The sequence below is a fragment of the Juglans microcarpa x Juglans regia genome, chromosome 7S, assembly GCF_004785595.1.
Source record: "Juglans microcarpa x Juglans regia isolate MS1-56 chromosome 7S, Jm3101_v1.0, whole genome shotgun sequence".
Classification (NCBI taxonomy): domain Eukaryota; kingdom Viridiplantae; phylum Streptophyta; class Magnoliopsida; order Fagales; family Juglandaceae; genus Juglans; species Juglans microcarpa x Juglans regia.
This window is the reverse complement of record NC_054607.1, coordinates 21,362,120-21,434,208: the sequence shown is the minus strand read 5'-3', so window position 1 is coordinate 21,434,208 and position 72,089 is coordinate 21,362,120. Positions and strand designations below refer to the sequence as shown.

Here is a 72,089-nt window from a genome sequence, read left to right as displayed (position 1 = left end):
TCCAAACACCACAAGTAGAAATATATTTTCATTTCTAGTTTTCAACATTTTCATTTAATTATTATCTAATTATTACAACTTTTCTAAACTTCTAAACAAAATGCAAAAACAATTAAAAAAAATTTCAAATTTTAAAATAAAAATAATATTTAAATTTTATAATATTTTTATTTAACTTTTTCTCTCTCATTTTTTTAAAACTCTATAAAATATATTAATTTAAACAATTTTACTAATATTCACATATCAATTTATCTCATCTTACTATCCAACAGGATACATATATAGGCAAAGGAACATGCTTGGTGGGTTTGCCGATCGAAGTTGAATTTGTCTCACAAATAAAATTTTATACAGCAATAAGGCCGAGACTGTACTAGTAATTGGACCTTCCAGTTGTAGATTAAACCAAATTTGATTCAATAATCTTCTCCATTTTTTTTAACAACTTGAACATAAATCATGTGCCCAAAATCGTGAGTTGTCATGCATATTTTGGGTTGCTATGTACAGGGCTAGCTAGTTGTATGTAACATTCACAACTCACTATATTATATATAAATTACATACAACCTATTCCATTTCTTTGTCATAACTTACTACCCGGATAGGATTAGAGAGCTTCCCATGGCTAGACTTCTTCCCATCTTGGTTTCCCCCTTCATCATTTACTACCCCGCTCTAATTCCTTCTCCACAATGTCGGCCACCGCAGAGCATCATGGCTATGTAAGAAGCTTGTGAAGAAATTTATGGACCTAACTCATCTCATAAAATCGATTCTACAAGAGATGATTCTCCATTCCTTATAAACATGCCCAAGACCATGTCCACAGACAATGTGAGATTATTCCTCAACACCTTCCTTCACGTGCAAGCTAGTATTTTTTTTATGGTCTTTATCACGGGATAAGTATTGTGGATCCTCATTCATCTTAAACCTGGCTCTGATACCATAAAGAAAAAAGATAAGGAGTTTTTTGAAAAGAAATGATTTTATTTCTGTTAATGGCAATGTGAACACAAATGCGATACAAATGCATGTATTTAAATATGAATACATCAGATCAAGATGGAAACAAAAAAAAAAAAAAAACAATAAAACTCATAAAATCTGCCGACTGATATGCTCCTCATAAATCTGGTTGACAACTTATGTGCATTCCTTATCTGTTGGATTACTATCTTGGTTTGAATTAGTTGCCGTTATAGCTCCAATATCCCTCATCAACATCTCTCCATTGATTGAGGTAAAATTGTAAGAGTTTCCAACCTTATTGCTCCAAGAATCTTGTCTATCCTAATCTCTCCATTGACTCTCACAATTGCCATTACATTGATAAAGTTTTGAGTAAATTTAATCATTTACTTGAAAAAACATCTCGTGTTCCATATAACCCTGCTTTGAAGCTTGAAACAAATAAATATCGATGTATGTTACAACTAGAATATTCTAGTATTATTGGAAGTATGTGCACACACCCAGACATAGCTTTTGCTGTGGGCAAATTGAGTATATACAACGTGGAACATTGGAAAACAGTTTCCATTGTTTTGTGTTATTTAAAATGAATTAAGTCCTATGCTCTATATTATGGAGGATATCTATTTGTAATTGAGGGTTTTAGTGACGCTAACTTGAACTGTGTGGATGATGGATCTAAATCTACAAGTGGGTGGGTGTTCACCCTTGGTGGCACGGCCATCTCATGAGAATCCAAGAAATAAACTTGCATAACTCACTCACCTATGGAGTCTGAGTTAGTGGCTTTTAGAGCTGCTAGAAAAGAGGCCGAATGGTTGAGAAACCTCTTAATAGGCTTTCCTATGTGGCCAAGTCCAATGCCTCCTATTTTCTTACATTGTGATAGTCAAACCACGTTGTCAAGAGTGTATAGCAAGTCATAGTGTAACGCCTCGGTCTCGGATGGGTCGGAGAGTTACTTCTTAACAATTAAAATTATATCTTCACAATACAAGTATAAACTCGAATTCCTCAATTACTCGTAGACCTCATTGTTTTTAAACCAATTACTACAAAATAATTAACTAAGAATACGACAAAATTTCAAATAAATACCAACTTTCCCAAAGTTGGTAAAGTATAACGTCAATAGAGCAAAACAAAACTACTAAATAAAATTCTCCAACGACAAGTACCCTTTTTGTATTTAATACATTATACTCATATAGCCTTATCCATACAACTATTCTTGAACTTCCGCTGAAGTATCCAAAATATCGAAAAAATGTTGTAGAGATAAGGAGTGAATTATCAACAACTCAGTAAGCAAATGAGATATACTAGCGTGCAAACATGAACATTTACAAAGTACAATATGCCAAACAAAATATTTTCTAGATATCATGCAGAAAAAAAACATGTTTTCAAACGTAATAGAGTGATGGTTTTAAGATACATAAAACCTAGAGTACTTTGGTATAACATAACCTGAGCATCATCATCACATTAAAACAGAGTATCTCACAGAGAAGAGACCATATTTAACCCTTGTGGTATGGTTGTGCTATCCTTGTGGCCAAGTTGAGCAGAAATAGAGGTGAAATCTTTCCCTTATTCTTCTAGGAGCCCGAGTGTACACACAGGAAAGACCATATAAAACCACTTTGTTTTCAAAGTGGGTGTACTCAGAGACAGAGAAGTTGGTATTAACCCAAACAGAGCAGAGCACAATAGAGCATAACAGAGCAGAGATAGAGTCAGATGCAAAATTAGTACACCATGCCAAAGGTTTTCAGATGCCATATCAAAACAAAACATAGTATCAAAACATATTCAGATCATTCTCATATATTGAAACAAAAGTCAGAGCATCATTCTAAATCAATGCACAATTTTTCAGATTTTCAATATCATTCTTTTTTCAGATTTCAGCGACAACATGACAAAATAAAACTCATGTCTACATAATGCATGTCATAAAATATTTTTCCTCTTTTGTATAGATTTCATGAGAAATACAAATAAACGACCGATGTTTTTTTTTCAAGTTCTCATTTCATAACAAAATATGAAAAATTTTCAGTAAATCAACCTCAGTCTAAACAATTCATGTAAAGTCTAGTATAGAAACCTCGCTTACCTGGACTTTTTAACCTTTTAGAAATTTTTTCATAACAGTACTGAATGAAAATCAATCGTCACCTATAAAAATAATAATGTAATTTCCGTAAATTTCCATTCGAACACGTACTTGATAATTAAAACCGGAGATGTAAAATTCTATATTTTTCCTTAATGTCTAAAAATCATTGAAACTCTAAAATATTGACTAATTTTGATTTTCACATGATTTCTCCAAACCAATACACGATTTAATCCTATGATCATATTACTCCGTAAATTGATCTTACAAACTTTTCCATGCAAAAACATGATCTCAACCCCAAATATACACAATAAAACATGGTATCAAGTCGTGACCCATAAACCTATGCAGCCTATAGTGGAGAACTACATCCAAATAGAAACACAACTTTGGCTTATAACTCAAAGAGTTTAAGTGTAATTTAATAAAAAAAAGTACCATATTGTAGGCAAAGGCCTTAGGGGATTAGGAAAAGTTAAACAAATCAACACTTTAAATAAAACTAACCTAGCATCGTTGTGGGTAGCAAGCAGCAAAGACATACCAAGAGAGAAGGAGCCACGATGGGTCTAGGCGGCTGGGGTGCATACTTCGACGAGCTGGGTGGTTGCGCACTGAGAGGAGAGAGAGTGATGAGAGAGAGAACGGTGAGGACAAATAGATACGAAGAGGAGGCTGTGGTGCATGTCGTGAACTTACTGAAGAGAGCGAGCGGTGACTTGGGTGGTTGAGGTGCTCGGCGGCACTTTGTGTGCAGGTGGCGACGACGGGGTGGGGCTGGTGCCATGGGGTGGCTGAGTAGTCACTCATGGTGGGGGAAAATACTTCCCTTGTTTTGGTGTGCTGCAAACAAAGCACCGCTTGTGGTGGTTTTTGATGGCTGGGTGATGGTGGAGATTGGAGTTCGCGGTGTGGCTTTGCTGGTAAGCTAAGGTGAACGTTGGTTATGCATAGAGGAGGTGGCTAAAACCGTTCCTTTATGGTGCACACAGGTTGAATCGCAGTGTCTTTCACGGTGGAGGACAAAGGGTTTAAGGTGTGAGGCTAACGGCTTGATGCCGTGTGTTTGGGGGTGGGGGGGGGGGGGGGTGGGGGGGGGGGGGGGGTGAAGCGTATCAGAGGGAGTCACGGTGGTGGTGGTTGTGTCTGATGGGTTGCCTCGCGATGAACTCAAGTGGGTCATGCATACGTGATGGGCTCAGTTTGATTTTGGTGTGGTGTAACTCGACTTGCTGAAAGGGACGACCAAGACCTACGGTGGTTTCCATGGTGGTGCAACCGACACTATGGTGGTGTAGTGTCTTAACCTAGGTGATAGAAGGGTTGAGGGTGGTTGTCTGAGATGGAGGTTTGTTGCGCTGTTTTGGGGCTGCTGAAAGTGGAGAAGTAGTTATAAAGACTGGTTGGCAGTGGTGGAGGCTGGCGTAAAATGGGGAGATGGTAGATGAGATCTTTACTAATGTCTATGGAGAATGGCATCAGACTGAACGATGATGAGAGGAGAGGGAATACCTTTGGGGAAGATGAAACCCATGGATGAAGAGGTCAATTATGGAATGGGGTTTGAGTGGGGTGTTTGAATGAGGCTGGGGTGGAGGTTACAACAACATGGGAGGAAATCAGATGCAGAGAAAACTGAAAAGCAAGAGGAAAGGGGAAAGGAAAACCATCGGGGGTGGGGAAAAGAGAACCAGAAAAAAAAAAAAAATCTTACCTACGTAAACGACGCCATGTGCTCCTCCGCGGGCCTGGGTATTACACATACAATGGAAAATCAAGACATATAAGTCTTCGATATATATAATACTGTGAAACAATTGTTGGAAGAAGACATAATCACAGAAGACTATGTAAAGTCAAGTACAAACTTGGCAAATCCTCTAATAAGGGCCTAAATAAGGATCTGATTCGTAAGATATCGATTGAGATGGGTCTAAAACCTATGGAATAAATCACTAAAAGATGGCAACCCAACCTAGATTTGGAATTCTAAATTCTAGGTTCAATGGAAAAAATAAAGTCTTATTAGTGATGGTAATAACATTGAATTAGACCATCATATATATAAAAAAACTTATTATTTAGTGTTAGTCCTGCAAAGAAAAGGAAAGGTTGAGCGTAACTCTTGGTGAGTTCGCATAAAAGGTGTTTTTATGCAGGAGTACTTAGAAGAACTCTACCTATGTGAGTGAAAAGTCAAGCCAATTTCGTCGGATTTGGTAAATCGCCTATAGCACTCATGAAGTTGGGATAACGCGTATGACCTTTAATGCACGGCTATAAAGAACAATAGAGATATGTGTTGACATGTGTTGGTTTTCCGATTTTATCACATGATATGATAGTTCAAGGACATCATGTCTACTATTATATTGATAAAGCTTTGAGAATCATACACTACATGGGAATTCAAACTCAACAGGTACTTACATTTAAGTGTCAACATATAATTGTAATAGCAACATTAAAAAAAAAATATTATTTATTATTTGAATTAAGTGGGGGAATGTTGGATTATTTCAAATATTTCCTCCAATTTGACTTTGACTTCTCTTGAAGTTTCACTCCAATGTGATTTTTTATAAGTCCAACATTGGAAAGACAAGCAAACTTTAAGTGGTTTATAAGTGAATGAGTTTCACAATACATAAATTGGAATATAAGGGTGGACACACAATAGTAGTATCACCCAATGCGAAGCACTTACCGCATGCATGCACACGCGAGCGACACATAGATGCACTTAGCACTTATGCATCGTCGCAAGTGACAGAATGGTTTTAATTCAAACGAAATGATGCATTTTTTCAACTTTTTTGACAGTTATTATTAAATGTCAATGATAGTTACTTCACACATTTCTGATAGAAACTATGTTATTTAAATTCAAATGAAAGATTACAACTCTGCCATTACATCTATTTGTTCTAAGATTAGTGTTTAGAATTTGCAATCTACATACTATATAAACAATATTGTATCCTGATGACATACTTGCCAGATTCTCTTTTGCAGAACTCAATTCGTGAGTGGGCTGAGATAATATTTATCTAAGATGCAGATTAACAATCGCCTCATTGTTTGCCATTTTCAATCTCTTTTTGCTCTTAATTTCTAACAGAACCCAGTCTTCAACCAAGTGAGAGGGAGTTGTCGGTGATTGCGGCACCGGCCTTTTCCGGTTTGCAAGAGGTTATGCTGAGATTTGGACTCACGTATTTGATCTCAAGACATTGGATGCCGTAGTTGAGTACAGTTTCTATGTGTTGCATTATTGATGCTCTTTAGTCTCTTGACCTTTTGGGGTCCGTTATATTCGATAATGCTCTGCTTGTTTTAGGGTGAAATATTTTCCTGTATGTTGGTCACTTTTGAATAATAACCCGTGTGGGATCTAGGTTTTAACATTTGCTGAAGTTGTATAGTTTTTATTTTGTGTGGTTTCCACCATGCTTCCATTCTATTCTAATCATGTCATGTTAATTAATAAAGAAACTGCTACTCCGGACGGCCACCTACCGACTCAAACTATGGCAGAAGAAGCGAAGAATGCGTTTTTGGCGAATAGCAGCGAGTCATCAACTTTATTTATTTATTTACGTTAAAGCTAATCAATATATAATTGGATATCAATTAAGATAACATTAAAAAAGGGGTTAGGGTACCAACAATAAAAAACAGAGACACAGAAAAGAAGATATATAAGCCAGACAAAAAACTAAACTGTATTTTTCATCACGAATTGTAGAATGTAAAGCTAAATATAATGAAATAATTAACTTTAAGTGAACGAGATCTATTGAAATCATCCTCCTAACTTCAACAAATGAGAAAAAAAATCCTCCTAATTTAGAAATTAATTATTCAAATCCAAATCATCTCTGTTTGGATTCAGAGATAGTTTCATCTCATCTTATCATTATAATTTTCTCAAATTTTCACACAAAATATAATAAACAATTCGACTATTTCAAATTTTAAAATAATAATAATAATAAAAATATTATTATAATAATATTTTATTAATTTATTAACTTATCTAAAACTATCTCATCTCACTATCCAAACGAGCTTGTCAGCCGAAATTCTACAACTTTGTGCAACATGGTGCTGCATAGGCTTCTCTGATATATTGGGATCATTTGACGAACATATATTCATCAGCTCAGGCGTGCGTGAATATGGTAGCAAATGCAATCACAGAGGAATGCTGTCTTAACAGCAAAAAAATGAAATTAATTTTCCAATTAAGCATCTGCTGGTGGAGGTGGTTCGTCTAGTACTGTTGTGGCTATGTAAGTCGGATATATGCTGCAAACAAGAGAAAGCAATCATGCATGACGATTCTCAAGATTTAACTTTTAGCGCAACACCGGCCGGGTTAAGTGCAATACACCCGTTTTTAAAATTGAGTCGGCAGCAAATAGATGTATATAAATTAAACCATGGGAACTCGAATCATGTGTTCAGACGACTCATTTTCAATTGAACGTAAAGGACAAGCCGAACCTTGAACGTGGAGAAGGCTGACCTTTATCAAATACTGGCTTTTGAGATATCGTATCTTCTTTTTGTAACAGGATAGGAGAAGGAAGTGAACATTCATGGTCGGTTCACCTAGGTTGTATTTGTCTCAAAGATGACATTTTAATAAGCAATAAATTAGAGACATTATTAATAGGACCTTCCTGAAGTAGGTTAACCAAATTTGATTGAATAATCTACTTTGTGGGTTGGTAAATACACGGTCAAGTTTTGCCGCCTAGATGCACAACTCCCTCTAAATATATATATATATATATATATATATATATATATACACACACACACACATACATACAACCCAAGTCCAATTCATTTGTCATTACTTACTACCTACATAGATAGTTTCTCATGGCTAGACTTCTTCCCATCTTGGTTTGTCCTCTCATAATTTTCTATCTCCTCTCTTCCTTCTCTACAATTTCTGCCACCGCAGAAGACCAGAGCTATGCAAGGAGCCTAGACCCTAAGCTGCTTGGGCTAAAGAAACAAAAGCTCAGCCACTTCCATTTCTACTGGCATGACATCGTGAGTGGTCCTAATCCCACTGCTGTCCTGGTCGTGCCTCCACCCAAAAACTCATCTACAGCCTTTGGTACAGTAAGGATGATTGATGACCCTTTAACCTTGGGAACCAACATTACCTCCAAATTGATTGGAAGGGCACAAGGGTTTTATGCCTCAGCCTCACAAAAGGACCTTGACCTATTAATGGTCATGAACTTCGTATTCACTGAAGGAAAGTACAATGGCAGCACCATCACCATCCTAGGAGGAACCCACTCTTCAACCCAGTGAGGGAGTTGCCGGTGATCAGTGGCACTGGCCTTTTCCGGTTTGCAAGAGGTTATGCCGAGATCAAGACACACATGTTTGATCTCAACACGTTGGATGCCGTAGTTGAGTACAATGTCTATGTATTGCATTATTGACGCTCTTTAGCCTCTTGGCATTTTGGGGTCGGCCGGCCGGTATATTCGATGATGCTGCGTTGTTTAGAGTGATGTCTTTTTCCTGTATGTTGGTCAGTTTTGACTGCTTTTCAGCCGTGTGGGGGTTGGTTTGATTTTTCGTTTTTTAATACTGTTTTTTTTTTTCTCTAATCGTTTTTTAATACTGTTTAAAATAAATTAATGTGTTACGAAGACTTTTCATACATGTATTTAATTAAACATCTTCAGATCGAAAATGCTTGATTTCTATTTTTTTTGTGAATTCCACCGTGCTTCCATTCTAAATCATGTCATATCTTGGACATCAGCCTGCAGTCGTCCACAGCTTAATTTATATATTTCTTTTAAAGCAAATTTATATATTGGATATCAATTAAGAACAAAAAAGAAAGGGATAGGGTACCGACAATCAAAAAGAGAAAAAAGAAAGTAAAAGGCAGAGGATAAGACTGCTTTTGCAGAGAATAATGCATGTTATCTTTACCGTTTAAAAAGGTGTATATAATCCACAAAATTGACAGTGGAGTTTTCTAACAAGTTAACAACTGGCCGTACTTTAAAAAAAAAAAAAAAACAACTGGCCGTAAAGAGTAGACTGTAAGAGCTGAAAGTGAGGATCTCCACTTCATCCTTATGAATATCATAATAAGAGTCATTTTATAGTTTGCCAAAGTTACTCCATCAATAAGAACTATAAATATAATCCTCTTTATGAATATTTTGTAAACAATAAAAAAGGCGTCAGTTATAAATTAAAACCTAAAGACATGTATTAGACACAATGCTTGTTGATGTCGTGTTTTACGGCCTGGGCAACTCCAAGCTGTTGAGCTTGGATCTAGTTCATGCTAAGATGGAGAATAGAGGGCTCGGGAGCCTTGGTACCTTGGACGCTCGAGTTGGTTCAAGGTAAGAGATGAAGAGAGAAAATACTTGCTTAAGAAGAATGAAAGTAGAAGGATATAAGAGTGTGAACCCTCTCCCGATCGTCGAGAGGGGGGGGGGGTTTATTTATACTAGTTGGCTGACTCTGATGGTGCGGTAGTGGGCATGTTGTTTCGTATGTGGTCAGATGTCTCTCCTACTTACCTGTCGCACCGCAAACCAGTCAAGCTTGATGGTAGTTGCCTCTGACATCTAGGATTAACGTTGTGGCGTGCCAAGCCTCAGGACGCATTAAATGCGGCGTGGCTCCCCTTCTTAGCGTGGCTCCCTCCATCCCTTTAATGCGGCGTGACCTCAGTCAGGCATACCTGCCTCTCTGACATGTCTGGGTGCCAAGGTTCAAGGTCAGGAGATGTCCTTGTTTGTCGACCAGTAAGGGTGTTAGACTATTCTTCCTGTCATCCTTCTGTCATTGCATTTTGCCTAGTCATTCCTTTTCTTGGGCCTCTTGGACTGGCTGAGCCCAACCCAAGCCTTATCATTGGACTCAAGCTCAAGTCCTTCTCCTGCTCTATCCCAGGGGATAACTCCCCTCACAATGGTAATACATTGTAAGAAAAGTTCAAGTAGATTTTAGAAGTTAATTCAAGATGAAGATGATGTTGACATGGATTAATAGGACCCAAAATTATAGATAGTACTTAAAATAATGTGACTCCCAAACTACCAATTAGTTTGACACTTAAGTACATCTCAATTTAAAATTTTAAATATAATTTACATATTTATTGAGATATTCTATCTATTAAGATGGACAATAAAATAAGTAACAAAATACAATCTTAACTGTTAAATGTCAATAAACGGGTCGGGTCACAAGTAAATCTCAAAATAAGGTATTAGTTGCCAAAATTAAAGTTTGGGTATCAAATTATCTATTAATGTATGATAATTCGAGAATTATATGTAGTTTCCTAAGAAGATATACAATAAAAAACCACTCAACTAGACAACATCTGTCCATTGTGGTCATAGTACGTACTATTCTAGACCCATCTTCTTAAGTTATATTTTTCACCTCAAACTATAAGACATGATCATGAGGACTTGAGAATTTCACAAATACATGAATATTAATATTCAGTATAATAAAGTTAGAGATACAGTAATGACCAGTCAAATTAAAAAATATAAATATAAAAAAACCCATATTGAAAAGTCATTTCTTAACGACTCGGCATATATGGATTAGTCAACAGCATATTACCTTTCAGAACAGCTTCCAATCTTGGGATCGAGAGTCAAGCATCCGTCGTGTAATTAATGCATGCAGGACCCATGCATTCCCATCTCTTTTCCTCTCTGTTTTATGCGCGAAGGAACATGCATGATGGCTTCCTTACTTTGAACGCGACTCACCAACAAAGATTTTAGATTAAAAACAAGAAAAAGTAAGAGATTTGGAATTGTCAAGCAGCAGTTGGATGACATGATCAAGCTTCCAGAAGATGAGAACAAGGTTGCCCAAATTGACCGGCTAACCTGGCTCCCTTTTTCAACATGTGACCATAGAGAATACATCATGAGGCGGCTGCATGCTTGTGTCGGGTGAAGTACACCACAATTCACTTAATTTATAAATATACACATGATCCTAGTACCATTTGCTACCATTAAGAATTAGTAATTACATTTTAAGTTCCCATTGCTAGCAAGAGTTCTTCCAGCAGCCATGGCTTCCAAATTGATCATTTTCTTCCTTATAATCGCTTCCTTCACCACTATCTCGGTTTTAGGAGAAGAACAACGCTTTGGAAGTCCCCTAGACAGGAAGCTACTCGGGCTGAAGAAAGAAAAGCTCAGCCACTTCCGGTTCTATTTTCATGACATCGTTGGTGGCCACAATCCTACTGCTGTCCAAGTAGTGCCACCCTCCAATAAATCAGCAACGCTATTTGGTCAAATAACGATGATCGATAATCCATTAACCTTAGGGCCCAAATCAAGCTCCAAAACAGTGGGAAAGGCACAAGGATTTTATGCGTCTGCTGCACAACAAGAGGTTGCTTTCTTAATGGTTATGAACTTTGCATTCATTGAAGGAAAATATAATGGCAGCACACTCAGCATACTAGGGAGGAACAACGGTGGCAGCAGCAGGGTGAGGGAGATGCCGGTGATCGGAGGCAGCAGGCTGTTCAGGTTCGCTAGGGGGTATGCTGAGGTCACCACGCATTCGTACGATCCCAAGACCAATGACGCTGTACTTGAGTACAATGTCTACGTCTTCCATTATTGATGTTCTTGACCTCATTGCCCCTTGTTTTTTTTCACCATTTTGCTATCGTTTGATGATTGTGTTCCCACTTTTGATAGCCTTAAGATAAGTGGAGCTGGTTTTGTGGTATTTTGTATTACTAGAAATTTAAACGTGGACCGTATAATATACTTTCATAAATATTATATATGCAAGTAGACATGCATTGCGGAATTTCAGTCTAAAAATCTCAAGTCTCTGCGCAATTATTCTGTGAAACGCGACATGATTAATATTCGAAGGTGTGGTTGTTTAGAAATGCATATGCTGACTGCCTTTCTGCCCCGGCTTTCGACCATGGTTAGCTTTGCTGTCAAAGGTCGTTGGATATATAATATATATATATATATATATATATATATATATATATATATAAATGATGTTTGTAGACATACAATGTGCAAACGTTGCATACTATTTTTGAAAAGGAAAATGATTTACATATAATATGTTTTACAATACTTTACACAATTATATTTTAAATAAGAAGTATTTTTATAAAAACATATTATAAAAGTAACATAATTTTACAAAAATATCTTATTTTATAACATTGTTGTGCAATATGTTGTGCAATATATTGTGGGTATATCATTACTATTTTGAAAAAAATAAATAAATATAAGTCTTACATAAAAAAAAAAAAACCCAATACTCATTTTTAAAAAGAGTATACGGTGTTTGCACAACGCATAATTGTATCTAACATTATTTTTTTTTCAAGATTTGTGTTTGCTTATTTTTTAGTATTGTAATTTGTGTTTTTTATTTTTTTGAATTTTTTTAAAATTCATAAAAATTCTTTTAAAAAAGAAACAAAAAAAATTTACATTATCAGTACCAAATTCATTACCTTTTACTGGTAGCTCTAGCACCACCCATATTGATATTTCAATTGATACGTTGCTTTTCCACAAAATAATAACTCTTATAATATATTGGTGTTAGGTCGACGCTAGCTGCTAGGGACCAAAGATGGTGCTCCGACTACCGATAAGTGTAATTGCATTTTAAAAAAATATATATTTTTTAAACATTTTAAAATATTTTTAAAAAATACAAAAAATCACTAATAGTCACCTTTTTAAACATTAAAAAAAATTTAAAATACACAATCAGTAATTGAGAGACAACCATATTCGCTCACCCTATCATTTTCCTTGGTGTTATGGTAAAGGGTGGCTCTACGGCCACCGCTTCCAATTCCGTTGGGAGTCACCGTTAAGTATAAAATATTATATTTTTTTATTTTGCTTTTTTATATATATATTTTTTTAACACTGTAAAATATTTTTTTGAAAAAATAAAAAAATTATAATATCATTAAAAAATATTTACTTAATCACTAAGTAAAAAATATATATATTAAAAAAATTAAAAACAAATATAGCGGGATCGGGAGCAATAAGAGTAGCTTTACTCTATGGTAAAACGTATGGATTCTACATGGATTCGGGCTTTAGGGAATTTTATTTTATATCCTATGGAGGAATTGGTGAAGGTTAAGCCGATCCCTTCTTTTGGGCTCGGGCTTTCCTGGACGGGCCTAATGTGTGAAAAACCAATCGGTCGGTCGATGATCAACTCATCTTGTGTATGGTGTCCTTGTGAAAATAAGGTCATCATGTTCTGAAGCCAAGAGTTTCCTATAAGTTTGCATACTCTCAATTCAAACGACTTTCATATAAACAGAATTTCAATTATCAAGGTATAAGTAGATATTTGTCCCATAAAAATATTCTTCCTAAAAATAATTTCTAATAAGTCCCCCAACTTTTTCAAATTTTTATAAAAACAAGTCTGAAAAGCTTTCTCAATCTAAACAACATTTTTAATAAATAAATTGTTTAAAGGACGGAATTTTCAAAATTGCAAGTAGAACATGTGATAAGTGCACAACCTAATTTGGATGATTCCATGGTACCCACGATGGATACTCCAATATATAATATAAGTCATGATGCATAGAGCATACATTAATGTCATAGTCGTGTGCTGTATAAGATGGTTTTATTATAAGTAATACTACATATAGTCGTGGAGTACGAAAGCGTCATACAGTACTCACTTTGAAAAAAAATAAGATTTACTATTAATTTTTTTTTTCCATGTAGGTATAGTATTTATTCATTTTTTTAAAATGATTGTGCGGCGTTAGCATATTCACAATTGCAACTATCATTTCTCTTATTTCAAATTACTCAAAAAGCTTTTAGAAAGACAGAACTCGTTAGGTAAAAAATTTCTGTCTATGTAAACATTACAAGTCCCTACTGTTATGTTTTTTTTTTATTATTTAATTTATAATCATCCAATGATCAATATATATTAAAACTGGTGAGCTTATTGGTAGTACGTAGGGCAGATTTAAGAGAAGTGGAGAAGTATGATGTGAGTAGGTGAAACTAGAATGCTTAAAATGTACTTTGTGCTGTAGAGATGGACTTGCACATTAAAAAAAAGGTCATGTTTAGTTCTGGTGGAAACGGAGAGTGCATGTTAAAGCTCTTTATAATAGTCCACTGCTTTCCGAGTGATACAATAAATGTAGTAGAGTGGAGTAGAATAGAATAGGCTTAATTAATTAGTTATATTTTGAGAGGGGAAAATACTAGTGTTCCCGTTGAGAGCTCCCGTTGGGATTTTTTTATTTTTATTTTTAATTTCTTGATTAAAAAATGGTTTTTAATATTGTTGTATTTTTTTAATATTTTTTAATATTAAAAAATATTAAAAAAATATATGCAAAAAATAAAAATAAAAAACAAAAAAAACCATACTAGCGGGAGCCCCTGCGGTGACTCTAGAAGGGTCCTTTGAGAGGATGGTATTATATATGCACCATTTCCCTTGCACCTCAAAAATTTTGCCACAACTTATTTCATCTTATTTTATTTTATCGCATGATTATAATTTTTATAAATTCTCACATAAAATATAATAAAAATTTAATTTTTTTAAATTTTAAAACAAGAATAATATTAAAAAATAATATTCTAATAATATTTTATTCTAATTTCATATCAACTAATTTCATTTTAACTCGCAATCCAAACCTAACCAAGAGCTTTAACATTGATCTATGCATATACATATGCAAAGTCATATTTACATAATATGACCCTAAAATCTTTTACATTGACTTATACATATCTAAATATTTAGCTACTTATAAACAGTTCTTATCCAAAGTTAGATAACTACTATTCACTCTACAAATCATATTTTAATCATTATTTATCTCTCATCTCACTCTCTCTCTCACAATCCTTTCATTTTCTCTCTCCTTCAACATCACAACAAATCTTCACTTGCACATTCATTTTATTATTATAATATATTATATATATTTTTTTCATTTTATTATATTTTTAATATAGTATATAAAAAAATTATATTTTTTATTATTGCATTTGTATTATTAATGTTAAATTTATATAGTGGATGCTAATTGTAAAATATATATAAAAAAATTTATTTTAACAAAAAATTAGTAATAATAAAATAATAATATTTTATTATCATTTTGTCTCAAATATGCATAAGTCAATGTAAAAATTTTACTTAAATAATAAAATAAATATGTAAAAGAGGTAATACTCAATAAATCCAATTTTCAAGCTGAAAGTCAAGTTTGGCCAATCTAGGTGAGCAAGCTAGAGCGTTGGGATCGAGGTGGACGGGGTAGGTATCCTTCTTTCTCGTTGCAAATCATTTTTAGCCCAAATTCATCACTTTTTGGTGGAATATGACTCCATACTTCTTGATCAAACCCAATCCACGTGGAAGAAAATATTTAAAAACTACAAAATTTATGCATATGAAGAGTATGCAGAGATCGATCGTTTGCTTTATTAAACTCCATAACTTATTGATTCTGTTTTCTTCGATTCCTAATATTCATTAATAAAAGGACTTTAGGGATAAAAAAAAGACGATACCAAACTCTGGGAATCCTTTTTAAATAGTAAATATATATATAATGCGATTTTTATTCTTTCTAAGAAATAAGTTGGACGTACACAAGATTACAGTTTACTTTCATATAGCAGCAGCCAATCCTTCTCCTCAATTCCTGTTCCATGGACATGAAATGAAGTTGGAGAAGCCTTCATTATACAAGCTAAGCATACACATTTCTGCATGGACATATATATATATATATATATATATAGGAAGATCACACCATGCATGGAAAAAAATAAAAGAGAAAAATAAAAATATAACAAAGACCATGCAAGGAAGTTCGGTGGGATATGAGAAAGAAAATCAGTACAAGTACAAAGGTTACACCCCAAGGAGAGCCCCCGGCTCGGTGGATAGCACCTGGCTCCGACCCTGAAATGGGGAGGCTTATAAGACGCCTGCCTGTGGAAAGCCGATGAATAGCAATGACAAGTAACAGAGGAGAAATAACCAGCAAACGTTGCAAGAGATCGGACACTGAAGCCATTATTGCATCATAAATTACATGAACCAGAAATGCACAAATGCATATTGTAGCTGTCAATAGGAGCCATTGCTCTGAGGGGCTGAAACTGGACGTTCTTGATCTCGGGAATGAAGCCATTAGGACAAGCTGATATAGTGAATAGTGAGCAAAAGGGTCACGAACAACCCGAATACATATACAACGTATATCAGATATATGGTCAAAAGATAACAAGTAAGAATAATAATACGATTCGGGTAGATGTGCTTTTGTGTATATTCTGTGGACTTTTGCACACTACGTTCAGTAGGATATATGAATTATTGAATCTATAGTATGAAACTTTTGCACTCTAATTTAACGTGCAGCCTAGCTAGCTTAGAGTACTCTCAATAGCTTCTTGATCATATTCTTTAAAATACATTATCAAAATTAACTTTTTTTTATTTTACATACTGATTTTTACAATATACCATATATCAGTTTATCTATTTTTTTTTTCATATCATTTAAATATTATAGTTTTTAATCTTTTTTTATTTATTTCAAATATTTTCTCTAACTATCAATAATATCCTCATATCTTTTGATATTTGCAATATATTCTCATATACAATATCATATAATTATGTTCTATTTTAAATTAATCTAAATTTATAAATTAAATTAAAATATAAATTAATTCAAAAAATAAAAAGAATAGATTATATAATAAAAATATTATTGTTTTGTTTTGTTTTTTAGTCAAATCCAATTGAATAATTATAGCTAGGTACACCACAAATAAGAACCTTTGGGCCTCTTTAGACGCGAGGGTGGACAGGGATATTTCCAACATGCTAATGTACCTATAAGGTCCTTGATTATCTTTTAATGACCGGTGCTACCTAATAAACAATGATCATCTTAAAAGAAATTAGAGAAATGATACTTGCAGTTATAAGTGTGCAAGCGTCGTGTAGTCGTTTTGAAAAAAGTGAATAAATATGAGATTCACATGAAAAGAAATTAATTTTTTAATAGTTGATTCTACTATTTTTCAAAGTGACTGTACGACTCTTGCGCATTCCACGACTTTATGAAGCATTACTCAAGAAATTAATCTTCAAGGGTAACAAGTATTTGGATGCAGTATGGTAAAGAAAGTACTATAGCAATCAGCTAGATCACCAAGTCAACAAAATCCACCATGACTCAACGGATTCAATCACTTCAAACAATATTGTATAGAAGCATAAAATGAAGAGAAAAACACATCCAGTATGTCTCTTTCACATTGTCGAAGAAGGAAAAGAAACATTTTCATCAATAAAATGAGACATTGTCATATCCTGAACATAGTAATTAAAGCAAAATCTATAATAAAGTAAGTTCAGATTGCAAATATATTCGTTCACATAATACTCATTCATGCTTATTCATTCACATAATACTCTCAAACCATTCACAACAACACTTTAGTGTACCACCATCATAATTCCCCCAACAAAATAAAATCTAGACTATCTACTGGCTGCATTGTTGCTTCAGGTTTGTGCATAGTTCTATACAAAAAACTAAAAAATTAGAACTTCTAAATGTGGCTGAATTTGTGGCTTCAAGTTTGTACTATGTTCTATACAAAAAACTATCAAAAGAATATTCCCAAAAGTGGCTGCATTGTTACCTTTCAAAAAATGTTTATTTGCAGCCCATACACCACCCAGTCATGGCTTTCTAGACCTTTGCTTCTCAAGTATTTTCAATTGGTTGCTATGGAAATATTCTTTGCTGCATTAGAGGTAAACTTGAGGTATCTATCGTCATAAGTTCCTTATCTTCTCTCCATTGATCCAAAAAACCGAAAAAAGAAAAACAATGGAACTCAATCAAACTCAATTAAAAAGTTTATGAAAGATACAAAACAACAACACATGAAGGATGTAGACCATCAATAACAAGAAGACATTTTCTATTAATAAAATAGCACAAAAGATAGTAGAGGAAGAGTTGAAGTATTGATCTACATACATACATACATATAAATATATATATATATATATATATATATATACACACACACACAAAAGATAGGATAGGAAGTGTTAACAGAGTGCTTGCATCTAATCCTCTTTAGCTAAACTGAATTAATTTGCTTGCATCTACTCTAACTCAAAGCAATACCAAGATACTGGCATACAACCCATGCACATGTGTATTCATTATTTTGGATGGTGCTTTTGTTTAATTTTAATTATTTTTTTGATGATGTGAAAGTTCACCAAGACAAGGCTCTTCCCGAATAAATTACTACACCCATCATAATAGTGTATTGGTATTAATCCAGAAAAAATCTGAAGTGTGAAATCAAACTCAAGATTTGAGTCAACAGCTCATCCAGGCCCGCCGTTTGACCAATATGATTGGTTATGCCTACTACTATAACAACAAAAAAAATCTATGAAATCACTTTCAATATAAAATAAATTGGAAATATGTAAAATATATCATGAGGTATTTTGTAGTCTTATGGTGTAGCATGATATAAATTTTCATCAATTTTTTTAATATAGTATTAGTCAATAATTGTAGTATGAGTCAGTAATTGTAGTCATAATTGTTCATTTTGAATGGAAACTGTTAAGACCCTTGATAGTTGTGGATATTAGGCTTGTTTGTGTGTTGTTGTGTATTGGGTAGATGGTGGAAATGGTGGAATATGGTTGCTGTAATGATAAATCAAAGTGCATGCCAAATGTATGAAGAATTGCTAGAAAGGACGATGACAATGGAATTGCTACGGGAGTAACTTCGAGGGCCCCCTAACCTCCAAGATGAAATAACCACTACAGAGTAATTCTTTTTCAGATTGTTCAGATGCCTTCCCACTCACCCTTCCGTGCCTTAAGATGCTCTCTTTTCCTAACAGAATTGAGAATAACTAAGTTGACCCTGACAGTAGAAAAACCCATATGACAGATGCACGCACCATTAGGATTAAATACCAAACGCTGCGTTTACAGACTCTATTAAAAAGACTCTACTACAAAACGGTGCGTGGCACCCAACTTAAACAATAAGAAACGGTGCGCAGCACCCAGACATTTACTGCTTCTATTAAATCATAAAACAGATCACTTTATTTTCCTTCGCACGACGTCGTTGTTGCTTCTTCAACTCCTTGTACTTCTCTACTTCAAGAGTTTTCCCAACTTCAGTTCCTCCTTGATCTCCTCTTCTTGTCGGGACCCTAACATTCCCTTCCTCTTCAAAGAATCTTGCCCACAAGGTGTGGGTAAAGATTTTGAAGCTTCCACAAGATCTCCCAGCTACTCTCTTCCGTCGGTAGCCCATTCCACTTCACCAACACCTCAGTTACCACTCGATCTCCTTGTTTCTTCATCTTCCTATCCAAAATCAGTTCCGATTCTGGTTGAATCTCACCAGAGGAATTAGTGGGAGGGAGATACGGGAGGATTGGGGTCTGTGAACCCAACTTCTTCTTAAGACAAGACACGTGAAACGTGGGGTATTTTCGAAGACTTCGGTAGCTTAAGACGATAGGCCACAAAGCCGATCCTTTCCTCCACCTAGAAAGGCCCATAGAACCTGGGTAATAGCTTCAGATTCTGCCTCAAAGCTAGGGTCTTTTGACGATATGGTTGTAGCTTCAGGTAAACCCAGTCTCCATTTTCAAATACATGTTCAGTTCTCTGTCTATCCGCATAAGACTTCATCCTATGTTGAGCATCTGTCAAGTTTTGTTTAAGCAAGTTTATTATCTGGTCCCTGTTGTTGAGAAATGGATCTGCTGCCTCATTTGTAACTGTGCCTAGAATGTAGGACATCAGAGATGGTGGGGGGTAGCCATAGATAGCTTGGTAGGGGGTCATTTTTGTCGCTGTATGATAGGTGGTATTATACCACCATTCGGTCATTGGCAGCCAGTGAGACCAACCTTTAGGCTTAGAACTTGCATAACAACGTAAATATCCTTCAACACATTTATTTACTGCTTCAGTTTGGCCGTCTGATTGGGGATGATAAGCTGAACTGAAGTCAAGTGAAGACCTCTGTGCAATAAAAATAGCCTTCCAAAAGTTACTCAGAAAAATTGGGTCCCTATCTGACACCACAGACCTAGGAACCCCATGGAGCTTAAAATTTTTTTTCATGAACTCCTCTGCTACCACCTGAGCTGTATAAGGATGAGCCAAAGGTATGAAATGCCCATATTTAGAGAGTCGGTCAACCACCACTAATATTACACTGTATCCTTTTGGCACTGGTAAACCCTTCACAAAGTCAAGTGATATATCTGTCCAGGATTGGTTGGAAATGAGAAGTGGTTGGAGTAATCCCGCTGGGTGGACAGTCTCATTTTTCATGGCTTGACAAGTATCACATTCCCTTACTAGCTTCTTGATGTCCTTCTTCATACCCTTCCAATAAAAATCCAGTTTAGCTCTCTTGTATGTTTTCAAGTACCCCGAGTGACCTGCTTGAGGGCTGTCATGAATAAATTGCAGTACCCTCTTTTTAAAATCAGAGTTTCCAGCCAACACAATTCTTCCCTTTTTGATGATCACCCCTTGCCTTAGTGAGAAACCCTTGGGTACATTCTTGTTTGACTGAAGCTGGTCCAATAATACAATCAGCTCACTAGACTCTTGATAGCTCTTCTTCAACTCCTCTAATCAAGAGGGAGAAGGGAAAGACAATATAGCTGCACATTCAGCTTTTTTTTAATCCTCCATCCTCCTTGAGAGTGCGTCAACCACTCTATTTTCTTTTCCTTTTTTGTATTCAATAGAAAATTGATAGCCCATCAATTTTGCCACCCATTTGTGCTGCATCTCAGTTCCCACCTGCTGTTCAAGTAAAAACTTGAGGGCCTGTTGGTCAGTCCTAATTATAAAGACTGACCAAGGAGGTAAGGCCTCCATTTTTGGATAGCCGTCACGAGAGCCTGTACTTCTTTCTTATAGGTCGATAAGAGGAGAGCCTTGCCCTTAATGGCCTTACTTAGATAAGCAATGGGCTGTCCGGACTACATTAAAACTGCTCCCAGCCCAATCCCACTAGCATCATACTCAATAATAAAGGGCTTGCTGAAATCTGGTAACTTTAAAACTGGAAGGTGTGCAACAGCCTGTTTCAAGGCTGTAAACGCCTTCCTTGTCTCCTCACTCCAAGATAAAGCATTTTTCTTCAACAAATCAGTGAGTGAGGCTGCAATACTCCCATAATTCAGGATAAACTTCCGATATTACCTCGTCAACCCTAGGAATCCCCTTAGAGATTTTACATTCTTGGGCTCGGGCCAATCTAGCATAGCAACCACCTTAGAAGCATCCGCCATCACTCCATCCACATTAATCACATGACCCAAGTAATCAATTTCCCTAACATCAAATTTACCTTTAGATCTTTTGGGTATAGGTTGTTTTGTTGCAGTAAGGATAAAACCTTACTTAAATGCTCTAAATGTTCAGTTCGACTCTTGCTATAGACCGAGATGTCGTAAAAAAATACCAGCACAAATTTCTTTAGATAGGGCTTAAAGACATCGTTCATTAACCCTTGGAATGTGGTCGGGGCATTAGTTAGGCCAAAGGGCATTACCAAAAACTTGTAATGCCCATCATGAGTGTGAAACGCTGTTTTGGGTATATCCTCCTCAACTACCCTCACTTGGTGATAACCTGACCTTAAGTCAAGTTTAGAGAAAATAACCGAGCCAAACAATTCATCCAACAGCTCATCAATCACCGAAATTGGAAATTTTGCCTTCACCATCTCCTTATTTAAAGTCTTATAGTCCACACATAATCTCCAACTCCTATCGGCCTTGTGGACCAGCAGAACAGGAGAAGAAAAAAGGCTGGAGCTAGGTCGTACCACCCCTAATTTCAAGAGCTCAGCCACTATTTTCTCTATTTCTGTGTTTTGGTAGTACAAATACCGGTAAGGCCTATTAGCTGTGGGTTGCGTACCCTCCTTGAGAACAATCTGGTGGTCATGGTTACATGGTGGAGGCAACTCTTTAGGCTCATTAAAAACTCCTTGGAACTCCTCTAGGACTTGAGTAATATCACCCTCGAAATTTATTTGCCCCTTCCCTTCCTCCGTAACAGCCATAATTTGTAACAAAACACCCTTGCCCTTAGGCATTTTATGACCATCCTCCACCACAGAAGGTTTCAACTTCAGCCCTTGCAATTCAATCAACTTCCCCTCATGTCTAAAACTCATCAGCAATTTAGAGAAGTCTCAAGTTATGGGGCCCAATGTTTCTAACCATTGGACGCCTAACACGACATCACATCCAGCAAGATCAAGTAAATAAAGAGAGGGTTTAAATAAGGTACCTTGCACCTTTACATTCACCGCATTGCACATTCCCCCACTTCTCAAGCATTGACCGTTTGCTACCTTGACACCCAATGCAATTGAAGGATCCACTGCCAATTTCAGCTTTGGAATTAAAGCTGAATCTATGAAATTATGTGAGCTGCCCGAGTCCACTAAGATCACCAGTTTCTCCCCTTTTATGCTGCCCACTAGCCTCATTATGCTTACTGTAGGAGTGCCTGCAATTGCAGCCAGTGAAATTTCAGGTACCTCTACCTCCTCATCAGCCTTGTTGTCCTAGCCTGACACCATGTTAAGAGAGAAGGGAGACGTGTTTGAATAATACCGTATATTGATTTTGTATTATTCTTTACAAAATATATAAGTGTACAATGAAATTAATTATAAAAATTTACATATAAGGAAAAGATGCTATTGTAACATATGCTTAAAAATAAGAAATCCTTGATTTTGTACAATCTATAATTATGGAAAGAAATGATTCTATCAATAATATTACTTGTTTGCGCAATTCTATGACACACGACATGATTAAGATTAGAAGGTGCGGTTGTTTTGAAATGGATATTCTGACTGCCCTCTGCCCCTGCTTTCGTCCATGGTCAACTTTATTGTCAAAGGTCGTTGGATATCCCCTTATATCTTAAAAGTCACTATAACGTGAACAGTAATAAACAGTAATTACTGTTCACGTTAAAATTTATTTTTCTCTCCTATACATTAATTTATTAACTAATTAATTTTCTTTAAAAAAATATATTATTTTTACATATCATATTATTTTTTTAGACACATCATTTTTTAATTAAACAAATGGGCAAACGTACTTTGCAAGTTATATAACTGCTAGTATATAATATATATATATATATATATATATATATATTGCATAGATGACAGTAATTTGTGTTTGTTATTATTATTATTTTTTTGTATGTTTTTTAAAATACATAAAAAACCTTTAAAAAAAATTACATTGTCGATACCAAATCCAGTACCTTTTATCGGTGGGTCCAGCACCACCCATATTGATATTTCAATTGATATGTTGTTTTTCCACAGAATAATAACTCTTATAATTTATCAAAAAAAAAAAAAATAACTCTTATAATATATTGGTGTTAGGACGCTGCTAGGGGGACCAAAGATGGTGCCCCGACTGTACCGATAATTGTATTTGTTTTTTCTTTCTAATATTTTTAAATATTAAAAAAAATACAAAAAATCACTAATAGTCACCTTTTTAATAATTAAGGAAAAAAATTAAAATAAACAATCGGTACAATTAGGAGACACCATCTTCAGTCACCCTATCATTTTCCTTGGTGTTATGGTAAAATGTACGTACGGATTCGGACTTTATGGATTTTTATTTTATATCATATGGAATTGGTGATTCGGTGAAGGTTGAGCCGATCCCTTCTTTTGGGCTCGATCGAGCTTTCCTGGTCGGGCCTAATGTGTGAAAACCGACCGGTCCATCGAGATTAACTCATCTTGTGTTTGGTGTCCTTGTGAAAATAAGGTCATCATGTTTCAGGTTCTGAAGAAGAGTTTCTTAAATGTTTGCATACTCTCAATTCTAACGTCTTTATATAAACACAATAAATTCAATTATCAAGGTATAAGTAGATATTGGTCCCACAAAAATGTTCTTCAAAAAAATAATTTCTAATAAGTCCCCTAACTTTTTCAAACTTTGATAAAAAGCTTTCTCAATCTAAACAACATTTTTAATAAATAAATAGTTTAAAGAACGGAATTTTCAAAATTGCAAGTACTCATGGAACATGTGATAAGTGCACAAGCTAATTTGGATGATTCCATGGTACCCACGATGGATACTCCAATATACAATATAAGTCATGATGCATACAGCATACATCATATATAGTCGTTTGCTGTATAAGATGATTTTATTATATAGTGTAACAAATATTTTAACGTTGGTACTACAATTCACTCGCAGATATAATTTAAATAATTAAATTGACATATTTTTATTATTTTAACCTTTCTAGATAAACGACAATTCAATGTTATATATGTAAGCTTGGATATAAACGATTTTTCATTAATCCCACTAGAAATATTTCTATGCGGATTATTTCAGAACTCTCGTTAAGTAAAAAATTTCTGTCTATGTAAACATGACAAGTCCCTACTTTTATGTTTTATTATTATTATTATTATTCTTTAATTTCTAACCATCAAATGATCAATAGATATTAATAATGGCGAGCTTATCGGTAGTACGTAGGGCAGATTTAAGAGAAGTGGAGATGTACGTGAGTAGGTGAAACTATAATTCTCAAAGTACAGTAGATATATGGACTTGCACATTAAAAAAAAGTCATGTTAGTTCTGATGGAAACGGATAGTGCATGTTAAAGCTCTTTATAATAGTCCATTGCTTTCCGAGTGATACAATATATGTAGTAGAGTAGGGTAGGGTAGGCTTAGTTAATTAGTTATATTTTGAGAGGATGGTCCTATATTAATATTAATATAGGTAATTGCGCCTCAACTTTTGACTGCTCCTAAGGTGAGCCCCCGGCTCCTGGCTCCGACCCTGGAATAGGGAGGCTTATAAGATGCCTGCCTGTGGAAAGCCGATGAATAGCAATGACAAGTAACAGAGGAGAAATAACCAGCAAACGTTGCAAGAGATCGGACACTGTAGCCATTATTCCATCATAAATTGTAACGTCCCGTCTCCAAGGGTCTAGAAAGTTAACTTATGTTACCTGATAATCAACTCCAACACTGATACTATACTTTCAAAAGCTCCAAATCAAACGTAAACACTTCAAATATAATTAACTACACAAACTCATATGTCAAATCCTCAATACAGTAACCACAAGAAAATATCAACTTCTCTACAAGTCACTTAAACTCACATTTCAACAATATAATTAACAAAAAATCATCAATACTCATCGAAAACTTTCTATTCTTAATCCACTATTCTTAAGTCATCCCACTCAATGCTTCATAGTCTTGATCTTCAGCTGAAAAATCCAAAATCATTTGAAAATATTGTGAAGATAAATGGAGTAAGTTATCAACAACTCAGTAAGTAGAGAACATATACTAATATGCAAACATGAGCATTTATAGATTTCAGAATACAGAACAAAACACTTTTTATTTTCAGAATGCAGAGTCAGAACATGTTATCAAAAATATCATAGCGAAAGTTAAAAAATATTCTTATTTAAAATTTCGTTGGCACAGCATAACTGAAACATCATATCAGAACAGAATTTCATGTTTAACCCCTGTGATAGGGTTGTGCAAACCTTGGCGGCCAACCGAGCAGAAACAGAATGTAAATCTTCCCCTTATCATTCTCAGAGCTCTGAGTGTGCACATAGGAAAGACCACGCAAAAAATCACTTTATTTTCAAAGTGGGTGCACTAGAAACAGAAAAGTTGGTACCGACCCAAACAGAGGCCACAGTTTTACACCTGTGGTAAGGTAAGAACGGAACCAAAACAAAATGTCATGCCAGAGGTTTCAAAAATCACATCATATCACATGAGAGTACCGAATTTTTTCATAACAGAACAAAATCAAATCACAAAATATAATTTATGCTCAATTTTTCATATTCGCTCTCTTTTGCATAGTTCAGAAACAAAATGCTAAAATGTTGTTTATGTCTACATCAGTCATGACAGAAAGTACTTTATTCTTATACATAATTTCATGGGTCATGCAGAACAATTAACTGAGGTCATTTTCAAATTTATTTTTCATAACAAAACATGCATATTTTTTCCAAAAAGCAACCTCAGTCCATTTTATTTATTTTTATACAAAGTCTAGCAAAGAATCCCGCTTACCTGGACTAAGCGGGATTCTTAGCTTTCCGAAAATTTCCTCAACAATGCCAAACAATTATCAATTGTCACTTATAAGATAATCATGTAATTCCTATAAATTTCTAATCAATCACATATTTCAATATTTAAGCCTAATCTTTTAAAAAAACCTATTTTAATTCCTCAAAACCTAAAATTCTCATAACCTCAAAATGCCATCATTTTCCAAAACCATCAATATCCACTTAATCGAATTCGTGCCTAATAGAAAATTTATCGAATAAGTATTATGATAATTACGGAACTCAATAAATACAAATATTTGAAATATCTAAAATACCAACAATGTATTATAAATTAATAGAATACTTTGGCTACTAAAAAAAATTCCCATAAAATAAGTCATGAAAAACTCGTCTATTAAAAACTAGGTTTACTTATTTTAATTAACAATATTATCAAAATATTATCTAAAAAATAAAATATTTAATGAGACTTAAAACAAAACTCATTTAAACATAAACCCAAAAAGACCACTCATCCGAAAATAGAACTCTGGAAAATACACTAAGGGTAAACTGGTAATAGTACTCAACTATTAAGTTAAAAAATTTACATATATATATATATATATATATAAATACACCTTATGAGAAAAACTAGCAATGAACATAAACAAAAGCATATGAATAATACAAGTGCAGCGGCAGCAGAGACTTACACCAGGAGAAGTTAGGGGTCGCTTGACGGCTGGGCTGGAATACAGTGATGGCGCGACTGGAGAGCAGGCGTGCGGCGGTGAAGCTGCCTAAGCGGGGCCGTGAGAGCGAGAGAGATGCGAGAGAACAGAGGGTGAGTGCGTGAGAGGAAAAATAAAAAGAGCAACATGAGAGGGACTCACTGTGTGGGTAACGATGAAGCAACGACGAAGTGGCTGGGAGCGGCGGAAATGTCATCCTTAGGGGCTGAGGCAACCGGCGTGGGCTGTGGCTTAAGGGCATGGGTTGGTTGTGCCATGACTGCTCTATTTCGGTTGTCTAAAACATGGGAGTTTCGTGGCTTGCAATGGAGGCTACAGGAGACGTTGGGCGGCGGCTTCATGTGGCTGGGCACGATGGTGGGGTTTGGACAAAGGTTTTCATGGAGTGGATGAACCTGGCGGCAACTATGTGGAGGTGTTGATTCGTTGTTGGCCGTGCGTGTGTGCTGCTCGTGGTTGTTGAAGTTACCCGAATGGTGAACGTTCCCAACGCAACAGTTTGTTGCTGCGACTGCGAGGTGTTGGCTCGCGGTGGTGCATGGTTGCGACGAAAGCTGGTAGCTTGCGGAGTGAAAACTTATAAATATACAGTGTTTACGAATAACCCTAGTGGGACACGAGTTTGTTGTGGGTCCGATACAAGATCTCATGGGCATGGCTTTTGGCCCAATCAGTTATTAAGGCCCACGTCTAGTAGGGTATAAGAAATAACGAGTGGGCTTTTTTATTGAGTTTTGGGCCTTGAGTCAACTTTTAAAATAAATAAATAAATCAACTTGTCCAAAAATTTTCTCAACCCAAAAAAAAGTTTTTAACCTCGTAATCAAATCCAACGAAAAACAAAAACATAAACTGCCTAGATAAAAAAAATAAGCCTGCAGTACATTCTAAAAATTTATCTGAAATTTTAAAAAGACTTTTTATACAGAAAAACTCAAGAAAATGTTAGAAAGTAGGATGGGTGCTAGACCGGGTATTACATAAATTACATAAACCAGAAATGCACAAATTCATATTGTAGCTGTCAGTAGAGGCTGGTCTGAGGGGCTGAAACTGGACGTTCTTGATCTCGGGAATGAAGCCATTAGGACGTGTTTAGTGAGTGAATAGTGAGCGAAAGGGTCAAGAACAATCCGAATATATACAACGTATATAAGAAATGGGATCACAAGATAAAAAGTACGAATAATAATACAGGGGTAGGTGTGCTTTTGTGTGTATATCTATTCTGTGGATTAGAAAGAACCGACATATTGAGAGACATTATATTTTTGGTGCAAGTGTATCGTCTAAAGAAGGAATAAACTATGTAAATAACTCTCTAAGTGTAACTCTTGACTGATTATTAAGTACCAGCAATCAAAACTCATATGAAGTTAACCACTTCATAACCCCTAGCCAAGAGAAGAAGAATGAGTGTCCATTATAGATGCCCATTTATTACATCTCTGACTAGTACATAATAGGCAAGACAATCAAATCTGTATTTCTTAATATGTTTTCAATTTTATTCAGGCAAATAGATGAAGTGAGTTTCAAATAAACTCTCTATTTGATATATATTCACTCGAGCGCCTATCGAATAAGTGTAGAGCGAACTCTCTCTCATTCTCGAGTCATTAATAAATGATGTTCATTTTCATGGTTGTATAGGATCGGAACGGATAGAAAATAAAGTATTTCCACACGCATAGCAAATAGACTAGAGGGCATATTTTTCCACCATACTAGAACTTATTTTCCACTAGTCTAGGCAGCATGCTTGTCTTTCGGCTGAAAGATAAGGGATCCTTTAAATGCCCCAAATGAATTTCTTCTTCTAGTAGAAAATGTAACGAAGCAAGTCAACAAACATCAAATTTCAAACCTGTGATGGGGGGAGCTTGACTTATTATATTGATTCGTGAATAGCTTTACCTAACTAATTTACATTTTTGGCATAGAAGATAGTGATATTGTAAAACACTCTTTAGTACAACGAATCAGTGAATCCAATCCACAACCAATATTCTTGGGGTGAATCCAATCCACAACCAATATTCTTGGGGTGAATCCAATCCACAACCAATATTCTTGGGGATATATAGGCCGTGATGGGACTTCGGAGATATGTGCCCTCACTTTTTTCTCACGACTCTGCTACAACCCACAAGCCTCTCCACCGCAATGGCCATTTATTTATTTATTTTTATATATTTTTTACACCCTTAAACATTGTTTTTTTTAAATGACAACTTTAAAAAAGATTTCTTTAAGTAAAAATAAAAAATAAAAACCAATCAGTAGGCACCATCGGTACGGGCTTTTCTTTATGGGATAAGTAGATTATCCTTTCTCACAAAGTGTCCGACTTTTTCTCACAAAATGCAAGGGCAAGACCATCTTCAAGCATCTAACCCCAAATTAATATAATTAAGGGCCTGCAAATGATATACTGTTATAATGATAATTTGTGTTTTAGTAAAAAAGTTAGTAAAGTGGGAACTGGAAGAAGCTAGCGGAGCTACGACGCAGAACCATCTTCCTAATAAAATATGTAATCATTCTTAACTACTTTTTTATATTTAATCTGACGTGAATCGGGATTAGCGGTTGGAAACAACCTGGAAATTACCTGCAACAAGCAAAGACTTCCAAGACAACTTGTAGAATTATATATATTATAGCTCTTTTCCAAAAGGCAATGTTCATAAAGCATATACCATAGATATTAGTTTATTTCTCTTGCAGGACTAAGGTCTTGTTTGATGAATAGTTTCATCTCATCTCATCCTAATTATCTTATTTTATTTTATCTTATTTCATTTTTAAATATTATTTAAATATAAATATTTTTCAATTTCAAATTTTGAATTTTTAAATTTAATTATTATAATTTTTTCAAACTTCTAAACAAAATATAAAAAATAATTTAATTTTTTCAAATCATCTCAAAATAAAATAATATTAAAAAATAATATTATAACAATATTTTAACTATATAATATTTTTATTCAATTTTTTCTCTCTCATTTCTCAAAATCTCATAAAACATCATAAGTCAAACATTTTCATTACTATTCACAAATTTTTCGATTATTACTGTTCACAAATTTATTATTTTATCTCATTTTCCAATCATCTCCTATTAAATTAAGATACAGTAGTAGCAATACTTAATTAATTAATTAATGGTGTCACTGGCCAATAGAGTCAGTGGATTGGACATGGGAGTCAATCGGGCAAGGATTTGTCATTGATTGTTAATTACAAATATCTTTTTTCCGATCCGCGCGCGTTTGCTTAAAATTTATTACAAAAAAATTGTGTATTTATGATTAATTATTTTTAACGAAATGACTATCTTTTTCAATTGAAATGAGTTTATTTTCTTAACAAATAGTATTTTTGTCGCAAAAAAAATAGTCACAAATATCTTTTTTTTGTAATAAATAATTAATTAATTAAATTTGATAGAATGTTTGATTACAAGTCATAACATAGTTTTGCTTTGATTGGTAATGGTGAGAACGACTTGTGAATGATTCATAATAAGGTATATTGACAGCTTTGAATGCTATATTAATTGGTCAAAACCTTCAACACGAATATTGAATGTACATCTTTGGCATGGATGGATCATAGTGACACGTTTAGTCAATCCATTCCATAATCACTCAGGAATGGCTAGAATCAACATGAAGCACTTACCGCGCTACAAAAAAAAATATATATATATATATATATTTGTGATAGATTATTTACGACGATAATTACTAATATTTGCAATGAAAACATATTCACTTGACAAAAAATAATCACTTTCGTAAGAAATAATTAGTCACAAATAATTAATTTTTTTTTACTAAATCATGTCAATTTTTTTTTTTTTAGATGCGATCATTCAAAGGAATTACTACGTGTTTTAATATGTTGCATAACTAACGATGACTACGATAATAGCTAGAAAGACTTTTAAGTTGACCGCAAAGCCGATAGATGTCGATGTTGCATGATCTACTTGGAACTTTCCTATGGTCGACCAGAACACGATGGCTAGCTCCTATATATCTCTTCAGTGTTCTTCTCATTGTCTAAGCCCGCAAATTAGCAATATTCCTTTCAACAATTAAGCTTATAAATCTCTCGGATAGTATTCATGGCCACTCAAAGAGCCTCTTCTTCTACTTCCGAAGATTCTAAGAAAATAAAAGGAGACCATTCATCTTCTTTAGAAGAAGATGAAAAAATCATAGCCACTTCCTCATCATCTTCCTCAACACCTCGATGGAAACATGATATTTTCTTTAACTTCTATGGCAAAGACACTCGTAAGAGTTTTACGGATTATCTATATGTTGATTTTTTATGGATCATCTATATGTTGATTTAAAACGAAAAAGCATTCTTGTCTTTAGGGACGACACACTCAAACGAGGAGAATGCATTTCTCAAGAGCTTTTGAAAGCAATTCAAGAATCCCAATACTCAATCGTCATCTTTTCAACAAATTATGCTTCTTCCAAATGGTGCCTCATGGAACTTGCCGAGATCATTGAATGGGAGAAAGAGACGAAGCTCACAATTATTCCTATTTTCTAACACGTGGATTCTTCTGACGTAAGAAATCAGACTGGGTCTTTTGCAGAAGCTTTAGCCAAACATGAAAAAGATCCCAATATTGGCATCGAGAAGATGCGAATGTGGAGAAATGCTTTCAGAGAAGTCGGCAATATCGCTGGATGGCACATACATGACAGGTAATTAACATGTAGTACTTTCTTCTTCTATTGACAGCCAACAAGCAAAGATAACTTAGAAACTTTGAGAAAATAATAATCTTGTTGACATTACTGTTGTTATTGTTGCTATTAGGTTTGTTATTAACATCTATCTATCTATGTATCTATCTATGATATTTATAATTTTTAAAACGTTTACATTGTTTAGTCTGACAGCTGATCAAGTGTTGCTAGATGGAAAATACTGAAGCATAAATTAAAGCGTTTTGCTTTTTCTACTAAACAATGTTAAATATTATAATTATAAGTGAAGGCTTTTCTTTTTTCTGTTTGTGTCAATTCAGGTCTGGTCTATATTAATTGTTCTATCAATTTACAGGTACGAATCAACAATTATACAAGAAATTAGTGGAAGTATATCTACTAAGTTGAATTCTAGATTCTCACATCATGATTACGATAAACTTGTTGCAATAAACTCTCGTGTAGAGGATATGATGAACTTATTGGCTATGGAATCGAATGATGTTTGCTTCTTTGGAATTCATGGGATGGGTGGCGTTGGAAAGACAACGCTGGCCGAAATAATTTATGATCGAGTTTCTTGTCAGTTTGAAGGAAGCAGCTTTATTTCTTGTATTAGAGAAGAATCTAGAGCTCATGGTCTAGCTTCTTTACAGAAACAACTTCTTTCTATGGTCATGCAAGAAGAAATACATATATGGGATCATCACCAGGGAATCAAGGTGATAAGGAGCATGCTGCGTAATAAAAAGGTTTTTATTGTCCTTGATAATGTGGACAGTGATAAACAACTAATGGCATTAGCGGGGAGTCATGATTGGTTTGGTCCAGGGAGTAGAGTGATTATAACATGCAGAGATAGTCATCTGTTGAAACCACATGGAGTGAATGATATCTATAAGGTTGAGCAGCTTCAAACTGATGAAGCATTGCAACTCTTTAGTTTGTCGGCCTTCAAAAAAACCCATCCTATAGAGAATTACGAGGATCTATCTATGGATTTTGTGAATTATGCTCATGGCCTCCCTTTAGCACTTAAAGTTTTGGGTTCCTTCTTATTTGGGAGAATGATAGTTGCCTGGAGAAGTGCCAGGGATCAACTAGAAGCAATTCCTAATAAAGAAATTTTGAATATACTTCAAATAAGTTTTGAGGGGCTGGAGGATTTGCAAAAAGAGTTGTTTTAGGACATGGCATGTTTGTTCGAACGACATATGAGTCTAGATAACATGTTCTTGCAAACATTAGAAAGTTTTGGTTACTATCCCGGCATCAACATTGACGTACTCATAGACAAGTCCCTCCTCACCATCTCAGATGGAATGTTGTTCATGCATGATTTGCTTAAAACAATGGGTCAGGAAATAGTTCGCCGCGAATGCCCTGAAGAACCTGGACGACGTAGTAGACTGTTTCGTCAAGAGGAAGTCTTTCGCGTAGTGAAGAATGATACTAGAAGTTGATTAGTGTAGACATGAATATAAAAAGGTACAGTTTCATCATAATTCTTGCTAATCCGTTGTTCTTGGTTACTAGGGAACTGATGCAATTGAAGGCATGGTCCTGGACTTTTGTCCTGGAACGAAAGATAGATTCAATTCTCAAGCGTTATCAAACATGAAAAAATTAAGATTTCTTAAAATTGATCCTGGAATTAGTAATATTCATTGCTCATTTGAATGGTGTTGAGATCCTTTAAAATCATTGCCAACCAATAAGTTGTGATTCTTAGTCTGGTCTGGATATCATTTGAATTCCTTGCCAAGCAGTTTTCAACTTAAAAATCTTACTGTACTAAGGATGCCTTACAGCCGCATCAAACAACTATGGAAGGGATCACTGAAGGGGTTATATGTTAGCGAGCCCACCAAAACAAACTTACCAATATCATCGTTTAAGAGTTTTTCTGGGCTTCGCTATTTACATTTACAAGATTGTAAAAACATTTCAATTTCTCCCAGTTTTATCTGTAGTTTGTCATCTCTCGAAAGACTCTGGTTGGATGGTTGGTCAAGACTAGAGAAATTTCCAAACCTGAGTAGGTTGGAATGCCTGACGCGTTTTACGGCAAGTGGAACTGCTATAACCCAAATACCATCTGTCAATCTAATCCCCAAAAGCATCCGTTACTTCCAACTTGATGGAAGAAAGAGGATGCCACGTAAATCAAGAGATTTGCCCATCTTGGTTAATGACTCTTCTCTGCCGAAACAAAGCTCAGCTCCAACCTATCATATCGGATCACTTGTTGGATATAAGATGGAAAGAGTATGTGAGGTAAAAGCAATGGGCATTGATATTGATAGCCGAGGACAAAATATTTTAGACATGGCAGGTGGATGTGTTCGGAATTCATTATTAGCAAATGCCGATGAGGTGAGTCACTCTCTTTCTCTCGTTTAGAAAAGAACACACAAATTTACGTAGGCTGCTCTTGAAATAAATAAAACAAGTCGACATCCACCGAAATGAAAATAGCTCAATTTGTGCAGGAATTAACATCTCTTTTTGGGGATTGTTTTACAGGAGATATATGGGTGGTCGTTGGGATGTGGAATCCCGAGTGGGTACACAATACAAATAATGGCTCCTCTGTAAAGATAGATTTGGATGGTAATACTAATATGAAAGGGATGGGGTGTGCTGTCTTCATTGTTTGTGATTCTTATCAATTCCATTTCCCTGAAGGTGATTCAATTTCTTCATTAATCAAGAAATCATTTTATAATTCTTCAACCGTGTGGTTTACATTGTGTTTCGAGACGGATGAAGGTTCTTCTGCATATTCTTATTCTGCCTTGTTTCCTTCCTTGGACGTCTGTTTCGGTAAGCTGCCAATTAGATTCTGGGTGTATATACCGGCTCCTCGATTTTTGAAATGCTGGAAATCAAAAAATTTGGATAAACAGAGTTTCCTTAAGATTTCAATTACAGCGAAAATGGTCAGTTACAGGTCTGGTATTCCTCCAATTAAAGTGGAATTAAAAGTTAAAGAATGCGGGGTGCATTTAGTATCTCAGGATGATGATGATGCTAATTCACAGTTCTATAATAGCATTACTTCTGATCTTGGTGTGGGATCTTCAAATTTAGATTTCCATCGTCGATTATATTTTTCTTTGTACGTACCGGAAAACTCAAGATTATTGATGACGACAAAGTGATCATAAAGTCTCTGATTGATTAAAGAAATCATGAAGGCGATCGACCACCCAAGCAGCTTTTATTGTTTGTCATGTTTCTGGTACGTTATGCTACCTCAATCTGTCCTTCATCTCAGACTCGGATCTCTATAAAACATACAGTATTTTAGTCATTTATGCTTCTATCTGTTTTTAATATGAAAAATCTGATTAAATGTTATATGCATGGAAATGATGAGGCCAGGAACCTTCAGCTGCCAAAACGTGGGAGATTGCTTGATGTGGAAGTGCGGCGTGACGAGAAATGATCAAGATTAGATTCAGCAGGAGTAGTCCTTTAAAGTTGAGGAACTGGGGTTGAGTATCTAGCTAGCTAGCTGCCTAAACATGGGAGAATACTTGACATGCATGGATCCAGTGTTGCATGAAGATCAGAAATGAAGATTAGATTCAGCAGCTAGGAGTCCTTTAAGTATCGGGTTGGTATTGTTTTTTCTTTGGGAATAGATCAAGATGATCACCATTTTGTTCAGGGAGTACTGGGGTCTGTACATAGTGTCTCCTTTATTTTTATTGAATAATACTACCCATTATCCTAACTATCATTATCCTTCTATCATCCTATGATGTGACATTAAGTGATTAAAAATTATTTATTGTATTTCACTTGTAAACCTATCATTTAATGCCACATAGAAGGATAATAGAAGTTAAGATGATGAATAAATTTTTTCATTTTTATAACTTAACTTTGAGTTGCTCTTCTTTATTTTTATACAGTTAATTCTTTGGTATTTTCAGAAAACAAAAACTCAAGTAGAGTAGTGCTTTTGTTGCGCAAATAATGAATTTTAACGCCCAAGTCCACTAAAAAATCTAAAAATTTAGGCCTGCAACCCAGCCCACCCAAGGCTATTTTGGGTTCGATCTAACCCAACCCGTCGACCACCAATGCGAAACCGGCCTGACCCGACCTCGTCCATTTGGGTCGGATTAAAAATTGCCCCTTCGTTTTTTTTTTTTTTTTTTTTTAAAGGGACGTGCTGCTTCTACTGAACTGTTTTGATAGTTTATCGAGTACTACCACTTCTTTGTTTTCTTTCTTTTAACGTTCATGAATACTACTAGGGAACTACTACTTTTATCATTTATCCAACTGTTTTGATAGTCTATCACCGACCTCATACAATCATCATAAAATTACTAAAAATAATTCAAGAACAGTAAATCTTTGCAAATTGCAAAGAAGAAGCACACAAGAACGACAACAATAATAGAGTTGATTCAAGAATAAAAAGGGCTATAATCCAATATCGACCAGGCCTAAGGCCTACTCCTCATATGACTCCTTTCAGAAATCCCCTCCAGCCTTCGCCACTAAGAGTTTATTGCTGCACAATCAAACAATTGTTATCACTTTGACAATTTCTATCCCATCAAAGGAATGCCTGCATGAAGTTCATTTGGTTACTTTTATGAGAGAGGTTAGGGTGCCAAAAATAATTCTGAAATGGTGACAATTCAAGAATACAGAATTAATTCACATAATTCAAGTGCCAAGAACTTAGTTCAATGGCAAGAGTACAACAGATTGAAGTGGTTTTTACCAAACACTCAAAACTGCCACAGCACATGCATTCAGCAAGTGCATGAGCTCCATCATCAGTTATTTATGCATTTAAAAAAGAAAATTAAATGGATCTAGAACAGCTAAGAATTGGTCTTCAAGGTCTACAGTGAGTTGGATCCCTAGAAAAGACCATTTTTTCTGTTTTAAAAGGCATAAATGTAATACGAATGAACTGTCTGGGTGTTTAGTAACATGAAGACCAAGAAGTAAGCCATATAATTGTGCCTGACCCAAACCAAAAAAGCACAAAACACAAAATAGTTTTGTTAGAGCTTTCTCGCAGTAATATCTATTTATGCAACCACCAAAAAAAATAAAAAATAAAAAACGTCATACGATCATCCAGTATCTGAGCATTTATGAGACAAACCAAATCCAAATCTACATCAAAATACCAAAATATTAGTAGTAAAAACTAAATAACAAAAAAAAAAAAAAAAAAAAAAAAAAAAAAAAAAAATTTATCTCTCAGTTTTTCCATCAAACACTTGTTGTGCCATTCTTGTATTGTTGCTTCCATCGTGTGCTAGCTTTTCCTTTTACCAGATTACAACCAACAGAGAAGGGTTCATTACACTTGCGCTGTTTCTACCACTAAATATAAGCTTATAGATTTTTCCCCGACCAAACCCAACCAATTTCCAGATGGGAACTTTTCTGCTACAAACTCATGGCTAACATTATTCCAAGGATTTTTTTTCAGGATCACCATAATCAATATCTAGCAAATTGGTCCCGGGAATTAGGAGTTACCATGGAGTTGACAATAAATTAACGATGGTTGGTTGATTGACACGTACAGAAATTTGGGGGTTTAGAGAAGACTTTTTCAGAAACGCTACTCTACTCTTCTCATCAATCATTTATGCAACTTATTCATGAAAAATACAAAGAATCATAACAACACTTCTTCTATTGAAGAAGAAATGGACCCAAATAAAACGAAGAACAAAAAGTAAAAAAAAAAAAAAAAAAATACATTATCTTCTTTTTGCTCACCTTTGCCTTACTATACTCTGGTTGCAAAATCCCTGCAGGTATGTAACATCGTTGTTGCATGCAGAAAAATCAGCTTCACACACCGACACACGTGATGCACAGATTAATGGGTTGCGGATGGGTTCGGCTGGTCTGAGTCTAGCCGAGGACGAAGAGCTGGATCGGAATTTCGAAGAGTCCATATTACCTTTCCCTTTCCGAATTTCGATCAAATACCTTAGTTTTCAAACAATTGAATCAGGTTTTTAAATCTCATAGGACTGATTTGGTTAGAAAGCGAGGGCCTTGATAAAGGGAGCACAGCTGCATTCATTGTAAAACTTGGGTGAACAGATTTCACACAGTTCTGGCTAGAGAGAGAGAGAGAGAGAGAGAGAGAGAGAGAGAGAGAGAGAGAGAGAGGGATGGGTTTTGAAGCTCGCCTCTGCATCTTCTTCTTCTTCACCTCTAGCTCATCTTGTTAGGGCTCCGTCGACGCTGAGGAAGAAGACAGGAACTGAAGTCTTGAGTGTTTTGTGAGATCTGCCGAAGTGAACAAGGAAGAGAGGCTTGAAGCAGTTCAAAGAAGGCTGGAACGACGTCGTGGAAGCCAGGGACTTGAAGAACAAGACGCACCGTATTGCTGGGTGTTTTTATTAGCCTGTAGATAGGTGCTACGCACCGTTTCAGCTGTCTTTATTATGGGGTCCATGAAACGCAGCGTTTGATGCGTTCATCTATCAATTATCTTTTTTTCATACTTCTGTCGTTTATTTTTCTGCATACTAAAGGCCAAGTTAGTTTATTTGGAATTCTGTTTGACCAACCTCTTAATGCATGGAAGGTGGTGAAATTGTATTATTGAAGAATATTGTAAGAAGTGAATTCTGAAGGATGTTGGGAGCCCTCGAAGTTACTCCCATAGCAATCAATTTCTTATAACCATTATTCCAAGCACGTGGTGTGCATATTCTTTATTGCATCAATCCATAGCATTTCATTTCTATTACATTCCTCGTTACAACAACATCTCAATAGAATTAATACAAAAGCCATAATCCTCATTTCTACCATCTCCAATAATACAGTAGAGTTCACAAGAGAGTTCTTAACAGTGGTATCAGCTAGTAGTCGGTCTTATGGTAGAAAATACACTCTCCAAAAATCAGAAATATGATGCCCTCCATCAACAAGTTCAAGATATCCAATAGCAAAACATTCATCAACATCAAACAATGGAGGACCTAAAAGCAAATATACAACAGTTAAATGATATAGTACGTACCCTTGTCATTGCCCAAAATAACCAAGCTTCCCAAGAAAGAGACCCTTACCTAGAACCTCCCCATTTCCAAAATGATCAATTCCAAAATGACCATGACCAAAATGACTTCAGAAGGCTTAATCTAAATGGAGTTAAACTTGATTTTCCCTATTTCCATGGTGACAACCCAACAACTTGGCTCTTTAAAGCCAATCACTATTTTGAATTTTACCAAACACCTTTACCTCACCGTTTACTTATGGCCTTCTATTATATGGATGAAGAAGCTCTTGTATGGTACCAAGAGGCCTTGGAGGGTGGCCAGTCTCAAGATTGGGATAATTTTGCGAGGTCTTTGCTAATTTGGTTTGGACCGACAGCTTATGACGACCCCATGGAGGCCTTAACTTGCTTGAAGTAAACTGGTTCTATAGCTGTTTATCAAGCACAATTTGATGCCTTTTCCAATTTGTTAAGGGGATTATCCGATGTGCATAAGTTGATTCTTTCCTAAGTGGGTTGAAGGATGAGATTCATTTTCCCATTCGCATGTTCAACCCCATTAGTTTAAGTGCAGCTTATGGGTTGGCTAAGATACAAGAAAAAGACCTTGTAAGTACTAAGAAATCTAGCAAGGTTGTGTTGGATAAAATATGTCCAATGAGAGGAGGGAGTTACAGTTGTGGGTCATATTCTGGGGAAGGAAACAATAGCAAATGGCAAAAGTTGTGGGGTGGAATGAGGAAGCTATCATCCATTCAAATGGATCAAAAAGAGAGAAAAAGGTTTGTGCTATGACTGTGATGAGAAGTGGAACCCAGATCACACGTAAAATAATCCTAGAATTTATTTGATACAAGGTGATGAAGAGTTTTCTGAAGATGAAGGGGAACCAGTAATGGAAGAAAAAGCTGAAAATGAAGCTGTAAGAGTGGCTGAAACTAGTATAGAGGCACTTGAAATTTCTCTAGCAACTATCATATAAACACCCACCATAAGTACCATGCGTTTATTAGGAATTTTCATGTGGGAACCTGTCATAATCTTAGTGGACTTGGGGAGCTCACACAACTTTGTGGAGTCCACTTTGATAACCAAATTGAAGCCGCCAATTGATGTTTCTGGCAACTTAAATGTAAGGGTGGCCAATGGCCAGAGTTTGAGGAGCAGAGGTGTGTGCAAGGAAGTGAAGTTAAAGGTGCAAGGTATAATGTTCCAACCCTCTCTTCATTTATTAAATCTTGCTGGTTGTGACATTGTGTTAAGCATTCAATGGCTGGTTACTTTAGATACTATAACTTGAAACTTTTCCAAGTTGTTGATGGGTTTTACTTATGGGGGGGGGGGGGGGGGGAATGGTGAAGTTAAAGGGGTTAAAATTAAACCCATATGTGGTAGAAGATGGACACAAGCTGCTCAAGACCACCACGGCTAAGAGTAGGGGAATTTTGCTACAAATTATGACCCAATAAGTGAAGGAACAAAAAAAAAAAAAAAAAAGAGTTGTTAGATCCTGAGTTTACCAAACTATTGGTTGGATTTGAGGAAGGTTTTTAAAGAACTTATGGGGTTACCACCAGCCCGTAAGCATGACCACATAATTGTCCTTAAGGAGGGCACCCAACCCATTACTAATAGACCATACTGATACCCATATTACCAAAAAATTGAGATAGAAAAGATCATAGCAGAATTGTTAAGGTCTGGAGTTGTAAGATCAACTACTAGTCCCTTTTCATCTCTTGTTTTACTAGTGAGAAAGGCGGATGGGAGTTGGAGACTTTATGTGGATTATCGAGCACTTAATAAAGAAACTATGAAGGCAAAATTTCTCATTCCTGTAATTGATGAACTGTTGGATGAGTTGGCCGGTTCGGTAGTGTTTTCTAAGCTTGACTTAAGGTCCGGATACCACCAAGTGAAAGTGGCGGTGGATGACATACCCAAAACGGCCTTCCAAACACATGAAGGGCACTGCTAGTTCTTGGTAATACCTTTTGGCTTAACTAATGCCCTGGCCACGTTTCAAGGATTAATGAACGATGTGTTCAAACCTTTTTTGAGAAAATTCGTACTTGTCTTTTTTAATGATATACTTGTATACAGCCGGTCTCGAGGAGAACATTTGGACAATTTAAAACAAATTTTATCATTGCTGGAACAAAATTCATTGTTTTCCAAGAGGTCTAAGTGTGTGTTTGTTGTGGGGGAAATTGAATACTCAGGCCATGTCATTAATGCTAGTAGGGTAATGGCCGATTCCTCCAAGATTGCCACTATGTTGGAGTGGCCCGAGCCTAAGAATGTGAAGTCCCTAAGGGGATTCCTAGTGCTAACGGGATACCACCGAAAGTTCATAAAAGGGTATTGAACCATCGCAACCCCATTAACAGATTTACTGAAAAATAATTCTTTTGAGTGGAATGGCAAGGTTAATAAGGCCTTTAAGGAGTTTAAGCAGGCCATATCACATCCTCTCGTGTTGAGATTACTTGATTTTAATAGTCCTTTCACTATTGAGTGTGATGCATGTCGAACGAGGTTGGGTGTCGTGTTAATGCAAGCGAGACAGCTCATTTATTACATGAGTAAGAGCCTTAAGGGGAAGGCTTTGTTGCTATCAATCTATGAAAATGAACTCTTGACTCTTGTGACAGCGGTGCAAAAATGGAGAACTTATTTGCTTGGTCAAACTTTTATTATTAAAACTGACCAAGAATCACTTAAATTTTTGCTAGAACAAAGAATGGAGAATGCATAAAAAATGGGTGGCTAAGTTGATGGGCTATCATTTTTCTATTGAGTATAAAAAATGAAAAGAAAATAAAGTGGCAGATGCACTCTCAAGAAGGATGGAAGATCCAATCAAGGGTGAATGTATAGCTATACTTTCTGTCCCTACCCCTTCATGGTTAGATGAGTTAAAACACAGCTATCAAGAATCAAGATAGATGATTATGTTATTGGACCAACTCAAAGCAAATATAAATGTGCTTAAGGGGTATTCGTTGAGGCAAGGGTGATTCTAAAAAGGGGTTGTATTGTGTTACCAGAAGATTTTGACTTTAAAAAAAATGTGTTGTAATTTGTCCATAATAATCCTCAAGCAGGCCATTCGGGATATTGAACACATATAAGAGGGCCAAAATGGATTTTTACTGGAAGGGGATGAAAAATGACATAAAAATGTTGGTTAAGGAGTGTGACACTTGTCAAATTATGAAGAATGAGACAGTACATGTAACCGGGTTACTCCAGCCACTCCCCATCCCAACCAACCTTGGACAGATATATCACTTGATTTTATGGAAGGGTTACCTATGTCAAAAGGGTTCAGTGTAATATTGGTGGTGGTTGACTGACTCTCTAAGTATGGCCGTTTTATACCCATGGTCCATCCCTATACTGCTCAAGTGGTGGCATAAGAGTTTATGAGGAATGTTTTTAAGCTACATTGGTGCCCTAAGTCTGTGGTGTTAGATAGAGACCCAATTTTTCTAAGTAATTTTTGGAAGGCCATTTTCACTGCACAAGAGTCTTCATTGGACTTCAGTTTAGCGTATCATCCGCAATTGGATGGCCAAATTGAAGCAGTGAATAAATGTGTGGAAGCCTACTTGCGCTGCTATGCTAGTTATAAACCTAAAGTATGAGCTCACTGGCTTCCAATGACTGAGTGGTGGTATAATACCACCTATCATACAGCCACAAAAATGACCCCTACTAGGCTGTCTACGGCTACCCCCCACCCACTCTTTTATCCTATGTACTAGGCACAATCACAAATGAGGCAGCAAATTAGTTCCTCAACAACAGAGATCAAGTTATTAATTTACTGAAGCAGAACTTAACAGGTGCATAACAAAGAATGAAGCATTACGCTGACAAACAGAGAACTAAAAGAAAATTTAAAAAAAGTGATTGGGTTTACCTTAAGTTTCAGCCATATTACCAAAAAAACCTTAGCTTTGAGGTGGAATTTAAAGCTCTCTCCTAGGTACTACATGCCTTTCCAAGTGGAGGATATGGTCGGATCCATGGCCTATAGATTGAAACTCCCTAAATATTTCAAGATTCACCCCACATTTCACGTTTATTGTTTGAAGAGGAAGTTGGGATCATAGGTTCCCATACTTCAGTACCTTCCTCCCACTGATTCTTCTAGAGAAATACAACCAGTACTTGAGAAACTTTTAGAGAGACGGATAAGGAGGCATGGAAACTGTGTGGTTATAGAAGTTCTAGTTAAATGGAATGGGTTGCCTACGGAAGAAAGTACTTGGAAATTTTTGTGGAAGCTTTAAAGCCTTTACCCACACCTTGTGGGTAAGGTTTTTTTAAGAGGAGGAGAATGGTAGGGCTCCGTCGATGCTGAGGAAGAAGACAGGAACTAAAGTCAAGTGTTTTGTGGGATCTGTCAAAGTGAAGAAGGAAGAGAGGCTTGAAGTAGTTCAAAGAAGGCTGGAATAACGTTGTGGAAGCTAGGGACTTGAAGAACAAGACGAACTATATTACTGGGTGTTTTTATTAGTCTGTAGACGGGTGCTACGCACCATTTCACTTGTCTTTATTATGGGGTCTGTAAAACCCAGCGTTTGGATTTATTCCAAATAATGCATTCATCTATCAATTGTCTTTCTTCATACTTGTCTGTCATTTTTTTTCTGCATACCGAAGGACAAGTTAGTTTATTCAAAATTCTGTTAGAGTAACGTCTTAAGGCATGGAAGGTAGTGGAATTGTATTATTGAAGAATATTGTAAGAAGTGAATTCTGACGGAGGTGGAAAGCCCTCAAAGTTACTCCTATGGCAATCCATTTCTTCTAACCATTATTCCAAGCACATGGTGTGCATATTCTCCATTGCATTAGTCCATAGTATTCTATTTCTATTACATTCCTCATTACAACAGCATCTCAATAGAATTAATACAAAAGTCATAATCCCCATTTCTACCATCTCCAGTAATATAGTAGAATTTACAAGGGAGTTCTTAACACATCTTCGTAGGATATTAGCTTTGGTGGGTGGTGGTATAGGGGGCTAGAGTGTTAACTGACTTGTTGTCTAACTCGATCAAAAAGCTTTTGTTCGGGCCGGCCCAATCGAGTCTTTTAGTCGGGTCTGATCCTAGGCCCATTTTGCACAGGCCTAGTAAAAAAAAATTGTTCTTCAGAATTTCTTAGTTTTTTTCATCATCTAAGAATTCATGATATTTCTTTGGGATATAATATTTGTCTAATTTTGTTTAATTTTGAAAAATTTGAGAAGGATATTAATCTATTTTGTTTATAATTTTCTTCTTTCATGAAATCTTGTTTCAGATATTATTTATTAATCTTAAAATATTTTTTTTATTAAAAGTATATATTTGGACATCTTTCCCAACTATTTGTGAATATGTTAAAGAAAAGAGTTCTCTAGGATAATCACAAGGAGGTGAGGTACAAGGTATATTAGTATTAACACTATAAATAAATGTATTTATAATGTTTCCAGGAATAACTCATTGAATTAATTGGGTATCCAAATTTTGGGATTTATTCTGAGAAATTGAAGTGAATACAGAACTAAGTGCCTAGTAATTAGAGGATGAAGTTACAAAATAATAGAAAAATGGCCTTCTAAAAAGCTGGAAAGATCCCTCTAATTTTTTATCTATATAATCTAGATTATTTATAGCAATATTATTCTCTACTTTGGGTAATAGAGTTTTATCATCCAACTTCCATTTTGTTCTTTTATGGAAAAGCTTTCCAACAATACTGATTAAGGATTGATTTTGTTTCGTCTTGGGTCACGTGTTCAACAGGAACAACTAGCATTAACGAGATTTAGATAAAAAAAATAAAATAAATATTTAGAGTTCTTCTGAAGCGTGGAAGCTGATCTAGTATTATATTTCGCTTATGTTTCTGTGTGAATCGGATCGATGTTGCTAATGGAAGTTACTTTTCTCTCTCCCACTTTTCTCATAGCCAAGACTCAAAAGCCATAACATTTGATGGGATTACTCTGGAGGACAGATGGAATTCAATTTGAGCACCCTGCATATCTGTCGCATATGGGCATTGTTAAATACTCAAGAAAGTGGAACAATTAATTATTTATAAATATTCAAAGTTCCAACCCAAACATCACAAGTCACAACATCATTAAAGAGAATATTCAATTTCCAATCCCTTACTCTACATGTATCTTTTTCTCTCAGCTTGATTTATACTCTTTAGATGTATGCTAGCTATTTTCCACCAGCCTAGAACTTAATTTCCACAAGTCTAGGCAACATGCTTACCTCTTCGACTGAATTAAGACTAGTCATTAATCAACAAATGCATGAGTTTCTTGATCTTGTTGTAGAAAATGTAGCCAAGTCAGTCAACAGGTATGAAATAATTTCAAACTTGTGATGGGGGAGCTTTGATTATTAGATTGATTTGTAAACAACTTTACCAAACTAATTGACATTTTTGGCATGGATCCAAGATAGCGATTTGAAATTATAATAATAGATATTTGTAATTAACAGTCAATGAAAAATGATTAGCAATATTACCATCAACAATTAAAATTCTACAATTAAATCTCTCGGATGGCATTCATGGCCACTCAAAGAGCCTCTTCATCTACTTCCAAATCTTGTTCGGAAGAAGATGAAAAAATAGTAACCTCTTCCACATCACCAAGATGGAAACATGATGTTTTTCTTAGTTTCTATGGTAAAGACACTCGCAAGAATTTTACAGATCATCTATATGTTGATTTAAAACAGAAAGGCATTCTCGTCTTCAAAGATAGTGAAACACTCAAGCGAGGAGAATTCATTTCTAAAGAGCTTTTGAAAGCAATTCGAGAATCCATATATGCAATCATCATTATTTCGAAAAACTATGCATCTTCCAAATGGTGCCTCATGGAACTTGCCGCGATCGTTGAATGGGCTAAAAAGACGGAGCTCACAATTTTGCCCATTTTCTATCACGTGAATCCTTCTGATGTAAGAAATCTGACAGGGTCTTTTGAAAAAGCTTTCGCTGCCCATAAAAGCAACCTCAAGGTTGGCGTCAAGAAGATGCAGAAATGGAAAAATGCTTTTCGAGAAGTCGGCAATATCGTCGGATGGGCTTTACATGACAGGTAACATTATTTACATTGACGCCTGCCAAACATAAGTTGGAAACATTGAGAAAATAACTATTATATATGTTAATATATAATTGTTAAAACGCCTGCCAAGTGTTCCTAAAGAGAAAATTTTGAAGATGAATTAAGTGTAATTTTATTTTCTCTACAACACACGAGTATGGGCTAAAACGTATTGTCTGTCTGTGCCTATTAATCGCTCGTAAACAATATTATTTGTCTATCAATTTATAGGTACGAATCAGCGTTGATCCATGAAATTAGTGGAAATATATCTCATAAGTTGAATTGTAGATTCTCACGTCATGATTATGAGAAATTTGTTGCTATTAACTCCCGTGTAGAAGAAATGTTGAACTTAATTGATATGGAATCGAATGATGTTCGCTTCATAGGAATTCATGGGATGGGTGGCGTTGGTAAAACAACTCTGGCCGAAATAATTTATGATAGAATTTCTTGTCAGTTTGAAGGAAGTAGCTTTATTTCTTGTATTAGAGAAGAATCTAGAGTTCGTGGTCTAGCTTCTTTACAAAAAAAACTTCTTTCTATGATCATGCAAGAAGAAATACATATATGGGATCATCACCAGGGAATCAAGGTGATAAGGAGCATGCTGCGTAATAAAAAGGTTTTTATAGTCCTTGATGATGTGGATAGTGAAAAACAATTAATGGCACTATCAGGGAGTCATGATTGGTTTGGTCCAGGGAGTAGGGTGATTATAACATGCAGAGATAGTCATCTGTTGAGAACACATCAAGTGAATGATATCTGTAAGGTTGAGCAGCTTGAAACTACTGAAGCTTTGCAACTCTTTAGTTTGTCAGCCTTCAAGCAAACCCATCCAAGGGAGAATTACAAGGATCTATCTATGGACTTTGTGAATTATGCTCAAGGCCTTCCTTTAGCTCTAAAAGTTTTAGGTTCCTTCTTATTTGGGAGAACAATAAATGCCTGGAAAAGTGCTAGGGATCAACTAGATACAATTCCTAAAACAGAAATCATGAATATACTTCAAATAAGTTTTGAGGGGCTGGAGGATTTGCAGAAAGGGTTGTTCTTGGATTTGGCATGTTTGTTTCAAGGACAGTGGCTAGCAGATAACATATTTTTGCAGACATTAGAAAGTTTTGGTTATTATCCCTGCGTCAACATTGACGTTCTCATTGACAACTCCCTCGTAAGCATCTCAAATGGAATGTTGTTCATGCATGATTTGCTACAAAAAATGGGCCAGGAAATAGTTCGTCGCGAATGCCTTGAAGAACCTGGACGACGTAGTAGATTGTGTCGTCACGAGAATGTCTTTCATGTATTGAAGAATAATACTGTAAGTTGATTAGTGTGGACATTCATATAAATAGGTATATTTTCATCCTAATTCTTCGGGTCAAAGATTTTCCCCATACCTGCTAATCCATTGTTCTTGGTTACTAGGGTACTGATGCAATTGAAGGCATAGTCCTGGATTTTTGCCCTGAAACGAATGATAGATTCAACACCAAAGCATTCTCAAAGATGAGGAAATTGAGATTTCTAAAAATCCATCATTCTCCAACTATAGAATGGTGTGGAGATCCTTTTGAATTCATGCCAACCTATGAGTACTTGCGATTCCTAGACTGGGTTGGATATCCGTGGAAATCCTTGCCGAGCAGTTTTCAACTAAAAAATCTTACTGTACTAAGCATGCCTTGCAGCCGCATCAAACGACTATGGAAGGGGTTGATGGTAAGTTTTTCACTTGTATAAATACGTATCCTTCTTAATAATCCCCCTTCTTTCCCAAATATGTTAATAAATTCATATTTTGATTCAATTAACAGGTTTTAGACAATTTGAAGTACATTGATCTAAGTTATTCTAGGAACTTGATTGAAATACCAGATTTGACAGGAGCCCCAAATCTTGAGAAAATATTCCTTCCCGGTTGTAGAAGCTTGTGTAAGGTCCACCCATCCATCGGATTTCTCAAACAATTAAAAGTATTGAATTTAGATCATTGTGAATGTCTTGGAAGCCTTCCAGACAAGTTCTGCTTGGAATCTCTTGAATTTTTGAGTCTTACAGAATGTTCAAGACTAGAGAAGTTCCCAGATATTTTGGGAGATATGAAATCTCTTGATAGCTTAGTTTTTAGCGAGCCTACCAAAAAAGACTTGCCGTCATCATTTACGAGTTTCTCCGGGCTTCGCTATTTACATTTACAAGATTGCAAAAATATTTCAATTTTTCCCAGTTTTATCTTTAGTTTATCATATCTTGAGAGTCTTCGGTTGGATGGTTGGTCAAGACTAGAGAAATTTCCAGACTTGAGTAGGTTGGAATGCCTGACGCATCTTATGGCACTGGGAACTGCTATAACACAAATACCATCTGTCAATCTAATCCCCAAAAGCATCCGTTCCTTCCATCTTGAAGGAAGAAGGTGGATGCCACATAAATCAAGAGATTTGCCCATCTTCATGAATGACTGCTCTTTGTCAAAACAAACCTCAGATCAGTATCAGATGGATAGCATGTATAAGTTAGACGCTGAGTACTTTGATGTTGACATTGAAGGAGAAAACAAATTACACCTGGCAGGTGGAGGTATTCGGAATTCATTCAATGCCAATGAGGTGAGTAACAACTTTGTTTTTTTTTTTTTCTTTTTTCTTTTTGGAAAATTTGCTGCAATTAACATCTCTTTTTTGGGGGTTGTGTTTTACAGATGATATATGGGTGGTCGTTGGGATCAGGAATCCCGAAGTGGGTCCACAACAAAAGTAATGGCTCCTCTTTAAAGATGGAGTTGGATGGTAATATGAAGGGAATTGGGTGTGCTATCTTTATTGTTTGTGATTATCATCAATTCCATTCCCCAGGAGGGGATTCAACATCTTCGTTATTCAAGGAATCTTTTTTCTATTCTTCACGTATCGAGTTTACATTTTGTTTTGAGACGGATGAAGGTTATGTAGGACATTTTTACTACTCCCTTGTGTTTCCTTCCAGCCTGGACGTCTCTTTCGTTGAGCCAATTGGATTTTGGGCGTATATACCGGCTCTTAGGTTTTTGGAACGCTCCAGATCGAATAATTTGGATCAACTGAGCTTCATTAAGATATTAATTACAGCAAGAATGCATAGCTTCCACTCTCGTACTCCTATGGAAGTGAAAGAATGCGGTGTGCATTTAGTATGTCCAGATGATGCTAATTCAAAGTTCTACAATAGCATTGCTCCTTTTGGTCGTTCGGAATCTTCAAATTCAGATTTCCATCGACAATTTTATTTTACTTTGTACCAGAAACCTCCCGATTTTAGTGACGAGCTTGAAGTGTTCATAACATCCCAGATTGATTAAGGGAATGCAGCCGATCGACCACCCGAGATTTTCTTCTTTATCACGTTTCTGGTACGTTCTGGTACCTCCGCCCTTCATCTTAAACTTACAACTTACCGAGTCACATCTCCATAAAGTACGTAGTATGGTCTTTTCTGCTTCTATCTATATAAAATATAATTAATGTTGTGTGTATGGAAGTGATCAGGGAACCTTCGGTTGCATGTATCCATGGGAGAATACTTGACATGGAAGTCCTGCATGATGAGAAAAGAAGATTAGATTCAGATGGAGTCGGTTAAAGTTGAGTCCTTTTGAGCATTGGCTTGGCATTGTTTCTTTTGGGAATAGAAGATCATCTTGACCATTTTGTTTACAAGTTAGGAGGTGGGTCTAGCTCATGTAGTGTCGGCTTTCCAATTGGTTTGTTGCCTCATTTAAGCACCACGACTTATCAATTCAAGGGAGCCCGAGAATATTATTATTATTACGAAAATATTATTATCATTTAAGTACCATACTTATCAATTCAGAGTCTCTAAATTTGATTGTAATCAATTAATTCTATAGTGAATTTTAAGGTGGTGACTAAGTACTGAAGGGCTTTTTCTTTCGAACAAATCTTTCACAGTTTTCTGTTGGTGACTAAAAACTCGGCCAAAATGGGTGGAAGTAGTGCTGCACAAAACCTTCCCTTAAACAAAACTAAGGGGAGAACAAATTCATTTGAACAAGATAGGTCTTTCGGATCTAATCATGAGTATAGGGAGATGGAGTGTGTCCAAGGTGGAAACATTAGAGCTGGGCACATTGATTTAAGGAGAAAGTTGTGATCTCTCAACCATGTTTTAACCTTGTAGATAATAGAGAGATTATTGGCATGGGTGCCATCAAACCAGACTTTATTCCTAGCAAGCCAAATCTCCCAGAAAATGAGAGCAGGGAATAAGAGAAGTAATCAAGTGAAGTTGATCACTGCCTTGAAAATAATACCACCAGTGAGTGGCTCTACTTTTCTAGCTAGTAAAAGAAGTGGGAGTATAGCACCTGGCTCTGACCCTGGAATGGGAAGGCTTATAAGATGCCTGCCTGTGAAACGATGAATAGCAATGACAAGTAACAGAGGAGAAATGACCAGCAAACGTTGCTAGAGATCGGACGCTGTAGCCATTTTTGCATAATAAATTACATAAACCAGAAATGCACAAATGCATATTGTAGATGTCATTAGGAGCCATTGCTCTGAGGGGCTGAAACTTGATGTTCTTGATCTCGGGAATGAAGCCATTAGGACAAGTGTTTAGTGAGTGAATAGGGAGCGAGAGGATGAAGAACAATCCGAATACATATAGTCATATACAACGTGTATAAGATATATCATCAAAAGATAAAAAGTATGAATAATAATACAGGGGTAGATGTGCTTTTGTGTGTGTGTGTATTCTGTGGACTTTTGCATTCTACGTAACATTCAGTAGGATATATGAATTATTGAATCTATAGTTTGAAACTTTTGCACTATAATTTAACGAGCAGCCTTGCTGGCTTAGATTTAACAGATTCATTTGGAATCATGTGATCGTGGAATTTAGTATTCTCACATAGCAATTCTATTCATAATTCAATTACCGATCAGATAATTTATTGACATATATGCAAATTAGGACAATGCTGTTTATCTCTAATCTAAGCAAGAGTTTCCTCAAGTTATATCCAAGCAAAAGCTGCAGCCATGGGTTGATCTACATGCCCTGATGCATCCAAGAAGCTCCTATTATAATTAAGTTAGGCTCCATGGGCATGTTTATCATAATCTCATAAACTTCATCAAGTCAATTCAGTTCTTCCAAGCGAATCCACCTTGCATTCATCTATAATGCTCCATTGTTGACTCACAATCTTTTAGTAAGCAGCTTTACCAAATTAATTTACATTTTTGGCATAGAGGATAGTTAGGCCCTACGCGTTTTACCTTAAAAGAGTTGTTTAAAGGGTTTTTCTCTGTCATGTAAAATGATCTGTACGTCTTTCGTGACTGTTTTGTTTTGCTTTATCCTTTATGGTTATATTTCTCTTCATAATTGTGGTTTGATGCATCTGATCTAGAAAATTCTGGTTTATGATCAATCTGCTTGTAATTTCACTTACAATAGAAGGGCCTGCAAATGATAAACTATGATAATGATAATTTGTGTTTAATTTAGTCAAAAACTTACTAAAGTGGGAGGAAGCGGCGCTGCGCAGAACCATCTTAATTCCTAATAAAATATGTAATCACTCTTAAATTTTTTTTTAAGCGGTTGGAAGCCACCTGGAAATCACCTGCAACAAATTAAAAAAGACTTCCTTCCAAGTCCATTTGTAAAATAATATATATTATAGCTTTTTCCCAAAAGGCAATGTTCATAATGCATATATGATAGATATTAGTTTATTTCTTTATGCTAGCTAGCTGCCATTGATCTCTTCTAGGACTAAATTAAGATCGGTAATGAGTATTCTTACTCCTCTTTTATTACTGTTTTATTATTCTTTTTTTTTTCTTTTTACTAGATATTTGAATCTAGATTAAAAATTTTAGAATACGACATTTTTGAATAATCTATAAGAAAATAAATTTAATAAATCAATGTAATCATTTAAATTAATTAAAAATAAATTGAATTTTATAAAAATGTACTCAAAGAGAAAAGAATGTCAATTTTTATAAAATCGAATTTATTTTTTATTAAATTACATGATTACATTAGTTGATTAAACTTCTATTTTCTTCTAAATTATATAAGAAGGTAATATTATGAGATTTTTAATCTAGATTCAAAAAACAACAAGAAATTAAAAAAAAAATAATTAAATAATAAAATAGTAGTAAAAGAGGTATAAACATATCATTATCCAATTAAGATATAGTACTAATTTTATTAATTAATGGTGTCACCGGCAAATATAGTCAGTGGATTGGACATGCATGCATGGGAGTCAATCAGGCAAGGATTTGTCGTTAAGACGTTTGATAGAATGTATGCACAATGATGCACGCATGCATTCTGGTCAAGATTTTACGGTGTTTGCACTTAACTACCTTAATAAAATATGTAATCATTCGTATGATCTACTGTCATTCTTAACTTTCTTTTTTTTTTTTAATGTGGCGTTTGCACCAAGGAAGATGGCAGTTTGTCCAATTATTTTGTCCATTTACTTTGACCACTTGTATATTTAATTTTTTTTTAATTTTTTTTAATTTAATGATTAAAAAATAATTGTTAATGTATTTGTGTATTTTTTTTTATTTTTTAAAAATATTTAAATATGTAAAAAATATAAAAAAAAATTAGAAAAAAATAAAAATACACATTTAAACTATCGGTCAAGTTGAGCAGACTACTCTGTATGGCATAGTAGCCCGACTCTTGTACCAAATCGCGTACCAATACTCACATAATTTTTTTATTAAAAAAGAAATAAAAAAAAAAACAAAAATTTTGAGAGAAGAATACCTCACGTTTGGTGTAGAAAATCGACAGGATTTTTTCAGCAGGATTATATATATCTGATCTCTTTTCCAAAAGACATATAATAATTGTCCATAAAAGCATGAGACTATCGTGGATATGGGCGTCAATTAGGCAAGCATGCATGCGTACGTTTGTCATTGATTGATAATTACAAATATATATATTTTTCCTCGCATGCATCCTTGGCGTATGCTTCAATGAAAAGGATCTTCCTACGCGTACTCAAAAAAAGAAAAACGAACAACACGTGAGTGCAATTGACAAAGTGGAGGTCTTGTTTCTACACTTGCTTTTTTGTTTTTTTTTTTATCACTCGGTTTCTTTTTTAATTTTTTTATTTACTGATTAAAAAAGTGACTATAATATATTAATATATTTTTTATTTTTTAAAAATATTTAAATATATTAAAAAATATAAAAAATAAAATTCCACGCCGAACTGTTAAAGCTGAGCGGTACCCATGCACTAACCTTTAACGTTTTTACATTTGCTTTTATTATCTTCACTTTTCCGTTGTTGTTGACCCTATTGTTTATTTTCTTTTATGTCAACTATCACGTGTGGGATTTTAATTGTACGTTTTCATTCAAGTACAAAAAGCATTTTTCTTTCTGAAAATTGTTTGTTACAGCCATCTAATTAAGGCCGTGATAGAGTTATCACCTTATTAACGAAAGTGTGACTAATAGTATATTGATAGATTTTTTTTTATTCTTTTAAAAATGTTTAAAGATTTTAAAATATTGTAAAAAAAATTTAATAACAATAAATTTTGTCTAGAGGTATACCAAGAGGTCACTACTCGACAGCATCCTAACAATACTCATATATATATATATATATTATGTATATAGGAAAAAGAAAATGATACTTATTTTCTGAATCTATCCTTTCAATTTGATATATTTTATTTAATTTGACATATTTTATTTAATTTTTTAATATTATTTTTATTTAATAATTAAAAAATAACTTTAATATATTGATATGTTTTTTTAAATATTTAAACATTTATTACTTTATATGGGCTTTGCGCCGTTTGCGGTCAAGTCAAAAGTCTGTCTATTATTTTAGTCATCGTTATTCATGCAAATTAAAAGGAAAGAATCTAAAACGCGTAGTTCCATTAATTAAGTAGTACCACTAGTACTACATCTTAATTAATTAGTACTCATACAAGAGAGTGGCACCTTACCTTACCTACATACCTAGCTAGTTAACATAGAGAAACAAACTGATCAATTTCTATTCAATGCATTCGAATTTCCTATACCAATTTGAATTTGACTTTACTCTTAGTTGCCGTAAGATAAGATAAGTAGAAATAAAAGTTAAATAAAATATTATTAAATATTTTTTTTTATTATTATTATTTTAAGATTTAAAAAAATTAAATTATTTATTATATTTTATGTAAAAATTTAAAAGAAATAAATAATTAAAAAAAATAAAATGAGAAAAATTGAAAGACATTCATTATGCCTTACTTTTTTTTCTTTTTTTTGTGTGTTTTATATAATCTGGGGTGATGAGCGCTTGGAAGCCCCGTACGTGGTAATTGCGTCGTACGAGGTTTTGGTGGATAAAATATGTAATCTGTAAATTAAAGTAAGTTATACTTTGTTGTTGTGCGCAGCTCCGCTTCCTCCCATGCATGCCTTTTTAATAAAACGGCGAACACAAACTGATCGATTTTAATCGATGCATTCCATGACCGATAGATAAATGATGTTGCATCTACTTTGAACTTTCCTGCTCAGGTCGACCGGGTCCTAGTACTCCGTGGCTAGTTTCTATATATACGTACAGATCACCTCATAATCTCTTCAGTGTTCTTCTCCCTCTCGCATTGCATTCATGGCCACTCAAACACCCTCTTTACCTACTTCCGAAGATATTAAGAAAAGAAAAAGAGACAATTTATCTTGTTCGAAAGAAGATGAAAAAATCATCATAATCTCTTCCTCACCTTCAGCTTCAAGCTCTGCACCCCGTTGGAAACATGATGTTTTCCTTAGTTTCTATGGTAAAGATACTCGCAAGAGTTTTACAGATCATCTATATGTTGATTTAAAACGAAAAGGTATTCTCATCTTTAGGGATGACGAAACACTCAAGCGAGGAAAATGCATTTCTCAACAGCTTTTGCAAGCAATTCAAGAATCCCAAAACGCCATTGTCATTTTTTCACCAAATTATGCTTCTTCCAAATGGTGCCTCATGGAACTTGCCGAGATCGTTGAATGGGAGACAAAGACGAAGTTGATTACAATTATTCCTATTTTCTACCATGTGAATCCTTCAGACGTAAGAGAACAAAGAGGGACTTTTGCAGATGCTTTCGCCACACATGAAAAAGATCCCAAGGTAGACATCAAAGAGATTGATACGTGGAGAAATGCTTTCAGAAAAGTCGCCAATATTGTCGGAGAGCACATACATGAGAGGTAACATTTAAGATAACGTGGAAACTTTGAGAAAATAGCTAGTAATATAGTCAACACTACTAGTACTGTTGATGTTATTGTTATTATTAGTCATGTTGTTATTTAGCATGATCTATCTATCTATCTATCTATCTGCTTATTACAGTTATAACTTTTCTACTAAACAATGCCAAATATTTTAATTATAAGTTAAAGCACTTTTTTTTTTTTTTGTTCGTGCCTATTTTGTCCTCGTCTATATTAATTGTTCTATCAAATTACAGGTACGAGTCAACAATTATACAAAAAATCAGTGGAATAATATTCTATAATTATACAATGCTAAATATTCTAATTCATGATTCCCAGAAACTTGTTGGAATAAACTCCCGTGTAGAGGAAATGATGAAGTTATTGGATATGGAATCGAATGATGTTCGCTTCTTAGGAATTCATGGGATGGGTGGCGTTGGTAAGACAACGCTGGCTGAAATCATTTACGATAGAATTTCTTGTCAATTTGAAGGAAGTAGCTTTATTTCTTGTATTAGAGAAAAATCTAGTACTCGTGATCTAGCTTTTTTACAAAAACAACTTCTTTCTATGATCATGCAAGAAAAAATACACGTATGGGATCATCACCAGGGAATTAGGATGATAAGAAGCATGATGCGGAATAAAAAGGTTTTTATCGTCCTTGATGATGTGGATAGTGAAAAACAACTCATGGCATTATCAGGGACTCGGGATTGGTTTGGTCCAGGGAGTAGGGTGATTATAACATGCAGAGATAGTCATCTGTTGATAACACATAAAGTGAATGATATCTATGAGGTTGAGCTGCTTCAAACCGCAGATGCTTTGCAGCTCTTTAGTTTGTCAGCCTTCCACAGAACCCATCCTCCACAGAATTACGAGGATCTGTCTATGGATTTTGTGAATTATGCTGGAGGCCTTCCTTTAGCTCTTAAAGTTTTGGGTTCCTTCTTATTTGGGAGAACAATAGATGCATGGAAAAGTGCTAGGGATCAGCTAGTAGCAATTCCTAATAAAGAAGTTATGAATATACTTCAAATAAGTTTTGATGGGCTGGAGGAATCGCAGCAAAAATTGTTTTTGGATGTGGCATGTTTTTCTCGTTTTGGAGTACAGTGGCTAGATAACAATTTTAAGGAAATATATCCGGACATCGACATTGAGGTTCTCGTCGACAAGTCCCTCATAAGCAAATCATGTATGGGAATGTTGATCATGCATGATTTGCTACAAAAAATGGGTCAAGAAATAGTTCGCCGCGAATGTCCTGAAGAACCTGGACGACGTAGTAGACTGTTTCGTGTGGAGGATGTCTTTCACGTACTGAAGAATGATACTGTAAGTTGATTAGCGTAGAGACTAATATAAAAAGGTATATTTTCATTATAATTCTTGCTAATCCGTTGTTCTTGGTTACTAGGGAACTGATGCAATTGAAGGCATAGTCCTCGATTTTTATTATCCTAAAGCGAAACATAGATTCATTAACGCCAAAGCATTCTCAAAGATGAGAAAATTGAGATTTGTTAAATTCAATCATTTTGGATATATAAAATGGTGTGGAAATCCTTTAAAATACATGCCAACCGATGAGTTGCGATTCCTAGAGTGGTTTGAATATCCTTCGAGAAACTGGCCGACCAGTTTCCAACCAAAAAATCTTACTGCACTAAGCATGCCTGGCAGCCGCTTCAAACGACTATGGAAGGGATTGATGGTAAGTTAATTTACGTATTCTTCCTTTTCCAAATAAGTTAATATATTCATATTTTGGTCCAACCAACTACTTGTTTGTTTATAACAGGTTTTAGACAATTTGAAGTACTTAAATCTGAGTGATTCTGAGAACTTGATTAAAACACCAGACTTGACTGGAGCCCCAAATCTTGAGATAATAGACTTTTCAGGTTGTACAAGCTTGTGTAAGATCCACCCATCCATCGAAGTGCTCAAACGACTACAAGAAGTAAGAATGTCTGGCAGCCGAATCAAACAACTATGGAAGTGGTCGGTGGTAAGTTTTTCATGAAAACTTATTAATAAATACGTATTCTTCTTAATATATAATCCCCCTTCCTTTTCCAAAAAGTTAATATATTCATATTTTGATCCAATTATTAACTACTTGTTTATAACAGGTTTTAGACGATTTGAAGTACTTGAATCTAAGTTCTTCTAAGAACTTGATTGAAACACCAGACTTGACAGGAGCTCCAAATCTTGAGAAAATAGACCTTTCAGGTTGTAGAACCTTGCGTGAAGTCCATCCATCCATCGGAGTTCTCAAAGTATTAAAAGAATTGAATTTAGATGAGTGCAAATGTGTTAGAAGACTTCCAGATAAGTTCTGCTTGGAATCTCTTGAATTTTTGCATCTTGTCGAATGTTCGAGACTTGAGAAGTTACCAGACCTGAGAAGGTTGGAATGCCTGACGCATTTTGAGGCTTGGGGAACTGCTATAACACAAATACCATCTGTCAATATGATCCCCAAAAGCATCCGTTCCTTTCGTCTCGGAGGAAGAAAGTGGATGCCGCGTAAATCAAGAGATTTGGCCATCTTCATTAATGACTGCTCTTTGCCGAAACAAAGCTCATATCCCACCTATGATATCGGATCACTTGTAGAAGATGAGATGGAAGGAATGCTTGAGGTAGAAGAACTGTATATTAATTTTGGCGAAGAAAGCGAACATTGGTTGGACATCATCTTTGCCGAAGTGGTGACTCTCTCTCTCTCTCTCTTCTTTAGAAAAGAACACACACATAAATATACGGGGAGAGAGAAAATAGCTCAATATTTGCAGCAATTTAGAGCATTTTCAAAGGCTTCTCCATCTTATTTTTTAAAATATATTATTAAAACTTTTTTTTTATTTTACATTCTTATTTTTTTCTTTATATCATTTAAATATTATACTTCTTATTATTTTTTATTTATTTTAAATTTTTTTTTTTAACTATCAATGATATCATCATATATTGTTATATTTACAATATATCTCTGTATAAAAGGTCATATAATTATATTCTATTTTAAATTAATCTAGATTTATAAGCTAAACTAAAATATAAAGTGATTCAAAAAATAAAATAAGAAATTATATTTATGAGAAAATTCTCAAAGAATATTTTGAAATCAGGAAAGACACTACACAAAACAACCATTCTATTGTATACCCACCCTCTCATCTGAATAAGAAAAAAAACGTTAGTCATAGAATGTAGCTACACTCGAAGGTGCAAGATTCTTTTTTCTTTTTCTTTTTTACTTCTTTTTTTTTTTTTTTTTTTTTAACGGTGATGCCATGAAATGTTAAGTATTATGCCATGAAATGAGAGAGAAATGTTGAAATGAAAATTTAATAACTTTCAAATAGTAGGAAAAGAAACATAAAGGAGAGAAAAATTAATTTAAAATATTTTAGAATTGTGGACAATATCCTTTACATCTAACGGGATTTATGTAGCAAAATGTATAATAAAGATAATACAACATCAATTGAAATGAACTTTTGAGCAACTTTTTTTACATTTTACAAAAAAAAAAAATTATATTTTACAAAATTCATTACGAATGCTCATGTCTTTTTTGGGATTGTTTTTGCAGATGATACGTGGGTGGTCATTGGGATCTGTAATCCCGAAGTGGGTCCACAATACAAGTAATGGCTCCTCTGTAAATATAGATTTGGAGGGTTATACTAATCTGAAGGGGATGGGGTGTGCTTTGTTTATTGTTTGTGATTTTCATGATCAATTCCATACCCCACTGGCGACTTCAGTTACTTCGTTATTCAAGAAACCGTATACACATGTGGGTTTTAGACTTTGTTTCGAGACGGATGAAGGTTCTCTAGAAGATGATTCCTTTTACTACCTTAGATTTTCAGCTCACATGGACGACGCCTCTTTCGTTAAGCCAATTGTATTCTGGGCGTATATACTGGTTCCACAATTTTTGGAATGCTGGAGATCAAATAATTTGGATAAACGTCGGAGCTTCATTAAGATTTCAATTACAGCGAAAATGGAGAGTTTCAACTCTGATTTTCCAACAAAAGAAATAGAAGTGAAAGAATGCGGGGTGCATTTATTATGTCCGGATGATGCTGGTCTTGGTTTGGGATCAAAGTTGGATTCATATGGTCGATTTTATTCGGCATGGAAGTGCGGCATGACGAGAAATGAAGATTAGATTAAGCAGGAGTACTCCTTTAAAGCTGTTTCCCTTTTGAGTACTGGCTTGGCATTGTTTGCTTTGGGAATAGAAGATGTTCACCATTTTGTACCTGAAACCTCTCGATTCCTCGACGATGTTAAAATCTCAGATTGATTAAAGGAATCATGCAGTCGATCGACCAGTACCCAAGCAGCTTTTCTTGTTTGTCATGATTCTGGTAAGTTATGCTACCTCGATCTGTCCTTCATCTGACTCAGATCTCTATAAAACATGCAGTAATTTAGTCATTTCTGCTTCTATCCGTTTTTAATATGAAAAATACGATAAAATGTTATGTGCATGGAAGTGATCATCAGGGAACCTTCAGCTGCCAAAACGTGGGAGAATACTTGACATGTAAGTGCTGCATGAAGATTCGATTCAGCAGGTGTCCTTTGTAAAAGCTATATATTCTTTTGAGTATTGGCTTTGGTATTGTTTCTTTGGGAATAGAAGATGTTCATTTTAATTACAAGTTAAGAGTCGGTCTGTAGCGTCGACTTTCCAATTGGTTTGTTGCGACGCCTCATTTAAAGCAACCATGAGTTATCAGTTAATAAAATATTAGTATATAAGAGATTTTTTCTTTGAGATCGAGAATTCCTCAAATACCCTATCTAAAAAATCTTTCTAAAAGAAACAAGAAAAGAAAAAATGGTGCGCCATTAAATAATTTTTTCTTATAAACTCGTACAAAGAGGTAAAATAAAAGGCAAACGTACAGCTTTAATACCAATTTATCATACATAGGAGCACACGTCTCGGCTGCTGCCTCAGCTAAGCTCCTCAATCGTTTTTTACAATTGACATGAAATCCTACATAAATGATAGGAAAAGAGGAACATCAAAATCTCACTTTCTTTTGACCTAGAAACTCCTTGCAATTACAAAGGAATCAAGATACCGTCCGCCCATAACACAAACAAGCAAGATAGAGATTCTTTTGCCACTTTTCCTGCACATAAACCAGAAGCACAGAAGAAAAATTTAGTGTATCACGTCTCAGCAAAGGTACAATGAAACTATATCTGCACCTCATAGAAATAATCTCACCCCAGAACAACATACTCCCCACACATTTACCTTAACATGGGTGCTCGGAAATTGGGATGTACGTAAGGTCTCTTGTGTTTCGTCACCAGGTTTGCGCCTAGGCACACTTAAAATGAGGGCAGCTTGATCCCAAGTGGCAGCTGTCGATGTAATTCGGTAACCACTGTCCCAACGCCTATGGATGCCCTCACTTGGATAAAGAAAATCAAGCTCCACAACCTTATACAAAGAAGTGACAGCACAGGTCAGAGAAACCGGGGGGGGGGAGGGGGGACAAAAACAACCATGCCAATTTGTCTTCAAATGTGAAGAAACATTGTTGAAAATATGATCGATTTGTCTACCAACTAGTTTCAACCCTAGGTCACGTAGGTGAATTCAACATAACCAGCCAAGTCCATCATCATAAGTTGTTTCTAATTTATTTGGTAACAAAATTTACACTAAATTAAGCAGAGTGGAAGTAACATCATGAAAATTCCAACTTTTATCTCCTCACGGATTTCTGACAAGTCAAATTAACATTTACAAGCCATTATTAAGTTAAGTCTCCTAATTAAATAATATAAAATATATATAATCAAATTAGGGGTGTAAGTTTAAATCGGACCAGACCGGTTTAAATTTACATTATATATATTAAATTATTAATAATATTTTATCATAAGAAGTAAAATTTTATCATTAGTTTTTTACATTTTAAAAAAACTGAACCAGACTAGAAACCGGAGGTACCGTTTTAGGAGGGTGTAACCCGTAATCAGTTTTGAAAAATGTAATACCGGTTCGATCCTAAATTTTGTCCAAGACCAGACCGGTTACCCCCCCCCCCCCCCAAAAAAAAAAAAAAAAGAAAAAAAACCCAAAAAGAAAAAAGAAAAAAAACCAAAGAAACACTAAGAACACAAAAGGGCAGCTTGTCTTTCACTTTCACCACATTTTTGTAGGAACACAGAAAAATTAAAGTGAGAACAGAATATGTTGTACATAGAACAAGCAAAATTCAACCTGGTCACTGAAGCCAGCATTACGAGACATGACAACACCCCAACGGCTCCCAGCAGTTGCCATTGATGTCACATGGAACCCTTCCCTCCACTTCTTGTTTATCCACTTGAAGGGGAAAGAATCGCTCACTTTGTAAGACTGCTGAGTGTATTGGGTGCCTGCAAAAATTTAGGTCATAACTTCAAAACTTAGTAGCTGAGGATGAATACCATCAAGTAAAACCAGCATACCGCAGATGTCCCAAAACTTCCTAATGCACGAGAAAAGAATCTTTTGACCAAAACAAACCACCAAACAGTATGCCTCTCACCAAGTTCTCATTAGAAATGACATAAGATACACCACTTTTTCCAAGACAATGTGAATTATAGTCTTGGATTGGTGCTGTTTGTGTAAAAAGAGCAGAGAATCCATTGATCATCTACTAATACATTGTGAGATTGCCACAACTTTGTGAAATGACTTTTTTGCCGGGGTGGGTGTTGCTTAGATGATGCCAAGAAGGGTGATCAACCTCTTAGCTTCATGGAGAGGTCTCCAAGGCACTTCTTAGATTGCCACAATTTGGAAGATGGTACCGATATGCCTATGGTGGGGTCTTTGGAAGGAGAGGAACTTGTAGCTTCAAAGATCACGAGCGGTCATCGGATGAACTTAGGAAAAAAAAATTGAACACCCAGTTCCAATGGTCGATTGTAATAGAAAAAAAAAATTTAACACCTAGTTCCAATGGTCGATTGTAATAGATTTAATGGCATGACCATTCATGAATTTCTTGTATCACTAGAACATCACTCCTAGGCATTACTCTTGTATATAACCCACATACTTGGGTTTTTGCCTATTCTTACGATCAATAAAATCTTATTTATCAATCAAAAAAACATATCTAAGGCATTATGGGATGAGATTCTTTCTAGGCTTGGTATTGCGTGGGTCATGCCTAGGAGGGTGGTTGACTTACTATCATGTTGGAGAGGAATTCAGGGCAATCGTCAAATTATGGCTATTTGGAAGATGGTGCCTCCAGGCTTAATGTGGTGTACTTGGAAAGAAAGGAATGGCCGCTGCTTTGATAATAGGGAACATTCGATGGGAGGGTTTAGGGACTTTTTCTTTCATATATTGTTACTTTGGGCTTCAGCCATTGTACTGAATGGGACTAATTTTAATGAATTTTATGCCAATTTTCACAGTGCTTAGCTTGTAATTAGGTTCATGTAATACCTTATATGATATGGAGAAGGGTAGGTGATGTATGGGATCACACATTGCTTGGGAAGGAGAAGTTCTTGCTCTTTATAAGGTTCTAATGAGACTCTAATTGTATCATTGACTAGTCTTTTTGGAGAATAAGCCATGTGGTTTGGGCCTTCCATTGGGGCGTTACAGTTCACCTCTTGTATTCTTCCCATGTACTTGGGCTATGCCTAATTATGTGGATTAATAAATTCTTCTTACTTATAAAAAATATATATATATCTAATAAAGTAAACAAACCTTTAGACATAACCACAAGGGAGCTCCCATTGTTGGCACCAGCAATAGAACTAATGTAGTAGTTCTTTTCCCATTGTTCCATGATCCATTCCTGTGGATTTGGAACATCAAATTTAACTGTTATTTCATGATAATATCCCCTGAGATGATAACAGATTATGATATGTGTGTGTATGCATGTGGCAAGGAATTTCACCTTGTGCAAGAAAAAAGATGACAGCTCATAAACTTGGCTTGTAAAACCAGTCCCAGCATCCATAATAAGTGCCCAGAGATTGGAACAAGATGCCACACAACTTATAAGCAAGCCATCTGCAATCCCTCTCTCCACATGTTGCGCCAGCCTTGCATCAGCTACATTATAATGGTACCTAAACATTAAATAAGTGAGAAGGTCATTTTCTTTTAGATAAGTAATAAGCGAGCAGGTCATAAAGCAACTAAATCTGTGATCCCCTATGACTGTTCTTTACAACAAAGCAAATACATAAAAATGGTATGTTAATTTTTTCTAACACCAAAGCCTTCTCCAGCAAAGAAACAATAATGAGGTGATTAAGTCTTTAAACCAAACCAGGGATCACAGAAACCAAAAGACCAGGTGACCCCAAAGGTAATCCAACAGCAAAGGTCTTGCACCCTACAAGTCCATCTCCTCAATATGGTTCCAATTCCATTCTCAGTACCATAATTTCAGTCAGTTTTGAACCATGTCTTTTTTCTTTTTCTTTTTCTTTTTGGGAAGAGGATGGTACCTCCATGATTTTATTAATAACCTTGGCTTTGATGGGTAATAGAATTTCTTTATTAGTATGGTGCTCACTTAATCAATTAAATGACCCCATCAGGCTTAGCTTAGTATGGGGAACCCTCTTGTACAATACAATCCCCCTTTCTAGGCTGTCTATAACACTACTCTTACACATTAAAAAGCAGGCTTATCTTGACTCTCTTCTTTTTTTTTTAACAAGTAATAAGAGAACTATCATAAAAGTGCAAAAGGCACAATCTAAGTACACATGACATACAAGGTTTTATTAATCCAAATTCTATCTCATCAATCATTTCTAGTTACTCCATGGGGACTCCTACGGCACAGCGTGATAGATTGAAGTGGAGGTCTAATGATCACAAGAAATGCTCGGTTAAGGTGTACTATAAAATTTTGTCAACACAAGATCATGCTCCGTTCCCTTGGAAGAATATTTGGAGGTCTCGTGTGCCTTCTAAAGTAGCTTTTTTTGTATGGAATGCTGCTCTTGGGAAGATCTTGACCACGGACAATTAGAGGAAGAGGGAATGTACCGTGATGGATTGGTGCTATATGTGTAAAAAGAATGGAGAATCTGTGGATCATCTCTTACTGCATTGTGAGGCAACAAGAGTGGTGTGGGATGATATCTTCCAAAGAGTTGATATTGCTTGGGCGATGCCTTTGAGGATGGTGGATTTATTGGGTTGTTGGAGGAAGATGCAAGGTTGTCATCAAGTAGTAACCGTGTAGAAGATGATCCCGTTGTGCATCATGTGGTGTATTTGGTTGGAAAAGGATGCATGTTGCTTTGAAGACAAGGAACGCACAATGGCGGAGTTAAAGATTTTTCTCCTCCACACATTATTGCTTTGGTTTTCCGCTATTGTACTAAATGGGGACAATGTTCATGATTTCTTTAATTTATCGCTATTAGAATGTATTTAGGTGTTTTTCTGTATACTCCCTGTGTACACGGGCTATGCCTATTTCATTCATATCAATAATATTTATTTCTTACTTATAAAAAAATAAATAAATAAATAAAAATTATTGACGAGAGGAAGCCCACTGCCATTTTACATTAAATCTGGCATCAAGCAACGATCATGAACAAATAAAGCGGTTTGATAAAAGGACATAGAAGCCAATAGCAGCAAGGTTAAACACCAGAAACTTTGAAGTCAGATCCAAAGGTTCTCTCTATCCATTCAAATAAACCTGCCAAACCTTGAAAGCTGAACATCCAACACTTTCTTTCATCAGCTGCTCGATATTTAATCTCGGAACCAAGTTAGGAGGCACAAGTTTTTTGATAAGTAAATAAGTATCCTTATTGAATAGAATGAAACTAGCAATGCCCAACTACACAGGAAGTTTACAAAGTGAGACACCTAATTACATTCTAGTGAGCTAAAAAGAAGATAGAAACTCATGGACATTCCCACCCTTCAATACAATAGCAGAAAACCACTGTAAAAGAGAGAACAGGAGGCACAAGTACTTAGGCACACGTTAAAGATATAAAATATTCATGCAGATTGCACCAGGGCTAAGATTTTGGGTAACATAAAGAAGTTGTTCTTAGATTTTCTCCTTTTATAAGTAAAGTTCTAAGATTTACAAAGACTCATTTCGAAAAATCCATAGTACTTGATACATAGAATTTTCTTTTAATCAGTAAACAAGGTTTTATTAATGATGTTGACTTGATAAATAGAAAATACCACACAAACACCACTTGTGTCCCTAAAAGTTGCAACCAAGTCCCTCAATTATTGAACTTGTTAGACTTAAGTCCTTTTTCCAGCCACACTAATACTATTTTTTGTAAGATTATTTTATTAATGATCAAGAAAAGAACGGACGGCATAATTGAAGTACGTGAGGGGTATCCAACAAATACACCTAGTGAGAGAGACAGGAACATGTAGATTAAAGCTAGAGAGACAAAGTTTGGCAGCCATCCAATAGTAGATTGCATTAAAAAGGACAGCCTGGAGGTCTTCAATGTTGCATTGGGTATCCTCAAAACTTGTTCATTGCTTTCCAAAATATCTCGGTGTGTTTGTTCTCAAACCACCCCTTCCAATATGCCAAAATATCTACCACCTTTCTAGGCATCATCCACCTCAACCCAAATTTTTTTTTTTTCTTCTTTGATCGGTAACTCGACCCAAAAAAAATTAAAAATATTGAATTGTTCAATAAGTAATTCTTGAAATACTGAACTACGTGATCATTAAGCTTTGATTGGTAGGAATGTTCTATGCCATTCACGTTCAAGGATTCTAGCGAATTGTTTCATCTACGTGAATTGGCCACTTGGTGGAAGCAATAGCTGATTGACTCTTGCTCACTAATGCTAATATATGATGTCACATTTAGTAGCTGATATCGAATGACTTATTGATAATTTAGCAAAACTTCCAAAAAGAGAACCAACTGAGTTTAAGGCTAGTGACGTGATTCCAATACCCAGTCAAAACCATGCTCTCTTTTCAACTGATTATTCAATTAAAAATTTTTGTGTATAATTATTCAATTAATAAATCTTCTGAGTCTTAAATTTCTAATGCATATTTGGACTTGCTGAAACTCGATTAGTTTCTCTGCCCGCCAGAGGGGTGAGTGTTTAATTGAGTGTGAGAGTGAGGGAGAGAGAGAGACCAAAAGCAAAATGCAGACCTACCTCTGTTTCATTGGTAGCCTAGCATTGTAAACTGAAATCCACTGTGTAGCAGGAACTCCTAAACGAACCTTCTTCTTGGGCTGCCCATCGTCGTCCTCCTCAATATTCAACCTACCCCGTTTTTGACCAACCTGACAAACATATCAACAGCAGTTGCATAAAACATCTCTGAATAAAATAACTACAGAATCAGAATTTAGCCCTAAGTTCATATATTACCAAAATTACCTTTTGAGCACCATCAGTGCTTATTGGCCTTAAAGCCGGATTAGGGCCTATTAAGCCCTCGAACAAAGATATTAGCTTGGCATAGTTAGGCTCCTCATCAAATTTCATGTTCACCACAATCTCAAGAAATTGCTTAAGAGGTGGCGGGCAGAAGCAGCATAGCATTTCAGGAGAGGTTGCCATCTTTTTTTTGCAAACTAGAAATGATTTGTTATCTCCCTATCAGGGAAAAATGGACAGAAATAAAGCATTCAAAACACTCCCAAAAGCAACTCCAAAGACAATAACAAATACTCTAAACCCATGGTATATGTGTTAGTACCTGATAGCCTTGCCAAGGCAACCTGCCTCGATGGAGAAAGATGAGTGTATATGCAAGAGACTCAAGATCATCTCTTCTACTAGCAGTTCTTCCCAGGTGAGCGTGAACACTTGCATATCGAACAGTTCCTCTGGCACAGAGAAGAAAAGGTATCAAGACCAGCTGCAAAATAGTTGTACTGCAAACCAGTAGCCTAATGACAAAAAGATTCATTCACCTAAACATATCAGGGCGTTGATCATATTCGACATGCTGTCCATTAGAGCTATCTCTCCACTTTGTTGCTGCAATCATGTATTGATAAAGATGACGTAAGAAAATGTGTAGAATAAATTAATTTGTGTAAGACTTACATGAAATTTACTCGCCTAATCCAAGGTCAACAAGAAACAACTTCTTCTCTTGTGCTGAAGATGGCTGCCCAAGTAAAAAGTTCTCTGGCTTGACATCACCATGGACATAACTAGTATCAAACAGATAAATGATTACAAATTATGGAGATTAATATTTCACAATAGAGGACCATGAAACAAAGCTATTTGATGTAGTATTGCCAACATAATTTTTTTTTTTTTTTTTGGGGGGGGGGGGGGGGGGGGGGGGGAAAGGGCAACTGAACCTTACAAAGTCAAGAAAAAATATTACAATCACATACCCTCTTGCGTGCATCTTCTCTAGAATTGATAAGGACTCAACTGCTATACAAGCAACCATTTCTGAGGACATCCTGTGTGTATATATCATTGTGTGAAAGATTTAGAAACAAGACATACATTTTGGCAGACAAGGAATGAAGAGAGGAAGAAGAAACATTGTTAGACCAATAACATATACTTCTAAAATAAAGAAAAACAATGTTAGACTCTAAAAAAAATTCATGTTCAAAAGATGCATTTAACAACAATCAAAATTGAAGTAGCTTACTGTAGTAATTGTGGCCAGAAAAACAAAAGAAACTAAAATAAGACACCCAGAAAACACAAGCTCAAGTGTGCAGGTGAACGCAAACAAATGTAAATTTTTTTTTTTTATAATTAATAAGAAATTTTATTACCAAAAATAGGCAAACCCAAGTACACAGGACGTATACAAAAGAAATACCTACTACACTCTAGAGGGCAGAAAAAAGAAGGCACATACAAATCCAGAAAATTATCATCATTAAGTACAAGAGTCTTAGCCCACAAACACATAGTACTAAAGAAAAAATAAGGTGAAATGTAAATAAGGTGAAAAACCAAAGGTAAAATATTCCCCATAATGAATTAACCAAATTATCTTCATTTGAAGCAAACTAAAATATGTTGAGATCTTTGTCTATCAGAGGTGCCCCCTTCAAAAGCATGGACAAGATTTCCATCGCCCCCACCCCCTCCTTTTTATATGGGTGGGTGTAGGAAAGGAATGAAGGGTGGATCATCATTTCACTTTTTTAAGATATATAGAAAAAAATTGCAATTTTTTAACAGTTCAAGATTAACAGCTTAAGATCAACTAGCTAGATAGGTGTGCTTCTTGTATATGTCTGTGTACTTGGATTGCGTCTTTTGTGTTTTTTTATCAAATTTATAGTACTTCTCAAAAGAGATTATATTAACAAAAGTAGGATGCTCCATCCACCTGAATATTTCATAACCAAAGTGGCATAGGAGATTTTTATATTGATGGTCTGGCTGCGATTATTTAAGATGACAACCACCTGAACACAAGATTTCTTAATTTTCAAAGAGAATCCAAAAAACAAGCCTGTACAAAGTCCAAAATATCATCTTAAACTGAAAATATCACCACTATTAACCACTTTTTTGTTTCTTTCAGAAACCAGGAAGAAAATACAGTCAAAAGGAGAGAGTACAAATCGCTCTTTCTGCTTCATTACAATGTTAGCCCATAAAGGTCGTGGAAGCGATCTATAGTTCATAGTTCACTCATGCTTGGTTGCCGCTCCTGCATATGTCCCGTGTACTAGGGCTATGCCTACCTATTTCATCAATAAAACTCTGTTTACTGATCAAAAAAGTTCAAAGTCATATATTTTCGTGAAACACCTTGCAGCTGGTTGCAGCATTCTTTGCCAGCAGAGCATATAGGCAGTAGAATTTAAATCACACGGTATTGCAGTATAATTTGAATCATGCTGATTTCACAGATGCCCTTAAATAGTTTTAAGGAATAAAATCAGGAGTTTTGGTACATCATAGTTGTGGATACCAACGATTCCTACTTTTAAAGACTCTTTTTTCTGCATAATTTACATCCTTTATTCCCCTTATTTTCTTTTGAAGTCAGACCCAAAGCGACGTCTACTTTTAAATATTATAAACCTGTGACTTTGATGGCATGATACTTAGTCTACTAAGATCTAAAAGTCTTTCCTTTAGATTTCAAGTTCAAGATTTCAAGAAAGCACAGGACAGTAGAACAATAAAAATTAAGACACTCTAGGAGGTAAAGAAAGATACAAGAATGGATACTCACGCCTGCCCTGAAGTATTCCAAACATCCCACAAGCTGGGACCTAGCATGTCCATAACCTGCATATAAACAAGTATCAAAGTTAAAACCAACAAGTTATAATGGAGAGATGATAAAGATGCATTTTGTGTGGATCATACCATAACATAATAGTCTCCTTGCCTCCCTTTATAGTGTACTCTTGGCACTCCATGACTACCACCAAGAGTGCTGTTCAAACAAAATGAAAGAAAAAATCATAAATAAATGCTATAAACAGACACACGCACACACATATTTATGGTACAATCATCTGCAATCCTTACAAAAAATTAACCCAGAAGAACCCTAAAAAAAGGACCTACTTGTACACTTGCCACTCATATGGTGGACCATAGTTGCAGCCTTTACTGTTTCTATGCTCAAATTTCAGAGCTACCTGATATAGCAAAAGCAATCAGAAATTATATTCAACTGACAGATAATTTTAAAGGAGAGAATCTGAAGTGAGCTAACCTCCAAAGCCGCAGAACCTGTGGCACGTTCAGTTCCACCTGAAACGCGACGACCAACAAATACCTGACCGAACCCACCTTTGCCTAGTTTCCTCTCTATCTTATATATGGGTGACCCTCCTACCGAGACCTACCAAAAAATCATAAACATCAATGCACCAAACAAAAACTAAAATAATATGCATCATTAGAGAACTCAAGCTCAATATAATCGCAATGAAAAAGTAAATAAATCAACCATATATCTGATAGCAGAATACAACCATGTAAATTAGAGATACAAGCATATATATCTAAGTAGTGAATCACAGCCCAGCAGACCCTTTAACTTAAACCCCTAAAAGGAAACACAATTCTTCATCATAACGATCACATAATAAATTAAATTCTTCAAATAACAATAGTGAAAACCACCATAAAACCAGTATTTGAAAAGACAGCAATACACAATAAATCGTTCACAATAGAACCATATATCTGAAATTATAACAACACATCCAGGAATACCAGAACACCACGAAGTAAACGGCCACAGCAAATTTTTTCACAATTATGCCACCAACTAAATTTAGAAACGCCAAAAAAACACTAATTAAGCTACCGAAAACCCATTTACATACAACTACGATACCAAAAAAATTGTGGTAAAACAACATCGAATCGCCAAAGAAGCCTTTTTTAAAATTTGAGAGTTTGCAGCAAGCCAAAACCAGAAAAGTTAACAATCCAAAACGACCGCATACCTTCTCGGGAAAAGGTGCGGTGTTGCCCTCTTCCTCCAGACCAGCGGCCTTATTGGCACTCAAGCCGCCACTATCATCGGCCATCGCACCCTTCTGTTCCTTCCCAACAACCTTCTTTCCCTTCTTCCCCTCCGAACCACTATCCCTCTCGGAAATCACGATCACCTGCTGCTTCTGTTCCTCCTCCTCCTCCTCCTCCTCAAGCTTCAACTTCTTCGCTCTGGCAACCGCGGCACGGGTCTTCACGTAGTTTCCAACTGGGGGCTCGGGTTGCTTGTGCGCGACCTTAGCACGGCCTCGGCGGACTCCTCTGCGAAGCTCCGGCATTGCTCAGACCCATACAATAGGAGCCAGAGTCCAAAAATCCGATCATTATATTGCTCAGCTCACATGGCCGAAATGAAAGATTTTGGTTAGGGGAAATGCGAAAGGGCGAGGACCCGATCGAGGATTCGGTGGAAGTGGGTGGGATTGGAGAAAATCGGGGTTGGATATTGGGGCGGAGTAGGGTTAGGGTTGGGTAAAAATATAGCAAATAGATTTTTTCAATTTGAAAACATATGTGGAGAAGCCGACTCGAACCGTGTTTAGATCATAAAGATGGTGTTGGAACCAAATTGGAAATGGATTCCTGCGTAAACTTATTATAATTTTATCAAACTCTTACCTAAAATAAAATAAATAATTTAATTTTTTAATTTTTAAAATAAAAATAATATTAAAAATATATATTATAATAATATTTTATTTAATTTTCATTTTATCTTATCTCATCTCATCTTCAAAAATAAATAAACAAGAGAGATTTTAATAATAATATTTGTAGTTTTTTTTTTTTTTTTTTGAAAAAGTGTTGTATATTCTCATTCAACAATATAACTTTCTATATAGAGTTTATCGTATGTATATTCTCTACATACTTCCTTTGGACATTCCTCAATCCAAACTACTTCTTCTAATCTAGATAGAGCAGATTTTGCCAAACCATGTGCTACTTTGTTTCCCTCTCTTAAAACATGCTGAATCTTCCACCCGATCCTTGTTCTGAAACAACTTCTGACATCCTCAACAAGACTTACATACCACAAACAATCATCCTCTTCACTACTAACTGCCTTTGTCACCACCTGGGAATCCCCTTCAAAAACCACATTTGGAATATTTAACTCCAAACATAGCTCTACTGCTGTCCAAAGTGCCAT

The 72,089-nt window shown here is 35.5% G+C and overlaps 6 protein-coding genes and 1 pseudogene across 8 annotated transcripts; 6 read left to right on the top strand and 1 right to left on the bottom strand.

Moving 5' to 3' along the window:
- The first annotated feature begins 7,849 nt into the window (after positions 1-7,849).
- LOC121241702 lies at positions 7,850-8,938 on the top strand (annotated as a pseudogene).
- A 2,202-nt stretch (positions 8,939-11,140) lies between these two features.
- Positions 11,141-11,994, top strand: LOC121241725 (dirigent protein 22-like). The gene has a single exon (XM_041139615.1). It carries the CDS (start codon positions 11,222-11,224, stop codon positions 11,786-11,788), a length of 567 nt encoding a protein of 188 aa, XP_040995549.1. The 5' UTR covers positions 11,141-11,221; the 3' UTR covers positions 11,789-11,994.
- Positions 11,995-27,191: 15,197 nt separating this feature from the next.
- Positions 27,192-33,115, top strand: LOC121240948 (disease resistance protein RPV1-like). The gene is made up of 3 exons (XM_041138464.1): positions 27,192-27,275; positions 31,795-31,922; positions 32,284-33,115. The coding sequence occupies exons 1-3, from the start codon at positions 27,192-27,194 to the stop codon at positions 33,113-33,115; spliced, it is 1,044 nt and encodes a 347-aa protein (XP_040994398.1).
- Positions 33,116-45,545: 12,430 nt separating this feature from the next.
- Positions 45,546-48,175, top strand: LOC121240947 (disease resistance protein RPV1-like). Its single transcript, XM_041138463.1, has 5 exons — positions 45,546-46,081; positions 46,322-47,420; positions 47,528-47,821; positions 47,917-48,039; positions 48,161-48,175. Exons 1-5 carry the CDS (start codon positions 45,546-45,548, stop codon positions 48,173-48,175), a joined length of 2,067 nt encoding a protein of 688 aa, XP_040994397.1.
- A 384-nt stretch (positions 48,176-48,559) lies between these two features.
- LOC121240217 lies at positions 48,560-50,013 on the top strand. 3 transcript variants are annotated; one of them, XR_005935492.1, is made up of 3 exons: positions 48,560-48,711; positions 48,804-49,490; positions 49,627-50,013. XR_005935492.1 is itself a non-coding variant. In XM_041137614.1 (2 exons), exons 1-2 carry the CDS (start codon positions 48,601-48,603, stop codon positions 49,437-49,439), a joined length of 747 nt encoding a protein of 248 aa, XP_040993548.1. In that variant the 5' UTR covers positions 48,560-48,600; the 3' UTR covers positions 49,440-49,588. The 3 variants fall into 3 exon arrangements, 1 of the variants encoding a protein (XP_040993548.1); XR_005935491.1 differs by having other exon boundaries at positions 49,620-50,013; XM_041137614.1 differs by lacking the exon at positions 49,627-50,013 and having other exon boundaries at positions 48,804-49,588.
- Positions 50,014-54,794: 4,781 nt separating this feature from the next.
- LOC121240946 (disease resistance protein RPV1-like) lies at positions 54,795-59,597 on the top strand. The gene is made up of 6 exons (XM_041138462.1): positions 54,795-55,384; positions 55,648-56,737; positions 56,820-57,116; positions 57,204-57,413; positions 57,538-58,053; positions 59,010-59,597. Exons 1-6 carry the CDS (start codon positions 54,795-54,797, stop codon positions 59,595-59,597), a joined length of 3,291 nt encoding a protein of 1,096 aa, XP_040994396.1.
- Positions 59,598-60,327: 730 nt separating this feature from the next.
- Positions 60,328-71,499, bottom strand: LOC121241127 (casein kinase 1-like protein HD16). Its single transcript, XM_041138746.1, has 16 exons — positions 70,888-71,499; positions 70,146-70,274; positions 69,995-70,068; positions 69,791-69,860; positions 69,654-69,709; positions 67,831-67,902; positions 67,544-67,638; positions 67,393-67,459; positions 67,176-67,305; positions 66,854-67,072; positions 66,626-66,756; positions 63,379-63,553; positions 63,183-63,273; positions 61,683-61,840; positions 60,705-60,893; positions 60,328-60,576 (listed from the first exon to the last, which is right to left on the bottom strand). The coding sequence occupies exons 1-16, from the start codon at positions 71,212-71,214 to the stop codon at positions 60,517-60,519; spliced, it is 2,043 nt and encodes a 680-aa protein (XP_040994680.1). The 5' UTR covers positions 71,215-71,499; the 3' UTR covers positions 60,328-60,516.
- Positions 71,500-72,089: the final 590 nt, after the last annotated feature.

Coding starts and splice junctions, on each gene's coding strand:
- LOC121241725 (XM_041139615.1), top strand. CDS start 11,222: ATGGCTTCCAAATTGATCATTTTCTTCCTTATAATCGCTTCCTTCACC.
- LOC121240948 (XM_041138464.1), top strand. CDS start 27,192: ATGGCGCGACTGGAGAGCAGGCGTGCGGCGGTGAAGCTGCCTAAGCGG. Junction 27,276..31,794: donor GAGATGCGAGAGAACAGAGG/GTGAGTGCGTGA, acceptor GTAAGAAATCAG/ACTGGGTCTTTTGCAGAAGC. Junction 31,923..32,283: donor GGATGGCACATACATGACAG/GTAATTAACATG, acceptor ATCAATTTACAG/GTACGAATCAACAATTATAC.
- LOC121240947 (XM_041138463.1), top strand. CDS start 45,546: ATGGCCACTCAAAGAGCCTCTTCATCTACTTCCAAATCTTGTTCGGAA. Junction 46,082..46,321: donor GGATGGGCTTTACATGACAG/GTAACATTATTT, acceptor ATCAATTTATAG/GTACGAATCAGCGTTGATCC. Junction 47,421..47,527: donor ATGTATTGAAGAATAATACT/GTAAGTTGATTA, acceptor CTTGGTTACTAG/GGTACTGATGCAATTGAAGG.
- LOC121240217 (XM_041137614.1), top strand. CDS start 48,601: ATGGATAGCATGTATAAGTTAGACGCTGAGTACTTTGATGTTGACATT. Junction 48,712..48,803: donor ATTCATTCAATGCCAATGAG/GTGAGTAACAAC, acceptor TGTGTTTTACAG/ATGATATATGGGTGGTCGTT.
- LOC121240946 (XM_041138462.1), top strand. CDS start 54,795: ATGGCCACTCAAACACCCTCTTTACCTACTTCCGAAGATATTAAGAAA. Junction 55,385..55,647: donor GGAGAGCACATACATGAGAG/GTAACATTTAAG, acceptor ATCAAATTACAG/GTACGAGTCAACAATTATAC. Junction 57,414..57,537: donor AACTATGGAAGTGGTCGGTG/GTAAGTTTTTCA, acceptor TGTTTATAACAG/GTTTTAGACGATTTGAAGTA.
- LOC121241127 (XM_041138746.1), bottom strand. CDS start 71,214: ATGCCGGAGCTTCGCAGAGGAGTCCGCCGAGGCCGTGCTAAGGTCGCG. Junction 69,861..69,994: donor TATGAGTGGCAAGTGTACAA/GTAGGTCCTTTT, acceptor TTGTTTGAACAG/CACTCTTGGTGGTAGTCATG. Junction 67,073..67,175: donor TGCCTTGGCAAGGCTATCAG/GTACTAACACAT, acceptor TTTCCCTGATAG/GGAGATAACAAATCATTTCT.